At 37.8% G+C, this 72,089-nt stretch overlaps 2 protein-coding genes and 1 long non-coding RNA gene across 5 annotated transcripts in view; 1 reads left to right on the top strand and 2 right to left on the bottom strand.

Annotated features, from left to right (window-relative positions):
• Positions 1 to 6,546: 6,546 nt before the first annotated feature.
• Positions 6,547 to 13,104, bottom strand: LOC117301847. 3 transcript variants are annotated; one of them, XR_004520355.1, is made up of 4 exons: positions 12,198 to 13,104; positions 9,576 to 9,620; positions 8,123 to 9,117; positions 6,547 to 6,914 (listed from the first exon to the last, which is right to left on the bottom strand). It is a non-coding gene; the product is annotated as an uncharacterized LOC117301847 (long non-coding RNA). The 3 variants fall into 3 exon arrangements; XR_004520356.1 differs by lacking the exon at positions 12,198 to 13,104 and having other exon boundaries at positions 8,123 to 8,234; positions 9,039 to 9,117; positions 9,576 to 10,596; XR_004520354.1 differs by lacking the exon at positions 12,198 to 13,104 and having other exon boundaries at positions 9,576 to 10,602.
• A 6,702-nt stretch (positions 13,105 to 19,806) lies between these two features.
• On the bottom strand, positions 19,807 to 45,865 carry LOC117301727 (potassium voltage-gated channel unc-103-like). Its single transcript, XM_033785754.1, has 9 exons — positions 45,845 to 45,865; positions 43,593 to 44,054; positions 41,363 to 41,602; positions 33,897 to 34,047; positions 30,953 to 31,161; positions 26,738 to 26,990; positions 25,805 to 25,998; positions 24,748 to 25,039; positions 19,807 to 24,057 (listed from the first exon to the last, which is right to left on the bottom strand). The coding sequence occupies exons 1-9, from the start codon at positions 45,863 to 45,865 to the stop codon at positions 22,991 to 22,993; spliced, it is 2,889 nt and encodes a 962-aa protein (XP_033641645.1). The 3' UTR covers positions 19,807 to 22,990.
• A 26,077-nt stretch (positions 45,866 to 71,942) lies between these two features.
• Positions 71,943 to 72,089, top strand: part of LOC117301446 — a 3,030-nt gene continuing 2,883 nt past the window's right edge. The window contains exon 1 of the mRNA XM_033785438.1: positions 71,943 to 72,089. This exon is cut by the window's right edge and continues 393 nt beyond it. The gene's annotated coding sequence lies outside the window, so the exon portion shown is untranslated.

Here is a 72,089-nt window from a genome sequence, read left to right as displayed (position 1 = left end):
TCACAAGGCCTTGTGAACTTATCAAATTTGTCTTGAAAATGTTTACAAGGCCTTGTGAACTTTTCATATTTTTCCAGAGAATGTTCACAAGGCTTTGTGAATTTATCAAATTTGTCTTGAAAATGTACACAAGACCTGTGAACTTTTTTCTTGAAAATGTTTAACTTATGATATTTTCCAGAAAATGTACACAAGACTATAGCCTTGCGAACTTATTAAATTTTTCCAGAAAATGGTCAAAAGAAAATGTACACAAGACTATAGCCTTGTGAACTTATCATATTTTTACAGAAAATTATCACAAGGCTATAGCCTTGAGAACTTATTATATTTTTCCAGAAAATGGTCACAAGAAAATGTACACAAGACTATAGCCTTGTGAACTTATCATATTTTCTTGTGAACTTATCATATTTTCTTGTGAACTTATCAAATTTGTCTTAAAAATGTTCACAAGACTATAGCCTTGTGAACTTATCATATTTTTACAGAAAATGTACACAAGACTATAGCCTTGTGAACTTATCATATTTTTACAGAAAATGATCACAAGGCTATAGCCTTGAGAACTTATTATATTTTTCCAGAAAAAGGTCACAAGAAAATGTACACAAGACTATAGCCTTGTGAACTTATCATATTTTCTTGTGAACTTATCATATTTTCTTGTGAACTTATCAAATTTGTCTTGAAAATGTTCACAAGACTATAGCCTTGTGAACTTATCATATTTTTACAGAAAATGTACACAAGACTATAGCCTTGTGAACTTATGATATTTTTCCAGAAAATTGTCACAAGGCTATAGCCTTGAGAACTTATTATATTTTTCCAGAAAATGGTCACAAGAAAATGTACACAAGCTTATAGCCTTGTGAACTTATCATATTTTCTTGTGAACTTATTATATTTTCTTGTGAACTTATCATATTTTCTTGTGAACTTATCAAATTTGTCTTGAAAATGTTCACAAGACTATAGCCTTGTGAACTTTTGATATTTTTCCAGAAAATTGTCACAAGGCTATAGCCTTGCGAACTTATTAAATTTTACCAGAAAATGGTCACAAGAAAATGTACACAAGACTATAGCCTTGTGAACTTATCATATTTTTACAGAAAATGATCACAAGGCTATAGCCTTGAGAACTTATTATATTTTTCCAGAAAATGGTCACAAGAAAATGTACACAAGCTTATAGCCTTGTGAACTTATCATATTTTCTTGTGAACTTATCATATTTTCTTGTGAACTTATCATATTTTTACAGAAAATGTACACAAGACTATAGCCTTGTGAACTTATTATATTTTTCCAGAAAATTGTCACAAGGCGAACTTATTAAATTTTTCCAGAAAAAGGTCACAAGAAAATGTACACAAGACTATAGCCTTGTGAACTTATCATATTTTCTTGTGAACTTATCATATTTTCTTGTGAACTTATCAAATTTGTCTTGAAAATGTTCACAAGACTATAGCCTTGTGAACTTATCATATTTTTACAGAAAATGTACACAAGACTATAGCCTTGTGAACTTATGATATTTTTCCAGAAAATTGTCACAAGGCTATAGCCTTGAGAACTTATTATATTTTTCCAGAAAATGGTCACAAGAAAATGTACACAAGCTTATAGCCTTGTGAACTTATCATATTTTCTTGTGAACTTATCATATTTTCTTGTGAACTTATCATATTTTCTTGTGAACTTATCAAATTTGTCTTGAAAATGTTCACAAGACTATAGCCTTGTGAACTTTTGATATTTTTCCAGAAAATTGTCACAAGGCTATAGCCTTGCGAACTTATTAAATTTTACCAGAAAATGGTCACAAGAAAATGTACACAAGACTATAGCCTTGTGAACTTATCATATTTTTACAGAAAATGATCACAAGGCTATAGCCTTGAGAACTTATTATATTTTTCCAGAAAATGGTCACAAGAAAATGTACACAAGCTTATAGCCTTGTGAACTTATCATATTTTCTTGTGAACTTATCATATTTTCTTGTGAACTTATCATATTTTTACAGAAAATGTACACAAGACTATAGCCTTGTGAACTTATTATATTTTTCCAGAAAATTGTCACAAGGCGAACTTATTAAATTTTTCCAGAAAATGGTCACAAGAAAATGTACACAAGACTATAGCCTTGTGAACTTATCATATTTTTACAGAAAATGATCACAAGGCTATAAGCCTTGTGAACTTATCATATTTTTACAGAAAATGTACACAAGGCTTTAGCCTTTTCAACTTATTATATTTTTACAGAAAATGGTCACAAGGCTATAGCCTTGTCAACTTATCATATTTTTACAGAAAATAATCACATAGCCTTGTCAACTTATCATATTTTTACAGAAAATGATCACAAGGCTTGTGAACTTATCATATTTTCTTGTGAACTTATCAAATTTGTCTTGAAAATGTCCACAAGACTATAGCCTTGTGAACTTATCATATTTTCTTGTGAACTTATCTAATTTGTCTTGAAAATGTCCACAAGACTATAGCCTTGTGAACTTATCATATTTTCTTGTGAACTTATCAAATTTGTCTTGAAAATGTCCACAAGACTATAGCCTTGTGATCTTATCATATTAAAAAAATAATTGATAAGTGAACTTACCATATTTTTCCAGAAAATGTTCACAAGACCTTGTGAACTTGTCATATTTTTCCAGAAAATGTTCACATGCTTATAGCCTTGTGTACTTATCATATTTTTCTTGAAAATGTTCACAAGGCCTTGTGAACTTATCATATTTTTCCAGAAAATGTTCACAAGGCCTCGTGAACTTGTCATATTTTTCCAGAAAATGTTCACAAGGCTGTGTACTTATCATATTTTTCTTGAAAATGTTCACAAGGCTATTTTCAATTTTTTCCACAAAATATTACAAGGTGAACTTTTGATGTTTTCCATAGCCTTGTGAACTTATCATATTTTTCTTGAAAATTTTCACTTGTAAACTTGTGAAAATTTCATGAAAGTGTTAACAAGGCCTTGTGAACATTTTCTGTATATATGATAAGTTCACAAGCCTTGTGAACATTTTCTGTAAAAAAAATAGTAAGCCTAGCATTTTTATCACAATTAGGCTCAAATCAGAAACAATCACAAGGGGTAAGCCTTGCATTTTGTGTCTAAGATCGGCTGAAATCGGATAAAATCACAAGGGGTATAACCGTAAGGGGTATAACCGTAAGGGGTACGCCTTGCAGTTTTGTATAAATTTGGCTAAAATCAGATACAATCACAAGGGGTAAGCCTTGTATTCTAGTCAAAATTTTGCCCAAATCAGATAAAATCACAAGGGGTAATTAAAAATGCATGAGTATCCTATTTAATTATAGTTCCTAGTGACTGTTGTTGAAGATACATGTACATTATTGTAAATGTTAATGTTTAACATCAGTACTATAGTTTCTATGTTCTGAGCATCCCAGATAATTTTACATTTCCATTTAGGGAAGAATACACATCCCTTTCTCTCTCTCTCTCTCTAGTCGACTGAGGTCGGAATCAACTTACTAAATGAATTTTCTACAAAACACAGCAAATACTTTACGTAAATGTTGTTTACATTTCGACTAGTATCAAATAGTCATCCTCAGAATGACTAGTGATGACTTGTGACACTAGTCGAAACGTAAACAAAATTTACGTAAGTATTGGCTGTGTTTTGTAGAACTTCTTTCAAGAGGTCGGAATCATGTTGAGGCTAGCCCATCCTTGTCTATCTCTCATTAGGTTGGGAAGATCAGCTGGAAGCACCCCGATGTCCCTCGCAACTCGACTGTATAGCTGAGCTTATGTCTTCCCCTGTTTCTCCTTCCATGTTTTGGTGACCTGGGCGCAATTTCATAGAGCTTCTAAAGCACACAAGTGTGCTTAGCATGAAATTTCTTCCTTGATAAAAACAGGATTACCACCAAAATTTCCATTTGTTGCAATATAATTGCTTGATACTGGTATTCAGCTGTAAATTGCTTATCCTGAAAATCACGAGGAAATTCGGTTGGTTTTTATCCTGTTTTTATCAAGGAAGAAATTTCATGCTGAGCAAATTGTTGTGATTAGCAGCTCTATGAAAATTGGGTCCTGGTGATAAGCTGAGAGACGGGTTCTAATAAATGTTACAAGTGACAACTCATTCATCATGGAAAAAATACACATTTAATATTTCCTCTTACTAATATTTACTACATATCAATTATGTCTCTGTTGAAAAGGGGGTAAGGATAGCTTTAGTAATTACTCCAAAAATTGAAGACCATAAAAACTTAACGTGTAAATAGCATTTGACTGCTGATTGCAGGATGGGTGAAAACCACAAGAACTGAAACCCTCCTAAGGCAAAAAAACTTGGGGAAATTCCCACCCGGCTCTCAATCTTATGGCAACCAAGTATAACACCATAGATCAGCAGAAGTTTGACAGACTGTAATAGAACCACTTTGGGACCTATGGGTATTGTAAAAGAGTGAAAATTTCACTCTTGTCCGAGTGGTGTCAGTTTCACTCTTTTGAGAGTAAAAGTAAATCTGTGTCACCCTTTTTGAGTGAAATTGGAACGAACTTTACTCTAAACGAGTTGAAAGTACCCGTCTTTCACTCTGAAAAAAGTTGTCCGCCATATGGCTCTTTGTAAGAGTGCATAATGGCAGACAAAACAAGTTGTTTGTTTTGAAAACAAGTTGTTTGTTTTGAAAACAAGTTGTTTGTTTTGAAAACAAGTTGTTTGTTTTGAAAACAAGTTTTTTGTTTTGAAAACAAGTTTTTTGTTTAGTGTTTTTTTTTTTTAACATTAAGAGAGTACCACATGCATTGCTTTATAACACATGAAGAAAACAAATTTGTGCACTTTTGGTCCCAATGTTAAAGTCAGCGCGAGACATACAACGTCTATTTACAGAAATGCATAATATCAAACAAGTATAGTTATAAGGTATAAGTCTTGGTGCAAGACGTTTTTGTTAGCGACTCACAATGCATACACATCGCAACAATTTCACTATTTCACTCTCTTGATGTAAAAGAATGAAAACCACTCGTTTTGTCTGCCATATCACTCTTGCAAAGAGCAATTATTGCGGACAACTCTTCCATGAGTGAAAAACAGGTACTTTCAACTCGATTTCGAGTGAAGTTTGTTCCAATTTCACTCAGAAAGAGTGATACAGAGTGACTGTCACTCTCAAAAGATGGAAAATGCCACCACTCGGACAAGAGAGTGAAATTTTCACTCTGTTACGTTAAGAGAAGCCCCGAACCAGCCTCTTGCACCAAGACTACTCGGATATTACAGACAAAAGTACTTAGCACTATAATAATAGCATCTTCCCCACCCCTCCACCCGAGTAGTTTCTTAAAGGCAGGGAGCACTATTGGTACTTACTCAAAATGATTATTCGCATGAAACCTTATTTGGTAACGAGTAATGGCGCTGTTGATAGTATAAAACATTGTGAAAAACAGCTCCCTCTGAAGTAACATAGTTTTCGAGAAAGAAGTTATTTTCCACGAATTTGATTTCGAGACCTCAGATTTAGATTTTGAGGTCCCGAAATCAAGCATCTGAAAGCACACAACTTCGTGTGACAAGGGTGTTTTTTCTTCACTTGTTATCTTGCAACTATGACGACCAATTGAGTTCAAATTTTCACAGGTTTGTTTGTTTATGCATATGTTGAGATACACCAAGTGAGAAGACTGGTCTTTGACAATGACCAAAAGTGTCCAGTGTCTTTAAATAATTATTAAATAACTACAAACTACATTTGAATAAACTAATAGACTTTATCTAGATTTGACCATCTACTTCCTTGTAATCACAATGTTATTATCAATGGTCCAATTTTCATTACGTATTGTCGTGAGGGGCCATCCTACTCTCTTCATGTTAAAGAGTGAAAGTTTCACGTACTCTCTTGTCCGAGTGGTGTCAGTTTCACTTTTTTGAGAGTGGAAGTCAATCTTTTTCATGCTTTTTGAGTGAAATTCGAACGATGTTCACTTTTACTCGAGTTGAAATATACTCGTCTTTCACTCTAAAAAATAGTTGCCTGCCGTCTGGCTCTTTGCAAGAGTGGTATGGCGGACAAAACAAGTGTTTTTTCACTCTTTGACATGAGAGAGAGAGTAACCTCGGAATGGCAAGCTATATGAATTGATCAGGGTAACAAGATGGTCACAACTTGATAAAGGTCTATGGGTCTACAAGGCTGTGTCGGAATTGGCGGCTACAGCTACGGCTGCGGCTAGATTTCAGTACTATCATGCTTTGAAGTATAGGACTCAAGGCCCGGTCACACAGGCCCCCGATAACGAGAACGAGAACGATAAAAATAAAAATGCACGCCCTCGATTGATTGAATGAGCGTGGGCGTATTCTGCGTGGAGAAATTCAACCAATCGCGAGCGTGCATTTGTATCGTTCTCGTTTTCGTTCTCGTTATCGGGGCCTGTGTGACCGGGCCTTCACAGCCAAAATCGTTGGTCGCCAATTCGGATACAGCCCAAGGTTCAGGCCCAATTTCATAAAGCTGTTAGCAGAAAATACTACTTGGCGACAAATTTCTATGCTTAGCAAAAATTGAGAGGGGCACCAGCCACAGTAAATGCAAGTTATTGGCTGGTAACCTGTTTCTGCCGAGTAATACATTCTGTGCTTAGCAACTTTTTCTGCTCACTGGTTTTATAAAATTGGGCCCTGGTTGCCATTTCCGGATAAAGAGCGCCCTCATGATCCAGATGATGGTTGATCGACATCTTGATTAGACTTGCTCCAGTCAGTCTTCAGCTCTTGTCCCCTTGATCCTCAGTCCAGCCGGAGTCTTCTTCCCTGCCTCTCTGTTGCCGTCTCAGGCTGATGTCATCTTCCAAGACTCTCGTCCAATCTGCAGATGGAAACAATCATGGAACTGTTTATTGTTTGATCACTTTCACTGAGTAGGATTTGAAACTTTGCTTGGTTTGAGCATGGAGGTAGAATTAGAAGGAGTTTGAACAAAGCAGTGACCAAACGTTCAATGTCAAAACAGATCGTAATTCTATCTCCATGAGTGAGGTTTGTGGTAGCATCATGTGTAAAAGTCTCGGGAAAAGAACCGGTGGTTGTCAACCACCGATTCTTTTTAGAACCAACACCACTTTCACTGAACGGTTTTCAACAAGGTCAGCTCCAACAAAAATCTGAAGAAAAAAAAAAAAGAAAAAAAAAAAATACCATCTCCATCCCACACTAATTTTTATTCTCAGCAAGTTTGTGTATTTGGAAGCTATACGTATGTGACCAGTTTGGCAAACAGGATACTGTTTTAGTATACAAAAAAAGAGTCTTGAATTCTATGACTCTTGATCCTTTTTGTTTAATAAGTTTCATTCAAGTAATTTATCAAGTTAAGTCTGGACTAAACTTAGTGTATCTCAACATATGCATAAAATAACAAACCTATGAAAATATGTACTCAATTGGTTGTCGAAGTTGCGAGAATGGCATAGAAAAACACCCTTGTCACACGAATTTGTGTGCTTTCAGATGCTTGATTTCGGGACCTCAGAATCTAATTCTGAGGTCTCCAAACCAAATTCAAATATTTCACTGGAAAATTACTACTTTCTCGAAAAGTATGTTACTTTAGAGGGAGCAGTTTCTCACAATGTTTTATACTATCAACAGCTCCCTGCTCGTTATCAAGTAAGTTTTTATGCTAACAGCAATTTTGAGTAATTACCAAGAGTGTCCAGTGCCTTTAAAGGCAATGGACACTATTGGTAATTGTCTATAGCCTACACAGTTGGTGTATCTCAACGTATATGCACAAAATAACAATCCTGTGAAAATTCGAGCTCAATCGGTCATCAAAGTTGCGAGATAATAATGAAAGAAGAAAACACCTTGTCACACAAAGTTGTGTGCGTTTAGATGGTTGATTTCGAGACATCAAGTTCTAAACCCGAGGTCTCAAAATCAAATTCGTGGAAAATTACTACTTTCTCGAAAAGTATGTTACTTTAGAGGGAGCAGTTTCTCACAATGTTTTATACTATCAACCTGCTCGTTACCAAGTAAGTTTTTATGCTAACAATTATTTTGAGTAATTACCAATAGTGTCCAGTGCCTATAAGGCTCCTTCCCTGTAGGTGTTTGTCAAGACCACGAACATCAATGTAATTCACCGTCAGGTTCACTTAGATCACCATCATGCACCAGAAAACTGCAGGGCAAAGAAACAAGGTAAAAATGGTTTAACAATTTTTGCAGAATAATTTTTTTTCTTCAGGTTTTGAGAAGCGTTTCAGAACTAATTAAATTCCCTACAAACTTTTCTAGCAAGCATCTCAAATGGAGTGAAATTAGCTTAATTAGTTGCCCCAGTGAAGAATTTCAGTCCAATAACAAGATTTCCCTTTTTGAATATTTCTTTTTCAATGATGATTACCTCCAATCGTTTGTACCAATAAAACATCATTGGGCTGACCGAAAGTTCAGGAAACTGTTTTGGTTCATTTTCCTCTCAAACTCTCAAAGACACTGGACATTATTGTTAATTGTCAAAGACCAGTCTTCTCACTTGGTGTATCTCAACATAATCATAATAAACAAACCTGTGAAAATTTAAACTCAATTGGTGGTTGAAGTTATCTGTGTGGGAGATTTATATGTTAAAATGACTGGCGCCTCCCCATTATGAGTACCAATAATACATCCAGGCAGCTTGGGGCGAGAGATTTGTGAAAAATTGTAAAAACTCTCTTTTGGTAGTTTAATTCCAGTCAAACTTTATCTTGAGAAAATAGAATTAGCTGTTACAAACAACTTACCAACCAAAGGGATCGATGGTAATGCAAACACAAATAGTTAATGGCCCGACTTATCAATCCGAGTCTTTCTCGAAGGCTAAACATTTCTTTCAGGCGAAAGACTTTAGCTTTTGAGAAAGACTCTGCTAGGATTGAAACGTCAGGCCATTGACTATTTTTTGCAAAACTTTACCTTGTAACATAAATTGATACATTACCCCAATTCTCGCCATGCATGATGTTCAAACTGCAGGACTGCATCAATAAATAAAGAGTAGCTCATCACCTCTGGTATCTCTGCAAGTAAAGAAGTTCTGAAGACAAGTAAAAATAAAGTTGAACTCAGATCTACTGTAAAGATTTTCAGGCAGTACCTTTGAGAGTAATAGTTTGGACTATTGTTTCCAATGGGAGACTTCGGAACGCTAGGTGGCAGCAGACTTACAAGGTAATTTTTGTTGTCATTGTTTGTTCTGAGCATGCGCACATTACCGGAAACTATGGATTTTACTTGGTAAGTCTGCTGCTACCAGCGTCCCGAATGTCCCCCATTGTTTGTATCATTAAAAATCTAACAACTTGTCATAAATAGAGAGAGGGAGAGAGCTGGTAAAATAATTGTAATACTTTTTGAAAGCCATCAAAATTTGTCTAGTCACAAACACCTGTTGTATGACTTTCAATTGTTTTGGTAGGTCAAAGCGGCTTGGAGTAGGGATAGTGTGTAAATTTGCTTTTTTACATTGATACATTACCAACATTCATGCCAGGTGTAAAGTTCAAATTTCCATCTGTGCGATCTGCAAGAAAACAAACAATTTATGGTGTTATAAAGGAAATTTATGGTGATTAGTTGGAAGAAAAATTTGGTTATGGCTGTGAAGGGAAACTTTGGTTATTGACTGTGAAGGGAAACTTTGGTTATTGACTGTAAAGGGAAACTTTGGTTATTGACTGTAAAGGGAAACTTTGGTTATTGCATGGCTGTGAAGGGAAACTTTGGTTATTGGCTGTGAAGGGAAACTTTGGTTATTGACTGTGAAGGGAAACTTTGGTTTTTGGTTGGGAAGGGAAACTTTGGTTACTGCTGTGAAGAGAAACTTTGGTTATTGGTTGCGAAGGGAAACGTTGGTTATTGGTTGCGGAGGGAAACTTTGGTTATTGGCTGTGAAGAGAAACTTTGGTTATTGGCTGCGAAGGGAAACTTTGGTTATTGGCTGTGAAGGGAAACTTTGGTTATTGGCTGTGAAGGGAAACGTTGGTTATTGGTTGCGAAGGGAAACGTTGGTTATTGGTTGCGAAGGGAAACGTTGGTTATATTATGTTAAGTTCTAGGCCTATTTATGTTCTAGTATACTTTTTTTTAATGTCTTCTTCAACGCTTTGCCTGCCTTCTATACAAACATTTGTTTTGGAAACTTGTTTTGGGGGTGTAGGCTAGCTGTGTCGACTGATAATTGTTATCACAATCAATCAATAAAATTTATTCGTCAGAAATAGTAAACGATTAATTTAACATATCTAAATTAATCATTTAGATATTCCTAACTGAAATAAATCATTGATTGATTAGTGCTCATTGCAAAATGTTCCATGTTGACATGGTCCAATACTAATTACTATTAAGAGGCAATTTAAGGGGAGAATATTTTTTTTGTTTTTACCAAGTTCATCTTGAAAAGGTGTTAAGTCAGTTTGTGAATCGTGCACAATTATAACAGACTGATTTTTTATTTTCAAGGTTTTTTAGCCTTTCTGGGCCAATTTTGATTACTTTTGGGAGTTTTGTTAATTTTTTTGGTTATTTTTTATTTACGTTTTACTTTTAACAATGTCTAATGATACTAAGAGGTTTAACTTAATGAAAAGACAAAAGGGTCTTTAAGTGTTTATGCTAAATATTATTAAGTTAATCATGCCAATGTAAAATGACAACATGGTCATCAGTTTCTTCCAAACCATGGAAAAGTTCCAAGAGAAAAATAAGCATCACTCTGGCCACGACCAAAATGCCCTGACATCAAGAAACTCTCTCAGAAAGAAACCCGGATGGCATCCCATTGACAATATTAGTAGACAACATCATCAAGTACCGAGGCGAATTATAACAGAACCCTGCTCTTTATTGAGATCTGGGGTTAAACTTTTGCTTACAAGTTCTAGGCCTATTCATTTCCTATTCTATTCTAACCGACTTACCATAAATACATACCAAAATCACCTTTTACTTCGGGGGTGTCTTCTTTACTCCTCATGTTCCTCTTGCTCCTTTGTTTTTTGTTGTTTTGCTCATTGCATGCCTACTGTTGAATAAAACCCTAAAAACTGAGTTCGGGACGATTGTGTTGTGTCATGATGCGCACTAATAGTTGATGCAATTTACTCATCAGAAATATTAACGATTAATTTAGCTCATCTAAATTAAACACTTTAATATTCCTTACTGAATTTTATCTCATCAACTAAGAAGTTCCTGTTGCATAATTTCAATCTTATTTTGTTTTACACTGATTAGAGGTCGAAAGGGGAGATGAATATTTTTTGCAGAGTAGAATTGGATTCTCTCCCCCCCCCCACACACAATTTTAATTATCTACATACACAAAAAGATGATAAAAGTATTCATCAGAAATATTAAATGTTAAATAAAATTTAACCATTTTAATATTGCCAACTGAACAAATTTCCATCTTGAAGGGAAAAAAAAACAGATAATTATTTTCAATTACACAAACCTAAAATTATATGATTCACTGCTAACGCAGGCCTTAGCTATGTATTTACTTTTTTGTTTAAGAAATAACAAATTCACAAACTTACTCAGGTTTTTCATGCTCTTTATTGGGCTTGGTTTGATAGGGTTTGGGATTTTTACTTTGAAAACAGAAAACACTTATCAGTTAACATTAATATTGTCACAATTAAGTCTTTCTAGAAGGAAAAACTGAGATGTTTGTACTTGAATACAAGTTTGTTTTTTCTAGTGAAACCCTTGAATGATTTTCTTTTTGTCCCTAATTTTATATAAAGAACTAAAGTGATTTATTTTTATTTTATTTTGTTTTAGTGCAAAAGGGTCTCTATCTGTAAAAATATTCTGACCAACTAATTAATTAATTTTGACAAAGTGTAGCTTTAAAATGACAACAACAGATGCTCATCAGCTTCTTCCAAACTGGGAAATCTTCCAAGAGAAATCATTTTACTTCAATGCATCACTCTGGCCACGACCAAAATGCCCTGACAACCAAGAAAATCCTCTCAGAGAAAAATAGTGGACGACATCACCAATGACCAAATTTGTAGACAACATCAACAAGTACGAGAAAAGTTACCTGCTACTTATTGGGGAAGAACGGGGTTAGATTTTCGCTTACCACTTAACGTCATCTTAATGATCTTGTCTTACCACTTGGTCGACTTGCTTGTAGCCACACCCATATCACACAATCCACAGATAAAAGTTTGAGAGTTCTGACAACAGTCAGCAAAAATGTATTCGGTTTTGAAACACAAAACCAAAAGTCTCTTTTAAAGTTATTGTCTTGTTACTTGGTCGACTTGTAGCCACACCCATACCACACAATCCACAGATAAAAGTTGTTTAAGTTCTGACAACAGTCAGCAACAAAACTTAAGTTTTGAAACACAAAACCAAAAGTCACTATAAAAGTTCTTGTCTTGTCACTTGGACGACTTGTAGCCACGCCCATAACACAATCCACAGATAAAAGTTTCAGAGTTCTGACAACAGTCAGCAAAAATGTGTTCAGTTTTGAAACACAAAACCAAAAGTCTCTTTTAAAGTTCTTGTCTTTTCACTTGGACGACTTGTAGCCACACCCATACCCCACAATCCACAGATAAAAGTTTCAGAGTTCTGACAACAGTCAGCAAAAATGTGTTCAGTTTTGAAACACAAAACCAAAAGTCTCTTTTAAAGTTCTTGTCTTGTCACTTGGACGACTTGTAGCTACACCCATACCACACAATCCACAGATAAAAGTTGTTTAAGTTCTGACAACAGTCAGCAACAAAACTTAAGAAAACCAAAGGTCACTTTTAAAGTTCTTGTCTTTTCACTTGGACGACTTGTAGCCACACCCATACCACACAATCCACAGATAAAAGTTGTTTAAGTTCTGACAACAGTCAGCAACAAAACTTAAGAAAACCAAAGGTCACTTTTAAAGTTCTTGTCTTGTTACTTGGTCGACTTGAAGCCACACCCATACCGCACAATCCACAGATAAAAGTTGTTTAAGTTCTGACAACAGTCAGCAACAAAACTTAAGAAGACCAAAGGTCACTTTTAAAGTTCTTGTCTTTTCACTTGGACGACTTGTAGCCACACCCATACCACACAATCCACAGATAAAAGTTTCAGAGTTCTGACAACAGTCAGCAAAAATGTATTCGGTTTTCAAACAAAAAACCAAAAGTCTCTTTTAAAGTTCTTGTCTTGTTACTTGGTCGACTTGTAGCCACACCCATACCACACAATCCACAGATAAAAGTTTTAAAGTTCTGACAACAGCCAGCAAAAATAAGTGTCAACAATAAACAGTTCTCAAATTCAATACATCAAGTCCTCTTTTCAATGTAATTCAGTTCCAATAGAGCTTCTCTCACCAACCTTGACGGAGCTCGCAAGCAAAAAGCGAAAGTTCAACAGGAGAATGGGTCGATTTAAATGTTCAATTCCTCTTACAGTTCTGGTTGTTTTCAGAAGATTGTTCAAACTCCTGGACCTCTCCAGCTCTACTCGCAAGCTCAACATCAAAGTTGGTCCATGCCACCAGCGTTTTGGTTGTCAGTACGCCGGCGACAATGTTCTGTCCAACTTGGAGGAATTCTCTGCCCAGCGAAAACTCCGAGGGAAAAACTCCGAGGGAGTTCTCAAGCCGGGCTGTAAACTCGACTACAAAATTAGACCACTGTGAGATGTGCTCATAAAAAAAGGCTTGGGTGAAATACTTGACCAAAAGTCCTCATGTCAAAAGTCACTCTCTTCTTTGCAAATTTAAGTATTTTTTTTACCTACAGAATGTCGTAGTGTAGTTCTCAGTATTACAATTGACTGATACATTTTGTTTCACATTATAAAGAGTGAAATTTGTATGATAAAGTTCAACCGAAACGCGAGGTCCAAAATACAGCCAAGTGAAGAGCATCCATGTTGTCTGCCGCCGCCCCGCATGTGTAGAACTAAAACCATGCGGTCTTGCTGCGTCCTTTTCTGTGCTAAAAGCGCAAAGACGATAATTCTGCATATCAATGCCGATTTGGCAGGCATTATACTGAATAGGCTTGGTAACAATTTGTCCAATAACATTGTGCGGATCTGGGCCGATAACAATGTATGGAATTTCTTGAATGGGAAGAAATCTCAACCCGAATGAATAATGGACCCGCCCTGGGGCAGCCGTTTATAAATCACTGAATACAATTTGTAAATACTGCTCTAAAATGAGGGAGGTTCGATTCTCATCCACGGGGGCCTTGAAGAAAATCACAAGGGGTAAAGCCTTGCTTTTTTGCCCAAAATCGGCTGAAATGGAAGACATTTGCAAGGGGTATGCCTTGCAATTTTTTCAAAATTCACAAGGGTAAGCCTCGCATTTCTGTATAAAATCGGCTTAAATCTAATAAAATCACATGGGGTACCCCTGGCATTTTTGCCCAAATTCGACAAAAAATGAAGAAAATCGCAAGGGGTAAACCTTACATTTTTGTCCAAATTCGGCTAAAAATAATGTTAGAAAATCACAAGGGGTATGCCTTGCAATTTTTTCCAAATTCGGCTAAAATTGAAGAAAAATAGAAGGGTGTAAGCCTTGCATATTTGTCCATAATCGGCTAAACTTCAAGAAAATCACAAGGGGTAAGTAAGCCTTCGTTTTTGTAAAAATAAAATGCTAAAATCGAAGAAAATCACAAGGGGTTAGCCTTGCACTTTTGTCCAAATTCGGCTAAAATTGACGAAAATCACAAGGGGAAACCTTGCATTTTTGCCAAAAATCGGCTAAAACTGAAAAAAAAATTACAAGGGTGTAAGCCTTGCATTTCTGTCCAAATTAGGCTAAAATTGAAGCAAAAAATCCCAAGGGGTAAGCCTTGCATGTTTGTCAAAAGATTTGCTAAAATCGAAGAAAATCACACGGGGTAAGCCTTGCATTTTTTTCATGTTTTTGTTTGCTCAATTTGAAGAAAATCACAAGGGGTAAGCCTTGCATTTTTGTCAAAATTCGCCTTAAATCAGATAAAATCACATTGCATTTTTGTCAAAATTCGGATAAAATTGAAGAAAATAATGTCATTATAAAATCTGCAAGAGTAAGCCTTCCGTTTTTGTGGACAGTTGATTCAAATCAGATTGGTTAGCCTTGCGTTATTTTGTTAATTTTGCTGTGATAAAATCACAAGGGGGTAAACCTTACAATACAGTGTATTTATAAATAAGTCCTAAAACATAATTATTGGGAAATAAATTAAACGTTAGTCACAACTTTTTCTTTTCTCAGTTTATTGTTTTCTAACAGCAAACGTTTCCCACAGCCTCTCTAAAAAATCGAGAAGTCTTTCACGCTAAAAGTTTCTCAACCTTTGTATATTTATATAATTAAAACAACATCTCAGTGTATCAAAGATGGGCAAGGAAAAAGCCCACTCCTTTTTTTTATTGAGAATTATATCCTTAATTCAGCAAAAATGTTATGCAGCGTTTCTTGGGAACAATATTTATTGTTTTGTGACATGCAAAATATCTCTAAAGCTACTCGTTAAAGGTAGGTCTGTAGAAAACAAAAAGCACAAGACCGTAGGTCTGTGTAGAAAAACTAAACACAATGGGAGACTTTAAGACGCTAGGGGGCAGCAGACATACCAGGTAACTTTCCAGTTGGTGCGTTCGTTTACCTTCCCTGTGTCGACCCCGGTCTGCCCCGGTACGTTCGAATAGCTTTGACGGAGCTCACCCGGGTCAGCCCCCAGTGCCCTGCTCGTGGAATGGGTCACTTGGGGGTGACCTGAGGTGCATGCCGTCACTACGAGAGGGTGAGTGTGATCGTTCGATTAGCTCTTGTCAGGGGCTCACCTGAGTGAGCAACGCGGGGTCGACCCAGGGAAGCTAATCGAACGCACCCATTGTTTACGTAGTTCTGAGCATGCGCTTTACCGAGAACAATGGATTTTACCCGTTAAGTCTGCTGCCACCAAGCGTCCTAAAAGTTCCATTTTACACTTACTCTTAAAGCTTCAACGTGGGTGTAAATAATAACGCGTGTCTTTGGCACTGACAGTTCTCTGATTTGAGTATCACTCTTTGAATGAGACATAATACTTTGTTATTAAACCCTAATACAGTTCAGTCAAATTAACTAATTCTAAGCTTGTATTAAAGGCAGTGGACACTATTGGTAATTGTCAAAGACCAGTCTTCTCACTTCGTGTGTCTCAACATATGCATCAAATAACAATACTGTGAAAATTTGAGCTCAATTGGTCTTTGAAGTTGTGAGATAATAATGAAAGAAAAAACGCCCTTGTCACACGAAGTTGTGTGCTTTCAGATGCTTGATTTCGAGACCTAAAATTCTAAACTTGAGGTCTCAAAATCAAATTCGTGGGAAATTACTTCTTTCTCGAAAACTACGTCACTTCAGAGGGAGCCGTTTCTCACAATTTTTGATAATATCAACCTCTCCCCATTACTCGTTACCAAGTAAGCTTTTATGCTAATAATTATTTTGAGTAATTACCAATAGTGTCCACTGCCTTTAAAGAGTTCGAGTACTTTTTTTTAGGACACAAACACGATGTCCACATATTGACATTAAACGGTTTAAAGATTATGACGGTAGAAAGTATTATACTTGCTTCGGTGCTGTAATTTTTGAGAAATGATTAAAACAATAATGACTGTAATTTTCGTCTCAGGAGACGAACATTATTTAAATATGTGCACTGTATTTACCAGTATGGGTTTTAAAAATCGTGTGAATTTAATGTCATTCTATGTTTTGTGTTTCAACAAAAAGTAGCCAATCCCTTTAAGTATTGGTTACTCGGCTGTTTACCAAAATCTGTCTCTACACTAACAGGGATATAAAAAGAACGGCATTATGATACTCAATGTATTACTAGGACACTTGGTGCATTTAATTATTTTTGGAATGCCCTTTTTTTAAGCCTGAAGAATGCACGAGAAGCGTTTAACAGTTAAGCTTTTTATTTCTAAAGTACATAAGTTTTGCAGTTTGACTGACTTTTGCAAAATTTGGGTGATGTGGAATCTCAGTTAAACACGTTGTTCGGAGTAAACTGCTTTAGACAATGCTCACCAAAATATTGTTTCTACGCAACATATGCATAGCATCACACCTATGTCTAAGTGTTTTTGTCCAAACACCCAGTCTTTCGACATCCCTACAAAATTGTTCGTCAGCCCTATAAAACCAACATCCTAAGACTAGATCGTGAGTGGTAATCTGAACGGAAGGTTGCCGGAACGTAGAGCAATCACCCCTACACCGTGAAAACAAAATGTCAGTGTCCCCACAAAATCCACAAATTATTTATAAAACAGTAGGTACTTCAGTAGAAAGAGGTTACAAATAATTAGTGCTAAACTAGGCCTGTAGTGCTAATTAGTTCTCTTGTTTGATTATGTACAGCCCAGGGCCCAAATTCATAGCGCTGCTTAAGCCCAAACAATGGCTAAGCACAACATAATAATGCTTACCAGAATATGATTACCAGCTAAACTACCATGTCATTTATACAATATGTGACTGGTATCCTGCTTGTTTATGCTTAGCAAAACACTGCAGCTTACAACAGCTCTATGAAGTTGGGCCCAGGATGATGGCGACGCCATTTTGGTTCTCAAACTATACACACACATACAATACTATTGGGAAGACAAGTACATAACAACAATTGCATAGGAACAGGCTTTATTTGCCATAAGTGTGGTCTTTCATTGCTAAATACCAAAGCCACCACCACTAACAGTTAACCCCCCCACCCCAAAATCCCAAACTCTGAAATCTACACGTACAAAACCTCATTGCAGATAAAAAGTGCGTATTAAACAAGCAGTCAATAAACTCTACAGATTAATAGTCCGTTACTGAATTTGCGGCTACAGCTATACGGCTACGACTGTTGCTGAGGCTGTTGCTAGGGACGTTCTATACATTAACACATGATGACGCGGACATCTAGCCAGGGCCGTAGCTGTAGCTGTCTATTCGGACACGGCCTTGGCAGGGTTTTTATCAAATTTGCAAGCTTTGCTGCCATCTTGGAAATGTTGTACACAAAGGCTATGTGCGTGAAAGTGAGGCTAGGAGGCAGTGAGGGGCAAGTTAAACATGTGGAAAAAAGTGGGTAGTGCTTAAGTGTGTTGAACATCTAAACACTGTTTATAGAGTGTAGATTCGACCGGGGTAGATTGTCAATCTCAAACAGACAGGAGCGTTTTAAAGGGTCTATGTACTTTTTGTATGACCCCAAAAAACACAATGTCCACAGATTTACACTAAACTTACACAGCTTGAAGATAATCATAGTAGAAAGCTTCCCTGAAAATATAACTTGCTGAGGTGCTGTAGTTTTTTGAGAAATGAGCAAAACAATGTCATGAAAATAATTTTCGTCTCAGTGATCATGAGACGAAAATTGTTTTTTTCATGACATTGTTTTACTCATTTATCCAAAACTACAGCACCTCAGCAACTAATAATTTAAGGTACACTTTCTACTATCATTATCTTCAAAGGTTTAATGTAAATATGTGGACATTGTGTGTTGTGTTACAAAAAGTACCCAAATCCTTTAAGGTAAAATCTTAAAATCTTCTTAATCCTGGAGAAGGCTCGCTAATCGCAATTTAAAAACAAAACAAAACAAAATTCTGCTCAATCGGCGTAACTTTTGACAAACAACACTAAGTCCACTTTTGGCACCATATTATATAGTCACCCTAACTAGGAGTTTATCAAAGCAACCTGCATCTCAAAAGGAGCTCATGAAGAAATAAACAAATTGTTGATGTGGAATGTTTGGTTTAGGCAACACTTTATACACAGCATCACTTGCTTCATCAAACTTATAATGAACACTATAGTAACCTTGTCACATTTGGCAAAGTTTCAGCTTCAATTTTCCTGATACCCTCTTTGAAACAAGATAATGTACAGCATCAATAACATTGAATAGGCTCAAGCCCTTTGCAAGAGGAATTGCCGAAATCAATACGTGTTTCAAAAATCAGTTTGTGAATGTTAACACAAAATAATGTTATAACCGTTATTTTCTGAAAATAAATACTCAATGCGTTTTCCTATCTTTAAATTCCTCACAAGCCCCCTTGGTAAATTCTGAGTTAGACAAAATACTGAATCTATAAAGAAAACAATTGTAAAAAATAACCCTGTTTATCCATTCTTATATTACGCCAAAAACAGTTCTAGTTGAACAAAGCTGTATACCTTTAATAATCCCTGGAACCTAATGAACTGTCTCAGTTTTCACAGCAACACAAATAAACTAAATTAAGAAAAACACTTGAACTCTTTATATACATCCTTAGAGTACAATAATGAGAGTTAATTTCTTTCATTAAAAAATGATTGATTGTTCACTTGAAGTCATACTCTCTGATAATCTTTTTCTAGGGCCAGGATAATAAGTCTGTTTTTTAAAGGAACACGTTGCCTTGGATCGGACGAGTTGGTGTACAAAAAGAGTTTGTAACCGTTTGTTATAAAATGCATATGATTGGAAAGATGTTTTAAAAGTAGAATACAATGATCCACACAAATTTGCCTCGAAATATTGCGTGGTTTTCCTTTTACTTTGCGAACTAACATGGTCGGCCATTTATAAATGGCCGACCGTGCTTGTCGACGAGGTAAAAGGAAAACCGTGCACTTTCGAGGCATGTTTGTGTGGATCATTGTATTCTACTTTTACAACATCTTTCTAACCATATGCATTATATAACAAACGGTTACAAACGCTTTTTATAAAAGGCAACGTGTTCCTTTAAATTCAACTGACACTTCAATCCATTTCTAGTTGTTAATGCTGGAGGCTCTCTAAAACAAAATCAAATTTCAAAACGATAACGAAACGTTTTCTGTACAACAATTTATGATACATTTTCGTTGGTAATCTACCCAAATGCTGGAAATAACTTCTAATGTGTAGGCCTACTATTAAAAAAGGGGAACAAATTAAACAACAATTTTAACAGCAGAATAAGCTAAGAAAAGTTGACAGTACAAAAAATAGTATTATAAATAGTGGAAATGATTTCTCGTTTGTATCCGAACAACTGTTTCCAAACGTTCTTAAAACCTTCCTTTCAAACCCAGTTTTAGGTTTGTATGCCCGTTTGTACTACTGGCAACAACTTCGCAATCCCCTTTTTAAGGCTTATAAAAGTATATAATTATTTACAGGGGTTTACAATTAACTGCTTGATAATTCCCCCTGTTGCCCCTTGCAGACGTAGAACTTTTTTACAAATCTTATGGGTGATGTCAACTTACACAACCCGGAAACCTTTACGTGTACAAGTATTTTGTTTCAAATTGTAAGACGATTTAGAACTATTTATCTGTTGGACTAAAAGGATGCAGCAGCAGTTAGCTTTCTGAAATTAATTATATACATGCCTTGCAAGAGAATAAGATCGGAACCGAAAGCTCCAACTTTGAGGGGAAAGTTGTGTATGAATGAAAGGAAGACATTCTCAACGAACCATTAGTTGTTATCAAGTATACCCTAAAACGTTACATTTTAAAACGTTACACTTTAAAGCGAAACGTTATTTTAGTGGATTCGAATCCCTCTACTTTCAGGACATAGAATGCACTAAATACCAAACACCAGTTTAAGGTTTCAACGAAATGGTTATTATTTATCCTGATGCAAATAAGGACTGTCCAGTCCTCTACTTTTTGAGGAACTAACACATAACTTGTTTGTTAGATGTATACTATGTACATGTGAATGCAGACAACCATCCTAACTATGTATAATTCGGTCACCAAGTTGTCTTTTAACCTGCAACAAACTTTCCTATGCATTGCTTCTTCTTGTTCCAAATTGTCATCATAAAAAAACAATCCAACCATACCAGAAAGTGATTTCTGATAGCCGGCAATTGTTTAAATTTTATTTTGCAGTAATGGTCAGCATTTGCAAAGATTAGAGCAATTGTATCTAAAACAAACTTGTTCTAAGGTTAGATGTTTCGTATACAAAATTATTCTCAATACTGCAGGGAAATTAAGAACTGATTGAAAATTAATGATGTAAATTTTTCAATGAAATTATCCTTCGTTTGATCGTTTCGTAAACAATTCTTTCAAACAGAAAAAAAAATTATGCTTTCTTAAATTCCAATATTCAAAGGAAAACATCCAGAGTTGTGTCTGTATTTGGTTTTGGAAAAAGTATAAATTTGTTTACTGTCTTGTTATCAGAGGTAAAAATAAACCTCTGATCAATTTACATTTACGAGAAAAGAAGGGTTGAACATTGACAATGTCCAATTATGTTTCTTTGTTTCAGCCTCCTACGTACAACTTAAATTGTTTTCCGATTTGTGTTCATTTGCACACACACTTCCACACATATGTATAAAAAAAGCTGTCACTTTATAAAAAAGTCTAAATATTATTGTTTTGCTTTCAAGTTTTAAACTTTGCCACCATGTGTGACAATGCTTGGTTTCAAATATATACAAATATTACATTGGTGTACCTCTTACAAAAAAAATCCTACATTATCGCATCAATGTTAAAATACAAAAGCAGTTTATAAATCCACTACTTTTTGTGTGTGCTGTATTTAAAGCTCATTGCTGCTTGTGAATAAATGAATACATTATTACAAACTAAAATGACTGGTGATACTCTAAATGTCTTCCTTGTATTATTCCGTTAACAGATTTTGCTACACCACTTTGGAAGAGAATCATTGCTGTAAAAGTCCAAAAAAAAAAAAAAAACGAATAATAATACATATATTTATCAAGTAGTAAGCCGCAAGGGAAACTGACTGGGTAAAGTTTGAATGATTTTGGGTTGAGCAAACAACTAACTAAATCTTACTACATCAAACCTTTACCAATCGGTATCAGCCATTTTCAAAAACTTAGTTAAACAAAAATTAAGTAGGTCATAATAATTGTCATGTTTTATTGTCAGTCAGTAGAGCCAAACAGTCGGCATGTTAAGAGAAGGTCCTTGGTTGGTTCGGTAGTCCAGTCAGTAAAACAAATCAGTTGTAAGATTGTTCTGTCGTCTATATTTTGTGAATCTCTCCTTTCCACCTGTCATGATGTCGACGTCGTTGTTTCGTGTCCTGAATGTCCGTTATTGTCAATGTCCTTTGTCACTCTCTCTACCTGTTTGAAAGAGGTAGCACAAACCGAAAACCCTGTCCAGTTAGTCAATTGTCGTCGGTCGTTGATGAGAGATTGGTCTCCGTCAATTGTCTATCAAAAAAAAAAAAAAAAAAAAAAAAAAAAACTGTTGATTATACGTTGAACAATCAACTTGATACAAAACTTTACTCAGTTTGTTTAGGCGTTTGTCTCTATAGTGAGCCTTGAACAGATGTTCAACTTTTCAGTCCTTTAAAAGCAAACTGCTTTGAAAGTAAGAAATGTGGTAACCGTTAGATTGTCTGCAGAGCCATCAATGTCACCAAACTCATCCACTGAATGACGTGCCCTCTTCATCTCAAATTCGTTGAATTTATTATTTGATTATTGTCCAAGAAATAGTCTGTCACTCAGTCAACTGATGCCATTCACCAGAAATCCAGTTCATATTTTCTGTAACGAACAGGTGGAAGTAAAAAAAAATATAAAAAAATAACAATAATTCATTGTTGAATCAAATAAATCAGATGAAACAAAAAACATTGTGCATTTTGTTTTGTAGAACTATGGAAAATCAAAACACACATACAACTGTGCGTGACATAATATGAATGTGTAAATCAGTATGCAAATGTGGTACAGTATGGTAGATCAAACCAACCATTCGTATAATTGCAAGATTGTGTGAAAACAATACATCATTGTGCAAACCTATGCTAATTATGCAAATATTCAAATGAATATTCATCAGCTGATTCCAAAACCTTAACACGATGACGTCGAGGACACCCTGGTGCCACCTGTTTCTTCCCCGCGCCTCTCCAGCCAAATAACCTCACCGCTCTCATCGGGTCCTTTTACAGGCGGAAATGAAAGGACAGGCGCTCTCGTATTGGGCGATCGGTTGCCCATGGACACTCGTCCTGGCATGGCAAAGGGTCTCCCGTTCCCGCGAGATCTCCCCGGTCCACGCTGGTAGAACTTATCCCTCCCTACTTTCTTAGACCGGAGATGGGGCAGTTTCTCTGTAGACCCCTCTTGCTGCTTGGGATCCTGGGGAGGATGCGATGAGGAAGTGACGACTACATTCTTGGATTGCTCAGTTCTGGAATCCTCTTCCGGAGAGGCACCACTTAAAGAGTTCGCCATCGGTTCGTTGATAACGTCCAACTCTATCAGAGGATGGTCCGTGTGGTTCGTCGGTTTACCCGCTTGCATTTTATCCCTCTTTTGCTCTTTCCCGGTTAGACTAATAGTAGGATCACTGCTTGTGCCCACACCGGCTGGAGCTAGTACAACATCTATGTGTCTGCCCCCTCCTGGGCGAGAAGCCATATTCAACACAGGGTTGGAAGCAGATTGCATGCCACGTCTGGTCTCTCGATCCCCACTGATAGGTGGGTGAGCCTTCCCTAGGAGACACTCAATGATAGCTGCTTTCTGCTCGTCGAATTTCCTCTCGATCTCCCCGAGCTGCTTATACAACCCGTCAATCCGAAAGTGGATGGCATTGTTGTCGACGAAACACCCTAAGTTATTGTTGTCAAGGTCAATGGAAGAAGCCTTGGCGTTCAGCCGATTCAACGAGGAAGTAACAGCGCCCTCTGGGGCCTCCCGGTTGCCGAGTTCTGACGATGGGGGCGTGGCCTCATCGTTTCTTGTGTCTCTGAGGGGGCATGAGCGATGTAGGTTTCTTTGGTCTGTTGATGTCTTGCCGGTAGTGCGTAATGGTTCGGTGTAATGTCGGTATTTTCTTCGCATGAGAGGAACATTTTGATCATCTCCGTCTTCATCGTCATCCTGCTCGTTTGTTTCCACGGAAACCAATGTATCTAAACATGAGAAATAAGGACACCATTTTTAAAAGTCTTAACGACACTGCAGCCAATTTCACGAAACGCTAGGATCAATCCTATCTCGAGTTAGGACCAGTAACCCATCCTAACAAAGGATGAGTTAAATGCGTCCTACGATTCGGATACGGAACTGAACCCGTCCTAAGTCATAAGATTGATCCTAAGTTAGGAAGAGTTTGGTGAAATTGACATTTTTTTGTTAGCATAAAACTTACTTGGCTACAAGCAACGGTTAGCTGTTGAGAATATAAAACGTTGTGAGAAACGGATTCCTCTGAATATAGTTTTTGAGAAAGGTAATGTTCTCACCCACCTAATGAAATACTTTAGGCTAGAAGTCTTTTGTTAGTTTTTTTTCTTGCAACTTCGATAACAAATGGTTAGAAATTTTTAGAGCTATGAAAAAAACAACCGTAAATGCCTTGATGACCAGGGCAAAATTTCAAAAAGTCTGTGAGCATAAAAACTTGCTAAGAACAAAACAAAATCATGCTTATCATAAACTGGTTATCCAGCCACATTTCAATGAAGTAAACATTGTTCACAACTGATGCCCGCACTCATACAATGCTTGGTAAAGGAATTTGCTGATCACTAAATTTCTGCTTACCAACTTTATAAAATCGGGCCTTGTGTCAACTGAACGTGTCACTAAGAATGGCTTACCAAATTTGCCGGGTTTCTTTTTCCATTTGCCACTCTGGAATGAGAAGAGCGAATCTCTGATCTTGCTGCCATCCGACCCCCGTTTACTGCTCTCAGACCCCGTCTTGGATGCCACAGTCTCTGTGCTCGGACACGGTGTCAGCGTGACCCTACTCCTCTGCTCGGACTTCATCTTGCGGGCCGCTTGAGCTGCGGCGACTACGGCCGAGAAGCGCCGGTTGAGGACGGTCTTGGCCCCCGGCCAGTGGTTGACCTTTGGAGCTATGTCTGGAATTATTTTATCCAACTCGGTCTACACAAAGAAGAAGAGTTTGATATAATGGTTTGCAATAATGACATTTTGTTTAAGAACACGTTTAATTTTGTGAAAACAGTGTGAAACCCTTCAAGTTCTATAATGTTTTTTTTCATTGGCTCTAGCCACACACACCATGTCTTCTGGTCATATATTTTTGTTTTGCAATAACAAACCTTTTGTTTAAGCAAGTCAATGATTCCATAATAGAGACCCTATTTTAGTGAAACTGGGTCAAATTTCATATACAAGCACAACAAGAAGCACTATGCATAACCAACTTGCGCTTACCAAAATAAGGTTAAACGCCACAATACCATGTCACAAGTAACATGCTTTGAGCAGAAATTTTGCATTATAAAACGCACTTTATGCTTGTCATTGCACAGATAATGCTTACATACATATTATGAGCTAATGCAATTGGAACCTGGGACCCATTTCATAAAGCCTGTAAGCACACAAATTGTCTTAACATGAACTTTCTTCCTTGATAAAAAAACAAGATTGCCAACCAAATATTAATTTGTTGCATATTGCTTGTTACTGGCATTCAGCTGTTGTTTTCTTATCCTGAAAATCACGTGAAAAGTTGGTTGGAAATCCCGTTTTTTTTTATTAGGGAAGACATTTCATGCTAACAAATGTGTGTGCTTAGAGGCTTTATGAAATTGGGCCCAGATCTAAAAAGAAGAACCCTGCAGTCAACTGAGAGTCTTCTGCTCTTTCTCTCTGCTCTTTTTCCCCACATATTTTACTCACATCTCTCATGTCTATTGTAACTTCAACCTTCTCTGCAAAGTGCTGTCGAAAATCTGGATACATTGTGATGACATCCATAAGGTCTTCTCGATACAGGGTCAATAGGTCACAGTAGGTCAATGCCCTGACTGTACCCTTCGACCTTCCAACCAGAGGTCGCTGGCAGAAGTTCTCTCCAACAACATCTCCCTTGCCTTTTTCGGAAGGAAACAAGCATTATAATGTTAGGAAACCTTTTCATATGAAACGGAAAGAGCTGAGATAAAGCAGATTACAATTATTTATAGGAAAAAAGTTAAAATAAACGTTTGGAGATGACTCTTGAAATGTGAAATGGTGATGACTTGTTTGATGTGTATAATATAGGCAGATTGCTCCATAAAAAAAGAGCAACAAGTTATGTTTGAATCTATGCAAGGTGTGAAGGGTACGAATGAACTATAATATTAGTATAAGATTGCGGGTACAACCCTGTAAAATTGTTTTTGTTGTTGTTGAGGGGTTAAGTGATGCCTCTGAAAATATCTGGCTAATTAGCTTCAGTGGAGAATAAGTACAAGGCTGTACCCGCAAGCTTACTACTATTTATAGTTCATCTTAGGGCAGCAATTATTGAAAACTACGTTCACCATTATTTTTGTGAGGGATTACTACAGATTACAAGGGAGTCTTTGTTAGCAGAACTAAGCTTTCTAGTCTACTAGAAGTGTATGGAGTGAGTATAGATCTTTTAGGTAAGTTGGTTCACTTCAAAGACTGCATTAAAATGCTTTTAGGCAATTTCTTTGAAGGTACCCTTCATTCTAGTATTAAACTCATTATGCACTTTTCATGAAAGAGGACATTTTGTGAGAACACTTCAATTTTTTACATGAAATTTGTCATTATTGATTTTGTCTTCTATTCTGCCAGTGGGCCAAATTATTTTCTCACCCAATATTGCTAAGACGTCGTTCCCACGCAAAATCTCGAGTGACCCCCTAGATATGAAGTACATTTGATTCAGACTGTCCCCTCTGTGCAGTAGAATGTCCCCTGGGGCCGTGTGGGTGTTCTGGAACTTGACCGACAGCGCCCTCAAGCATCCGTGATTGACGCCTTTGAAGGCTGGCGACCCGTTGAGTAGGTTACGGTTGAGATGAAGCGAGATATCCGCTTGGAGGAAGTCCGGAAAGTCCTTCATGACCTTAAAAAAAAAAAAAAAAACACTTGAATATGAACTAAAGGGGAGGTACACGTTTGGTAATTACCCAAAACAAAATAATATCAACTTAAAAACTTACTTAATAACGAGCGTTGTAGAGCTGTTGATAGTATAAAACATTGTGAGAAACGACTACCTCTGAAGTATCGTAGTTTTTGAGAGAGAAGTAATTTCTCACTAGAGTAATAAAAACACTTCTAAGACTTTTATTTCTATCTGAGAGCACACAAATTCGTACAACAACATGGTATTTTTTCTTTCATAGTTTTCTCGCAACTTCGATGGCCAATTGAGTGAAATTTTGTATAGGCTTGTTATTTTATGCTTATGATGGGATACACCAAGTGAGAACACTGGTTTTTGACAATAACCAAACGTGTACAGTGCCTTTAACTCGAAGTGATAGTGTATAGAAACTAAACAAAATGGACTCACGTTCCGACTGCAATTTACGCTTAGGGTCGAAACGTGTTATTGTCCGTAAGACACAGTGCATTGTTGTGGTAAAAAGTTTGCAACAGGAAGTTTTTGCATTTTCCTCAAAAATATCAGACTATGCGAATTGCAATGTTAGCTTTTTCATACCATTTTTACACACGAGCTTTTGAACAGTTTGGTTTTAATTATTCAACAACATTGCGAACGAGGGCTATTGAATGACATGTTTTGTCAGTTTCTGTGCAACTTATAAGTGCTGTTTATTATCGTTCTTAATAATAAATACAGTTTGGTTTTATTAATGAACGTTCGCAGCCTTAGTAACAGTATCACAAATCAGTAAACGCCACGGAATTCACACAGCCGGTTCAACAACTAAGAAAACATATTTGTTTAGGCTGCGCATCACTATAAGTGTTAAAGATCTAAGTGTTAAATCCCGATGAGGGACACTTAATTATTTTATTTTTTCAAACTTTGGAGTTAGACAAGATGACTTTTGTTTGGATTTGAGATTTCCAATTAGAGTCCTGAGCGATATGGCAGAGACTCATTGCTTTTTATTTCACCCTACGGGACGTATATGATATCCACACCTGAAACAAAATATCTCTACGTCTCTAAAAATTAATTAATTTTTACATCTTGTTTTCCCTTTTGTACTTTGCGTGTAACTTCTTAGAAAGAAGTGCCTGTTTTTTTTTTCTCGTGTTCTTTTACTTTGCGTGCAAATGTTTGATTTTTTTTCTCGCCCATTTTGATTCGTGACTTCTTGAATTAAACGGATGAACACAGCATTAGTGTGAGAGAGATTACCATTGCATAATGTGGTTTTAAAGGCTAATTCATAAATACCTCAGAAAGTTTCGCTATTCCTATTTGTGGAGAGCACGTCACGTGGATGTGTATAAACCTTTGTTTATGACCAGTAAAAATTGATAAAACATGGGCGTGACACGCGAGTTTGCACCTGGGCTTATAAGACAGTTTCTTCATTCCTATTGGTCGAGAGCAACGGCCGAGACAGTTGCGCCACATCACGCGATACGCGCGACGCGCACAGCACTCCCTTATAATGAGTTGTTTACCCGAGGGCTTTGACTGGGCCTTACCATTTCATAGCTGGAGGGGTGTAGTGTTGAAAGAAATCATTGAAAAATTAAAATGTTTGCATTTATTTTACTTTTTGACCATAAGTGTTGATGTTTTTTGGCCGAAAAGGTATTTATGAATGGGAATCAAAGTGTGTTGAATCGGTTTTCAACTAGTGGTTAAAACCCGCCGAGGCCTGGTTCTTTATAATTTACCTCGACTTCGTCTCGGTAAAATTATCAAGAACCAGGCGTCATTGGGATTAAACCACTAGTTGAAAACCTCTTCACCACACATTGATTCCATTATTATATGCCTTTGGTTTTTGGAACCTCTCGATTGTTGCAATCTTTTATAAATAATGTAGTTGATACACAATAACAAAACTAACATAACCGTTATTTTCATAACATCACTACTTTTTTTGTTATTACCCAAAGCTTCTAAGATCCACCACGCAAGAAGAACAATCCTCAGATTCAAATTTTGGGCAACACAACGGTTATATTATTTTTACATTACCACATTACTTTAAAGTAAAATGTTTCGCAAAAATGCTTTATGAGCTTCTACCCAAAATGTTGTTATTGCCACTCTTTTAAGAGTGATTTCCAAACGTATACCATCACTTTAACGTGCGTATGACTTCCTTAAATGTGTGGACAGTAAGTTTCGAAACTTGTTTCAAGGCGTCAAAGCATGATCATTCGATCGGAGGAACTAATATCCACACTTTCTCAAACAGAATTAAAGCACAGAAACTAACTCCACACACACGCAGACAGTCAGTTTTCATAAGTATCACATAACAGAATGGCTAAACCCTCTGACATTTTTAAATTCATATCATGTGCTCCACGGTGCCCGAAGTGTTGGCTTAACATTTGGAAGATATACACCAAGCCACCGAGCCTGCATCGATTCCCGCGAACCCACGCTAGGGTGGTTAACCGGACATCACCCGCCAAAATAACACAGCCATGGCGAGATCCAAGGTGTCTTGGCTAAATGGTGATTCAGGGGTGTTAGTTCCATTTGGACAAATTAAAGGGGTGTTAATGGGCCTGGGTTGGGTGCTGAATTCGGCGCTTTATTTCTAACATCCTAATGGTACGAAGCCTAGATTTGTCACGGACTTTGGCATAATGAAAATACAAACTGCACCTCAGCAGTTAAAAACATTGGACACCTTTGGTAATTGTCAAAGACCAGTCTTCTCACTCGGTGTATCGCAACATATGCATAAAATAACAAACCTGTGACAATTTGAACTCAATTGGTCATCGAAGTTGCGAGATAATAATGAAAGAAAAAACACCCTCGTCGCATAGGTTGTGTGCTTTCAGATTCTTAATTTTGAGACGAGGTATCGAATTAAATTCAAATATTTTAGTGACAAATTTGTTTCTTAATAAGCTACGTCACTTCAGAGGGAGCCGTTTCTCACAACGTTTTATACTATCAACAGCTAGCCATTGCTTGTTACAAAATACGTTTTTATGCTATCAATTATTTTGAGTAATCCATAGTGTCCAGTGCCTTTAAGCGCGTCATCACTTTACGGTATTATCAGGCTTTTGCAAAACACAACGGTGTGGAATCCAGTGTGGCAGGAGAAAGTCCCCCCATCGGCGAACTGCACAAACTACTTCTGATAGCGCCCTCTTTTGAATCATCCTCCTTCAGCCCAAGTTAATTTCCCATGTGGGGGACAGAACATCCGAGGGACGTAGTCCCTGGGACAAGTCCGGCTCAAGTTCGCTGCCGCGTTTTTATAAAAACAAAAATGGCGTCAATATCATAGCCTTAGTTTGCTTGACAGATCGTGTTTTCGAAAGTGTCCGTATGGGATATCACTGCGAATGTGTCTCGGACGCTTTGGGTGTCGGCATACACTATCAGCAATGATATGATATAAAATTAACATTACTGTTTTGAAAAAAACAAAACGTAGCAAATTGCCTGCAATTCGACCCTAGCAGAGTCTTTCTCGAAGGCTAAATAAAAACAAGAGTCTTTATAATACAAAATACACATTAAATTTAAATTAAATATACACGAATCTGTAAACAAAAAAACTGTGAATCTACTTGCCGGGTAGAGTTTGTTCTTAGAGAACTGTCTTTCTTTATTCTACTACCGCGGAGTAGATTTATTGGATTATTGGGGAGACTTGCAGTTCTGAAAAGGACTGTCCTGCGTTTTAACTACTACCCGGGCGGAAGGTATAGACAATTGGCTTGGACTACTACTTTAGCTTATAGGATCGTTATTAACTGCACTACCGCGGAGTCAGTTCTTAAATTGGTCCCAACGTTTCGATTAGCTTCCCCTAGTCATCGTCAGGAGACTATTTACAAATCACTCATCATGTTCGTTTATGATAAAGGTCAGGACTCGAGACATAATCTCACCTCATCCACCTCCTGTAGATCGTTCCCATTTGAATAAACCCAGGCATGTTTGAAATACTCCTGTAAGCGTCGTCTTAGAGGATGCGGCACGTTATGAAACTTGACGAATTCCTTAACTAGTGTTAGCTGCTGGTGATACCTAGCCATACCTTCGTATAGACGCTCAATGATGGCCGTCATGTTACCGAAGATACAGGCGAACATGAGAGCTGTAGGTAAAAAGAAAGACGGACAAAATATAATAAGTAACTTTTTTCAAAATGGTTACCAACTTAAAATAATGTTATAGTAGCTTGACATGTTGACCTTAGCAGAGTCGTAATATCGAAGGCTAAATAACATGAGAACTTAATAGATACCAATAATAAAATAAGACCTTAATACACCAATGTGTGTTAGTATACAAATATTGACTGCTTCGAGTGCTATGGTTAAAACTATGACTCCCGAGGTGATCCCCGGAGCGTTCTATTTTAGAAAATAGAACGCTACGGGGATCATCGAGGGAGTCATATTTGTTAACCATTGCACGAGTAAAAGCAGTCAATATTTGTTTTATAACACCCCAAACATTTCTAAATACTGTACTATTATTATTAAGTTACAGACCTGAATGCTACAATCCACGGACACTTTTACTGTGCTGCATGTGTGTAGTGTCGTGCAATCCGAAATGGTTACAGACTATTACTTTATTATCCTCGTTCACGCCACAGACGTCTGGGTACTGCACGCCGTGCGCTAGTCTTCGGACTAGCGCATGGCAAACCGACGCACTATCACACGGCCGTCGTCTAGCAAAACTAAGACATGTCATGTGACGCGCTCTAAACCAATGAGCAGGCAGAAAACTTGCAAGGGGTGTTATAACACTGTATGCTCAGTACTTTCCCGAGATCTGTGAAGAACAAATCGTAGCCTTACTAGGGTGGGATTCGAACCCACGACCCTTGCAATCTATATCAGTGTCTTACCAACTAGACCACCGAGCTTGCCCGGTAGCAAGAAGCAGTTTGAATCCTGTGTTTAGATAGGAGCGGGTACTGCAACGGTTGAACAAAATGAAGGAGACAAAATATAATTAGCTGTTCTAAAATGCCAACCAAACAAGAGGACCTACGCTACAAATACAATAGCTTTTTAATGGCCTGACGTTTCGACCCTTGCAGAGTCTTTAAACCGAAGGCTATATAGTCCCAATGACCACTTAAACCTTAAGACAAAGACCCTGCTAATGTTAAGACGTCAGGCCTTAATGTTTTATTTTTTATTTTTATTTTATGAAATGAAGACAAAATTCCGGATAACGTTGCAGGATCTTCCAACCAAGGATCAATTCGTTTACTAAGGATCACCTAAATTGTCATTATTTTGAGCTAGTATTTGTGTCATATAGTGATGTTTGCTACTATTTAACGTAGTGTTCTGTATTAGTTTATCATCTCTAATTTTTGTATTATCGATTTTAGTTCCTCTGAATCCACGTATATACATAAATACATGTATGCCATTTGTTGGCGGGGTCTTGGAGGGCACAACGCTATGGTTTTTTGTTTATGTTTTTTTTTTTTTTTTTACTTTTGCCTTACCGAAAATGGGGGAAAAACAGTTTGTACTGCAAATGGACTGGAGCACTGATATTATAACGGGGTAATACCAATTTAATAAAAAATAACATAAAGTGAGGTCTTGATTACAAAGGCAAATGCTGCAAAGCAATATACACTTAACTCTAAATAACCAAAGAAACTCGCCAAAAACAAGTCAATAAACAAATATTTGACATCATCTGCATTAACTAAACATGGACATAAAACTAATCACTGCAAAACATTTATAAGCAATACTCGCGAGTGCCATCTCTAAATGTGGAATTACCACATTCAGTATAACAATCGACCAAAAGGATACTGACAACCATTTCGCCCATGGATTCAATTAGAGTAAAAACTAACAAAGATCATTGAATTAATATTGACTACACAATATCTTTATAACAAAAATCATTGTGTCCAACAGTACAACGCACTACAACGCCCCCCCCCCCGAAGCTAATTACTTCAGCGAAGGCATTAAACGTTAAATTTTATTGTACTTTCGCATGAATACGACATGACAAGATACAACGAGCAATTTGAGGAACATGTTGAGGGAAAACATACTTAGAATGCTTTTACTAATAGAGAAACTTGATTAACAGTCAATCGTAAACAGTGCCTATTTTTTAAATGCTTTGCTTTTTAAACACAGTGAAAACTGCTGGTAATTGTCAAACACTAGTCTTCACAGTTAGTGTATCTCAGCATATGCATACAATAGCAAACCTGTGAAAACTTGAGCTCAATCGGTCGTCGAAGTTACGAGATATTAATTAAAGAAAAAAAAAAACACTATTGTCGCACCATGGTCACACGAAGTTGTGTGCTTTCAGATGCTTGATTTCGAGATCTAAAATTCTAAATCTGAGGTCTCGAAATCAAACTCGTGGAAAATTACTTCTTTCTCAAATACTACGTTACTTCAAAGGGAGATGTTTCTCACAATAATTTATACTTTCAACCTCTCCCCATTACTTGTAATCATTATGACAATAATTATTTCGAGTAACTACCAATCGTGTCCACTTACGATGGCCCAAAGTGTGTGACTCGCCAATTTCATAAAGCTGTTGCAGATAAGGCTTCAAACCTTCTTTTGCCCAACACAAATTTAGTTGGGCACCAGTCACAACATGGTAGAATGTAATTTTAGCTTGTTTTCTTGTTTCTGTTGAGCAATTCTTGTATGTGCTCTATGAAATTGTACCCTGAGCTGTAGAACGAAACAATCACTGCATACCCCGAAATACAATCAGCGTTTTCATAATATGCAGATCAATATGCAAATCAGAAACTTTCAGCCAATCACCACTGTACATCAAAATCATGAGTTATGCAAAACTTACATCCAGCCAGCATCATGCATATAGCGAATAGCTTCTCTGCGTCTGTATTCGGCGCCACGTTACCGAAGCCCACTGTGGTTAAGATGGTCAGGGTGAAGTATAGTGACGTCACGTATTTAGATTGAGGGGAGGGGCCTCCTGTATCGTCTCCCTGCATCGTCACAGAAAACAAAATATCAATAAGATTAAGTTAAGGTGGTGTCCTTGGAAGCAGTTGGGATTGGTTGTGTTTTGTTTATGCGAGGTCTACAATCACAGCAAACAGTCCATTATTTGGCAAATACTCTTGTATGAATATAGGGTAAGAAAGCCAATCCGCACCTACCCCACCTCACCCACTATAACCCAACTCAACTCAACTCAACTTTAACCCCACTCAACCCCGATTTCATAGAGCTGCTTTAGAACTAAAAGATAGCAAATGCACATTTGCAACATTTGCCGTACCAGAACATCCCAGTACAATGTCAAATGAACAATTTTGACTGGTGTCCTGCTCATTTCTACTAAGCAGAAATTTGCTAAGCAATATATTCTGCTTATGTATCAGCAGCTCTATGGAATCGGGGACAGGACTTCGAAGTTTTGCCAAACACATTTTCACAAGTAATTAAACGGTGCAGTACTCAGTGACTCATGGGAGAAATGTTTATAATTTCTTTGCAACCGACGACGCTTGGCTAATTAAATTATCACGGCACTGTTTTGATATGCACTTAATAACAGTCACGGGCAATGTACGTTCCTTCCAATCATTTCATGTTTTTAATTCAAATATGCAATATTAAATTTTACGGAATGGTGAACGAGTGGAAATATAGCGTGCAAAAGCTTCGCTGGGCAATATTGCTCGCAGTATCAATATATGAAATATTGATAACTTGATTCGTGAGACCTTGGGATTAACGTAAATATAGAACATAACAAGTAGCACTTCAAGGCACTGGACACTCAGGGTAATTACTCAAAATAATTGTTAGCATAAAACCTTTAATACTTGGTAACGAGCAATGAAGAGCTGTTGATAGTATACAACATTGTGATAAACGACTCCCTCTGAAGTAACGTAGTTTTCGAGAAAGAATTAATTTTTCACTAAAGCGAGACCTCAGAGTTAGATGTTGAGGTCCCGAAATCAAGCATCTGAAAGCACAAAACTTTGTGTGACAAGGGTGTTTTTCTTCCATTATTATCTCTCAACTTCGATAACCAATTGACAGGTTTGTTATTTTGTGCATTTGTTGAGATACACCAAGAGAGAAGACTGGTCTTTGACAATTACCAAGGTGTAAGGGAGTGTAAGAGAAACACAATTGTTTAGTTTACTTGTTCATGTTCAGTAAACAAAACGAAACATAACATACATTAGTCGTGTGACGATGGAAGAACGAGCAAGGCGCTACCTTCCCCCATCAGACACCCACAGTACATTTTATTGAAAGCGTGCTTGTTTTTGATTTTCTTTAAAGGGGATCGTTGTCTTAATTAACTTTGGAACGTTCAGACTATTTATATAATAAAAACATTCTTAAACAAAACCAGACATATTTATTTCATTTTCAAAACGTGACCTTCGAATTACTTATCACATCACTGATTTGATGATTGAACAATATGTAATTTTTCTTAGTTTTTTTGTAGAGGCCTTTTCTGAATCTAACGGCTCTACTTTTATATGCGATAAACAAGTACAATCTGTAACAAACACAGATGAATAAAGCCATCTAAAATTAAAAACGTGCGTGCACAAGATTTCATAATTATTTCAAAATCCAAGGCTTCGTCAGGAACACAACAGAAATCGCATGAACAGCGGCTTCAAAGTAATTTTTTTGATTAAATTTTGATTAATATTTTCTTGATCCCATTCTACACGAAGGGTCAAGGACTAGTCTTTCTTCAAGGCGATATTCTCATTAAATTGTGAAAGCATTCTTTTTCCATATTGACAGGCGAACAATGGATGTATACCCGATGAAAGCTTGAGCGATGCAAAGATTGAATGGAATTAAATAAATCAACGGATTTTAACCTTTTATAATGAAACCCTTTCATAGTGCGAAAACCGCGTAAGATTTTCTCAATTGATCCAGTCGGATTTGATTCCACATCTGGCTTTATTGAACAACTGACGTCATCATGTCACCCCCCCCCCCCTCTTAACAAAAGGGTTTAGTGTAAAGCCCCACAATCTCTTCACAGATTATGAATGAATAAAGATACGAGTTTCTGTATCCGTGGAGTTAAAGGGATTATATCAACGGTTATTGGGACAGTAATTTTGTCATAATCCTCAAGTTCTGAAGAACAAGACACTACTACAGAAAAGAACCAAACTGTGAAAAGTTGTAAGGAATTTCTATTAGTGTATCTTAATCCGATTGCTACAGCCAATAAAACAACAGAAACAATATTAAATGCTTTTTTTCTCGGTGATTTTTAACTTTATCTTCAGCAACCATTCAAGTTGAATTGATTCATGTACACATAATTTTCGTTGATAACCAATCCTTCAGAGGGCTGTTAAAGCTGTGGCGTATCGTCAGTGCCCATACGATTCCCCGCCAATTTCAAATTTGCTTACGGTATTAGAGTTTTCACGAGTTTTATTGGAAGGTTCTTAAAATGTCTTGCCCATTCGTCCGTGTGACTATGTATTTTTCTTTTAAGACTTACGCCAGAGTGTATTTATAACAAAATTAAAGAAGGTTAAAACGGGAACTTGGCCAGAAGAGTCACTCAGGAAAATAAGGTGTACCCCTTTGTGCGCCCCCATTGTACCCCCAATGTTGCTCTAGTTTTGGCGCTGCTTGCAATAGGTGAGATAGTTGATGTAAAACACGCCTGGTGTGAACTGCAAGATAAACGACTGTGTCAACTCGACCGGGCGTATACACTAGACGCGTCGTAATATAAACTTTGCACAACGGTCACGGCCTGTAACTTTACAGTGATTCCGTCTATAAATATTTCAGCAGTTGACACACAAAGGAGGGATGATCATGTGTTGTCGTTTCGTCCGCACGGGGGAAAGTAGGTAATTATTGAACACTTACAGTAAAAGCTCTGAATTCTATACCTTTCTTTTCATTAATTATGAGTATTTATTTATTAATTGGGAACTTGGATTAAAAGAAGGCAGAAGAATAGGCGAATCTAAAATTTAAAAACAGACATGAAGTTAGTCTTAGATAAACTCTTCAATTCACCTGCATTTCGACTCATGGTTTGAATCTTACCTATCTGTAACTCGTTTGAAGTTTTGTGTTTTCAGGTCCTTATATTGATTTTTCCAATGCGGTGTTTTCCCCCAACATCTAAAAGCATTACGTTGTGTCCAATGTACACTAATTGTGCTTTAAATTAAATAATATGAACTGAAATATAAATGATAAATGTATAACCTGCTGAAAGAGGAGTCGTTGCAATGGTTGCTCATATACCTCAAGGTTTTTATTTTGTGTATTTTTATAATTTTGTTATGGGTTGTCAACCACCCACCAGTTCTTTTCAGAAACAACACTTCTAAAATGACATGATAACATGGTGTTACCGCAAACCGCATATCACACCATGCATAGTTTCAAACCCTACATTTTTTTTCCCCAGCCACTCCTAATTGCTAACGCTAGGTGAACGTCCAAGCCCCAGCGATGCTCGATTACCACCGAACGGCACTTTTCCCAACACGCAAATAAACCTCTACAAAATACCCTTATAAAAATGTCATAACATTCACCCGGCTGAGCCCCTAATTGGTTTACGTGTAATCGTGTTATCTGCGCAGCGGCACACATTTAATTTGGCGAATTTAAATAGAACCCATCGGGTAGAAGGATCAGTCTGGTACCGGGGGTCGGATGAGTTGATACCGCATTGCTTTTATAACCAAATAAGAAATTCTGGTTCTTCGTATGACTGATTATGCTATTGAATTTATGTTAGTTACGGTATAATAATGTCTACGTTTTAAAGGTGTGGTATCACAAGAGTTCATGAAATAGTGCACCTAGATTTGTATGAGGCACAGTGTGTATCAATTTTGAGAGCCGGCAAAATGATGTTTCAGAAATAATTACAGAATATTTCCAGGGAGTTTTTGATCGATAGCAAAGGGAGCAAGAAGTGATTTCTGAGGGGGGGGGGGGGGGGGGTAGTGGTATCCGGGGAGACGGGAGGTTGGGGGTACTTTATCCCATACATTTTGAACCAGGGTGTCTTTTAAATCATCACTCTTCAAGATTTCTCGATGATAACAAAAGTGCAGCAAAATCTTGAGGGAAAAAAAAGCAGGCAGGAGATGAGATCGAAATAAACAGCACTGTCTTCAAACACTGTTGTGATGTTCAATTCTGAAGCCTCACTTATGTCATATGGTGGCCAGTTAAAGGCTGTGGACACTATTGGTAGTTGCTAAAAAATAATTATTAGCATAAAAGTTTACTTGGTATTTAGTAGTGGGGAGCTGTTGATAGTATAAACAGTGTGAGAAACGGTTCCCTCTGAAGTAACGTAGTTTTCGAGAACAAAACAAGTAATTTTCAACGAATTTGATTTCCAGACCTCAGAATTAGGTTTTGAGGTCTCGAAGTCAAGCATATGAAAGCACACAACTTCGTGTGACAAGGGTGTTTTTTTTTCTTTCATTATTATCTCGCAACTTCGACGACCACTAAATGAGCTCAAATTTTTCACCGGTTTGTTATTTTATGCATAATGTGTTGAGATACACCAAGTGAAAAGACTGGTCTTTGACAATTACCAATAGTGTCCAGTGTCTTTAATGATAAAAAATAAGTGCGGCAAGATTTTGAAGAATAACAAACACACCAGAAGGTGAGATCGAAATAAATAGTCGATGTCTTCAAACATTATTATCGTGCTCAATAAATTTCTGAAGCCTCACTAATATATTAGGGTGGACAGTTAAAGGAACACGTTGCCTTGGATCGGTCGAGTTGGTCTTTGAAAAGCGTCCTGTAACCGTTTGTTATAAAATCGATATGGTTAGAAAGATGTTGTAAAAGTAGAATACAATGATCTACACAAATATGCCTCGAAATTGCGTGGTTTTCGTTTTATCTCGTCGACAAACACGGTCGGCCATTTATGGAAGGCAAAACTTTGACTCCCATAAATGGCCGACCGTGTAAGTTCGCGACGTAAAATGAAAACCGTGCCATTCTGAGTGATACTTGTGTGGATCAGTATATTCTACTTTTAAAACATCTTTCTAACCAAATGAATTTCGTAACAAACGGTTTCAAACGCTTTGTATAGACCAACTCGTCCGATCCAAGGCAACGTGTTCCTTTAAAACTATACGAGTAAGTCGTTAAGTACTAACAAACCGATCTCACAATGGCAAGTTTGACATACCGTCCACAACATCCTTACTCGGGAACTATAGGTTCGCTCTATGGTTTCTTTCTCTCTGGACCCTGGTTCGAATCTTTTCATTGATCGGAGCCTTACGTATGGATTGGTTATATACTTTTGAGTTGGCGCTGGTGCATATATGAGCATTGCCGCATTTTGATGAGCATAGTACAAAAATAATAAAATCTGCGACACTATACATGGTTCTGTTTACGCCTCGTCTGTAATAAGCCGCACATTAAAACAGGTGTAGGTATACACAGCAATTGAGATAACATCAACCCCTTGTCTCAATACTAGAAACATGAACCCCCCTGTTTGTTAAAACAAGACCGACAAATTCAGGCTAGAATTCAGCTGCAGGATCGTGTTGCTCTATTCCTGCACATCTCCGAACGTGTCATAATAACTCGGGCATATCCCAACGTGGTTCGCACTGTTAAGTGTTGTTGTGTTTCAACACCTGAATGTGTCCAGAGTAAGACTATTCTTATCTTGAGTTAGGACGAGCTATACTCACTTAGGACTAGACTTAAGATGTTGATACCCCCTAGTTATAGTCCTAAGTTAAGGACTGGTCCTAAGTTTTTGTGAAATCAACCGCTGGCCTGAGCCAATTTTGCAAAAGTTTACGCAACTACGTGAACCCACTAACCCTTGTGCAAAATGTATTGCGTTAGTGGTGCACAGTTTACGCACTGTGAATGTTTTTGTTACTTCGGTAATAATAAAAAAAAAAAACATCTTCAATTTTTCTTTATAAATTGGGAGGCTTATCATTCTAACGTGCTGAATTAACTTTAAGATAAGTCTTACGCGTATTTTGACAAAACAGTGACACGTTTAGTTACGAGAGTTTGTTTCCTTTAAACGTACAACAATAAGGTGGTCCACAAAAAGCAATGTGCTAACTGCAGTGTAAACTTTTCTCCTTTTTAAAAAAATAAATTGCCAAAAACTGGTTGCCTGTGACAGTGACAAAACCGAAAGACCCAACCATTACCCAATTCAAACTACACAAGGAAATGTTTGTTCACGATGCCCTGTATAGTAAAGTACATAACCACTAATGACTGTCACATTGACTGTGTTCGTCCAACCTCCACCTCACCCCGCCCCCCGCCAGTTCTCCGCTCCAATAACGTCTCAAGACTGAGCAACGTGTCTCGCTCTTTACTTCCTATATATAGGAAGTGAATACACCTGTGCGTTTAAGTCTCTTGTGATCGTAGTTGTAGACTTTTTTTTAAATGTCAAATCGATTCTGATCGTCTTAAGTGGGAGGCACGCTGGGGGTAATGGATTATCCTCCTACAATAATTCTGCAAATCGCCTACAACACACACTGTGAACTCGTTGGAGTATCAGTCCTCCGGGGATGCCATATTAAAGACACTGGGCACTAATGGTAATTGTCAAAGACCAGTCTTCTCACTCGGTGTCTATATCAACATATGCATACAAACACAAACCTGTGAAAATTTGAGCTCAATTGGTGGTCTAAGCTGCGAGATAATAATGATAGAAAAAACACCCTTGTCAGACGAAGTTGTGTGCTTTCAGATGCTTGATTTCGAGACCTCAAATTATAAATCTGAGGTCTCGAAATCAAATTCGTGGAAAATTACTTCTTTCTCGAAAACTACGTTACTTCAGAGCGAGCCATTTCTCAAAATGTTTCATACTGTCAACCTCTCCCCATTACTCATTACCAATTATGCTATTGATACAGGTTTTATGCTATTGATACAGGGTTCGAGACAAGAAAACCCTTTGTTCGAGTGTGAGACTTTTGAGGACGCTAGGTGGCAGCAGACGTACCTGGTAAACCCATTGTTCTTTGCAATGTGATCATGCTAAACAAGATGTAAACCCTAGGGTGGATTTCACAAAGAGTTATTAGGACAAGTCTTTTCTCGGGTTAGAACGAGTTACTCGTCCTAATTTAGGACAAGCTTTTAAGTAAAAAAAAACAAAAAACAAAAACTGGACTAGTCCTAAGTTAGGAATATCTTTGTGAAGTCGACCTCTGGTAAGTCTGCTGCCACCTATCGTTCAAAAGTCTCCAAATAGTAACATAAACTCACCCTATATGTTTCATTAACGTCTCTAGATAATTGATTGAGCCATCCATACTCTTTAGACCTCTCTCTTTCCCCTATAGAGTACCAACAACACGCCATCCAATGAGCTACTAGAGTAAAGGCACACATCAAGAGACATATAACGGCCGGAGCGTACTGGGAATACTGGTCAAGGCGACGGGCTACGCGTAGAAGACGCAGCAGGCGGGCTGACTTGAGGAGGCCCATGGTCGTTGTGGTTTTCTGTTGAAAAAGAAGAGTGCAAACAATAGTTAACGGCCCGGGCCCAATTTCATAGCGCTGCTTAGCGGCCGGTTTTGTGCTTAATGTGCAATTTCTATTTCATAGCACTGCTAACCGTAAGCACACGAAAAGGCATGCTAACCTTCCGATGCTTACGGCACGAACTATATGTCACAAAGCAAATCCACGGTAAACACGCAATATGGCCGACAACTTTTTCTGCTAACCTGTGAAATACGCTAAGGCTTAAGCAGATTTTTCTGCTACAGTTAGCACGCAATAATTTGCTTACCGTTAAGCAGCGCTATGAAATTGGGCCTAAATGTTTAGACCCTGGCAGAGTCTTTCTCGAAGACTGGATGACAACACGTCAACCCAAAAAGGTATTGGAGAGCCCAAAATATCAGTTTAGTTTATCTCTTGAGATAATAAGATCACACTTATTGAAACGACCAGTTGAGAAAAACCCTGGGCCCAATTTCATAGAGCTGCTAAGCACAAAAACTTTCTTAGCATGATATGTCTCCCTTGATAAAAACAGGATTACCAACCAAATTTACTTTTGTTTTGCATATCCTGACAATCACGTGGAAATATGGTTGGCAATCCTTTTTTTATCAAGGAAGAAATTTCATGCTAAGCAAATTGTTGTGCTTAGCAGCTCTATGAAATAGGGCCCAGGTTCTTTTCACAGTTATAAACAAAACCGTCATTGTCTATGGCCAATGATATGTCGAGCTGTTATTGCCAGTGGCTATAATTTTATGGCCTGTGGTTATATGGCCAGTGTCGTCTAATATGACTATTGGTTATGACCATTGAATATTATGTTGAGTGTGTATGGCCAGTGATGGCTAGAATTTGTCATAATGGTTATATTGTCAAAATCGCTAAACTAATGTGCATTTTTGAACATTCTTCTTGATTTGGACAGTCTGAAGACATACACATTTCTTTTATGCCTAATAAAAACAATCACAAGTATTCTCAATTGGGATATACTTGTACACAGATTGGAACCTACTTCTCGAAATAAAGATACCATGCGTGCATTAGTTTCTGTTTTGGGATTCTCTGTTTACCTCGTCATATGCAACCACAAAGACGAATAGCGGCCAACATGCAAACTGTTAACCAGGAGCTGGTTACCTATTTAAACTTATAATCAGTAGCGTATAATCGTAACCACTTGTGCCAATCTTTTGCCAAAACTCTCCCTTCATCAGTCCTAAAGCGCCTCTTGCCACAGAGGTATGATAGTGGTTACCAACTTAGGAACTCCGGACTTCTGGGTCAGTTTAAATGCCGAACAGAGCGCTATAGAAAGAGCCCTCTCCCTCACCTCACACGCCTTTTTAACAACTGAATTGCAATAGAATGCAGCTTTTTATGCGCCCTTTGACTGTGCCAGCAATATTGTGCCAGCAATATTGTGCCAGCAATATCCAGGTTTTTTTTTCCTCGCAACTTTCAGAACAATTTATTTTATACATTGTAAATATTTGGCTCTCCTTAATCAATTATTTCTTAAATAATGTGAAATAGTGTGATTTTTTCTTATTTTTTAATCTCTGTATATTTTCCTGTAATTCGACCTCCGGTCGCCATGGGAATTTGTTTTTAAAATAATAAACCAATTATGAATGAATGAATGAATGAAAAGTGAACAGGGAACTGCATAACTATTTTTTTCTTTTTACCTCCTCATTTGCAACTACAAAGAGGCACAAACGTAAATTGTGAACGTACCAGGAGCTGTGTACATATTGAACCCCTGACGTACAGTGACATAGGAAATACATTTCATTGCTGTTTCTTTTGTATTTACCTCGTCATCTGCAACCACAAAGAGGATCAAGGTTAGAATCAAGTCGAATGGAATAGGGACCAAAACATAAACTGTGAACCAGGAGCAGCTGGTTACCTATTGGACCCTTAATTCAATGAAGCGGGGGTGAAAAGGGAACTGCTTATTTTTGTTTTTGTTTACCTCGTCATTTGCAACCACGAAGAGGATCAAGTCGAATGGAATAGCGGCCAATACGTCAATGACAAACCACCCCTTCAGGTAGTGCTTAGCGATCTTAGGCGGGTCGGACACCACCTCCCCTTTGACGTCATCAATGAAAGTGGTCCTAAAATTGATGAAGATGTCCACAATGAACATGACGTCTACAATCAGGTCCAGTACGACCAGGGGTTCCGAGTAGCTGGATTTGAGCCCCTCCCCCGCCCGTGTTTCGGCTTCCTTGTTGAGTTTCGCCCGTCGCTCGTCATCGTTGAGCAGGAAAGCAGCTGCGTACGGCGTGAAGATTGCCGTGTAGACCACTAGGAGCAGTACGAACCAATCCCAGACAGCTTTAAATGGGGAGTAATGGAGGATGGTGTAGTTGTGGAGTTTGCGAGTGCGGAGTTTCTTGTGGTTGATCTCGTCCGAGGTGAGTCGAATCACCTGAGAACACAGAAAAAAGGGAAAGAAAAGAAAATAAAGTTAGCTGCATGCTGAAAAACTGCTTACCAACTAAGGGTTATAACGTGTGACTAATCTACGCGGGAGATTTATTGACAAGAGAGGGCGCCATGTATGTGTGTACAAGATGCTTTGGCACAATATGCAGCCAATCAAACCAGGAACACCATGACTTACCCTTTGCTTTTCGATAAGTGCACTTTTACGTTCGTTACACAGCACACGTGACCAACAGCTTTACGTCCCATCCGAAGGACGAAGCATCTTGATAAAGTGTATTGCTAAGGACACAGGTGTCACGACTGGGACTTGAACCCCCACTCTGCTGATCAGAAACACCAGACCTCGAGTCCGGTGGTCTTATCCGCTCGGCCAAGACACGCTGAAACATCTCCTCAGATACGAACTTTTTTTTTAATTTTTTTTTTATGAGTAATGCATTGATCAATATAGCACCCGACAGCATGACAGTCTATTATTACATAATTATATGCATTTCATGCACATCTATATTTCTTTAATTTCGGCTTTACTGTTTACAAACAACAATGACAATATGTAGCCTAAACAGTAAAAAGAAAAGCAAATCATACTCGGAAACCCTTTTAGTTTGAAACACATTATATCCCAGTCCTATATAGCGCACGAATCTACCAAGACTTCCGGACCTTGGTTATTGCAGTGACGGATTATAAAACCCAATTTTGTAGCACCTTATAAGGGTTTAAAGGCGCTACGGCGCATTCAGCAGCCACAGCCGGGAACACCGGGGCGAAACCTTTCTTTTTTTCGATAAGTGCACTGGGTTATTTTACATGCGTTACACAACACATGGGACCAACGGCTTTACGTCCCATCCGAAGGACATTATCACAATGTATTATTTGTTTTAGTGTTTAGAATGTCTGGAATGATTAACAGAACAAGCAACATTTTCGATAAATTGGGTCACCATGTCACACATGAGTTACTTTGTATTTTGTGATTCATAGTTCTGCCTCTTTTTGTCAAAACTAGTAATAATAATCCTTGGCAAATTGAAAATCGGTCAGTACAGATTGGGGATTTACTCCCAGGCATGAAACACGTCATCATTGCATCCATCTTCCTCTGCAAGTTAAGTCGGTAAAGATTAACGAATGCAAAGATAGGTGAACATGAGAGGTGGACTTCAAATAAACCATTTTCACGAGACCTGCGGGTAATTCAGCTACAGGCGCCAATCCGCCAAATGATCCGAGCCTTCGCGTAGTCCCTCCAATTTAACCCTCGCGCCCGTGAGTATTAAAAGTAACAGAATCCAATCGGCTCAGGATTTGACGTAACTAAACCAAAACGGATCCCAGAGCTAACCAGCGATGGCGTGTGCAATCGAGTAATTCAAAACGCCTTGTAGCGACTTTTACTGCATGGCATATAAGCTCAGGCCTGGGATAATTTAACCTTCGAGCGCTGCAGTTTTTTTGTTTACCACCTTCATAGAATGAAAGTTTCAATGTTGTATACCTAAAGGGGATGGGTTTAGTGGGAGAGTAAATTAAATGAGCCGCGAGGTGGGACTGGGATTACGTTTCTACAATCATCCTACTGCATGGTAATTAGAGCATGTGCCTAAAAACCTATGAAGCACTTTAATAATTCATCGTGCACGGGAAAGCCGCCCACAAAATTCACGTTATAGGGTTCGAAAGGGTTGTGTTACCTTCTGTAGATCAGGCAATGTCACGAACCCTTACTCTCTGTAAATGATGACGTACGTAACAATAATTTACCCGTTGAAGTTTCAGCTTCATTAGTCGTCAAGTTGTTTTTTTTATGTGAAAATCACAGAGCATTGTTTCAGAAGTGTCGCATACATACGTTGTACATGCTAAAGTAAGATTCGTCTCGTGATACGAACATTATTTTCCTGACATTGTTTAACTCATTTCTCGAAAACGATAGAGCACCTCCGCAAGTAATATTTAAGGAGAGCTTTCTTATCGTCATTACCTTCAAACTGTGTAAGATTAATGTACCAAAATCCTCTAAAAATCATTTTCATAGAATGATGGAACATCGCTAATTAGTTTACCTTAAAATATGTTACATTTTGTTGTAAATACTGATGTGAAATAAAGAGTACCATTCCACATGTTTTTATTTTATTTTCTTATTTATGAAACGAAGTCCAACATCGAAACAGGTGGAGTATTTCCAGAAATAGGAAACAGGAAAGATGGAATAGAACATGATGGCAACATGAGTGTTCGTATAAAAGTCTGCAACCTTCGAATAAAAAAAAAACAACAGCAGAGAAACAGTTGCAAGATGTCCTCCAGGTGGGACGACATCCTGTAATATGATGAAGTCTTCCCCATTGTGTAGTCTGTCAGCCGCTAGATGAGTCGGGACATGTCATGTATTTTACAACCACCCCGACACGACAATTACAAGCTACGGGCTTAGCCCCTGTGATCACACGGGGACTTATAAGATGAACACTTAAACCCTTGAAGATGCCAATTCTTCCTGACGTCTTATTGTGTTTTCTTGGAGTGCGGTTGTGAATGGAAAAGAGTTGGAGGAAGAAGAAGACGAAGAAGAAACAAAAAGATGAAGTCTACCGTGTACCTCCCGGAGCAAATGAAGCAATTTTGATGGTTTCCGATTGAAGAGACGGCGCGGGTTTGAGAAGGGAAGATTGTAAAAATAAACAGCTTTTGTGTCTTCGGTCAGGATTTTGATGGAGAGAGATATATTGAGCGGAAACGCTTCTTACATCATGAAGGAGGAAGCCTCGAGAAGATAAGATAAAAAAGAAACAATGATGTGATCGGCTTGCAAGATGCTTTGCCGGAAAGATGAAAATGAATTCATCTTATTGAAATTAAGATTTGTATTCATGAAGGAGAAGAAAGGCACAATGTGTTATTACAAACGGGGAAACGTAAGGCAGTTATTGCCTACGGGTGGAGATACCAGTATTCGAGGTAGAGTTAAACAATTAAAGCAAGACGGATATGAGATGGCAAAGTCATCATGGGAGTGCATCAACACAAGATGAATAAGAAACTGAGAAACTGACAGGTCAGAGAAAGGTCAAAGAACGTAAAGGAAGAAATATTACCACCGGATCAGTTTAAAGGAACAGGTTGCCTTGGATCGGTCGAGTTGATCTATGAAAAGCGTTTCAGACCGTTTGTTATGAAATGCATATGGGTAGAAAGATGTTGTAAAGTAGAATACAATGGGAGACTTTCTGGGACGATAGAGGGCAGCAGACTTACCGGGTAAATCCATTGTTCTCAGAATTATGCGCATGCTCAGAACTACGTAAACAATGGAAATTTACCCGGTATGTCTGCTGCCACCTAGCGTTGGAAAGTCTCCTATTGTCCACACACATTTGGGAGTCAAATTTCATAAATGGCCGACCGTGTTAGTTCGCAAAGTAAAAGGAAAACCACGCGATTTCGAGGTAAATTTGTGCGGATCATTGTATTCTACGTTTAAAACATCTTTCAAATCGTATGCATTTCATAACAAACGGTTACAAACGCTTTTTATAGACCAACTCGACCGATCCAAGGCAACGTGTTCCTTTACAGAGTTTGAATACAAAACACGACTAAGACATAGGTTTTATGGCAGTGCTTTTCAAAACTGGAAAATCTAAATAATTATTTCATGAATAAACCCAATTTACATTTACAAGGTACAAATCACAAGGTAATACTGAACATGATAGACTGAGCTGGCTTGGAAAGGGAAACCAGGGAAACAAAATGGAGGCTGATTTTATAAGTCGAGGCTTGTAGTAATCACAATATGGAAGAAACGAAGACAGTACATACGATGGTCTGGAGCCACCCAGAATCGCGATGCATTATTCTCAAGTATATTATTTCATGTTCTGGTGGTATTTTCCTTAGATAGTACTTTCGTCCGTGCCGAGCTTCAAGTCCTCGGAAATATAAAATATCGACAGCACATTCAGGAAAATTGAATTGCTTAGACGCGTGTAAGGAAAAAAATATAGAAGAAAATCAATGGGTCACTCCGCAGTAATTCAATAAGGCCAAATGTCGTTACAGTGCGTTTCCGTCAGGGTAAAATTATGTGCAGACGATGGTATATCAATAATATGAGGAGCATATGGCCATACGGATATAATATTATGTTTCCCGTCACGTGAGTTATTGATAGTTATTAATGTTTAACAAGTTTGGATGTCAGAAAAACCCTCCACTCTGAAACTTAAAACCATGTGATTTAAGAAATACATATGGTTTTACAATTCGACGTTTCGATCAATAAGTTTACTCATCTCCAAGAAATACACAAAGTGGGAAGACTGGTCTTTGACAATTACCCAAGGTGTCCAGTGTCTTTAAACAAAGTTGGGATCGTCAAAAACGATTGTCCGTCGATTTCACAAAACTCTTCCTAACTTAAGACTAATCTTAAGACATAGGACGAGTCCCAATCCTGCACTGTAGCATGCAAACCTTAAGATTAATCCTAACTCGTCCTAACTCGAGATAAAACGAGTCCTAACTCTTTGTGAAATCGACGACATGTAGTTACAAAGTTGACGTTTCGATCGATAGGTTCTGCTCACAATCTTCAATAATTTTCAGAATGTCATAATCACATCAATATTTGAAACTCAGAATCCGGGTATTGATTGTTACAAGTGGCTGTACTTTGAATTGAATGACAATAAATAACAGTGGTGGCCAATTTTATTGCGCCATGTCTGTCTAAAATACACTCCTGGCGCAGGAGATATGGCGTAGCAAGTGCGTGCATGGGCCTATACAATGAAATACAACAATGATTTTCGAAGCACAAACAAAAAACAGTTTTCAAGTGAGTATATTGAGTAGTGACTTGTCGCTAATATCTTGTATCAGATACGGCATGTCGTTTTGTATGTTCCCAATAATTTACAAGTCAATAATTATTTATTGATACCGAAGTTGTTGAAGACAAAATAAGCAAACATAAATAAATTAATATATGAATAAGCTTTTTCTCAATCAAATGCAATAAACATCAGAGGCGTTAAAGTGTAAATCTTGCATATAATCGGCTAAAGAAAGACACCTTGATGCTTACAATCACGGCATAAAAAAAAACTTTCCAAGCAAACTAAGATATTAAAGAAATCCGCTAGATGCTGTAAGCCTGACGACGGGCTTGCACTGTTAGACAAAGATACTGGATAGGTAGGTCAGTCGTGCTTGTGTAACCTTCGCCTGACGCCAAATGCTATTACAACTTCACACTTAGTTATTCTATCTCTCCAAATACTGTGGTAGGAATATTAAGCCATACCGGCTTAAAGTAATTCTTACCATAACAAAAAATTGAAAAGAGCGTTGCTCTTACTGAGTTCACTGAGAATGCGTCCAACCGCGAGAAATCATTTTATTTTAATTTTTTTTAAGAGGAAGGGAGAATACCAATTTAAAATTGTGTGGTGAACTCGTGTTTTTCATAGATAGAGTTTCAGTGTGAGTGGGGCGGGGAGAAAATAACAAGTCTCTAACCTCCATTATTATTCTAATTGCATTCGATACCTTTCCAGTGCAAAATATGTCAATATTCAAAACATCCGGTGATAATTTCTAAGAAAAATAGGTCATACAAAATATATAATTGATGTTAAATTTGCATGGAGACAACTAATATAAAATCGGCCAGTTCTGCACGTGTGTACGTACCCAGTAAAACCCTGATCTCAAACCATCTCTTCTTTGATCTAATAACAATATTATTCAGAAGCCAAAAGTTACAAGATAGTCTAAGTACATAATTATTAGTTTGTTAATTAAATTAATTCAGGCTCGCAACTGTATTTTCATAGAGGTGAAGTTTCATCTCCCCACCCAGACTAAATAATATACTTTTTGAAAACTACAAATTGCATATATTGCTTTAGAAAACATATAAAAAAGAATCGATCCTCGCTTCAAGAAATCAACACTTCTTATAATAATGAAACGGGAAGTTTTCCGGATACCTACCGGTCCACCACTGGTGGCCGTACCGGGTAACTTGACACCGCCCGACCGCCCGATGCTCGTAGACCGACCCGCGCCAGAGCTCCGTCCTCGTACAACCGGAATCGTACACCGATCGGCGTCCAGGACTGTATTACACTAGCACGCCCCGGGTTAAATATTAGGGTCAAAAGCCTTGGAATTGTCGTTTACTTTATTTTCTTGTCGGTGTTTTTTTTTTTCCTGTCTTCTCTTTTACGGGGGTGAGCTGAATCAGTTATGACAGGCCGGAAGATATTGAGAAGTAATGTAGCGCGAGTCAAACTGGGTTTTACTGATGGTCGAGAGGGCTTCAAAATGTTATTTTCCGTCTTTTGTTCCATAGATTTGTCTAAGTCTCGTCAGTTCTTATACATGAGGGCTTGGAAATGCTATTTTTTTTGTATATTGTTCCACAAACTTGTTTAAGTCTCTCGCCGGCTCTTCCATGTTATGCTTATGTGATGGTACATCAGCTCGACTCAAACTGGGTTTTACTGATGGTCGAGAGGGCTTCAAAATTATATTTTCCGTCTTTTGTTCCATAGATTTGTGTAAAGTCTCGCCAGTCCTTATACACGATGGCTTCGAAATGTTACCTTCGTTTCTTATTCCATAGATTTGTCTACGTCTTGCCTGTTCTTACATTTAGGATTCAAAGTGTTAGTTTAATTGTGTCGTCTATTGTTCAATAGATTTGTACACTCTCACCAGTTCTTTCATGGGTTCTTCAACATGTTGTTTGTCGTCTGTTGTTACATAAATTTGCGTAAGTCTCGCTAGTTTATAGCTGTTATGTTTGTGTGTGATCTAACAAGCCTACGATCAAAGTGTATAGACTTATCGTTCCACAAAAGTATTAATGACTTATACTTATTTCATTGTTAATAACTAGTTGTTGATGTTGTATTTGCTTTCTAGTGAACAGGGGTTACACAAAACAGCCCCAAATACAGTTATCTTAAAGCCAGTGGACACTATTGGTAAATGTCGAAGACAGGTCTTTTCACTAGCTGTATCTCAACAAATGCTCGATTGATCGTCGGAGTTGCGAGATAACTATGAAAGAAAAAGCACCCTTGTCACACGCAGTTGTGTGCTTTCAGATGCTTGATTTCGAGACCTCAAATTCTAAACTTGAGGTTTCGAAATCAAATTTATAGAAAATTACTACTTTCTCGAAAAGTACTCCACTTCAGAGGGAGCCGTCTCTCACAATGTTTTAAACTACCAACCTCTCCCCATTACTCGTTACCAAGTAAGGTTTTATGCTAATAATTATTTTGAGTAGTTACCAATAGTGTCCACTGCCTTTAATACCTAAATAATTTGAAAAAAACCAATAACAACATTGCACATTATATACCATATTATGGTTGCAATAAATTTGTTCCTTGAAAGGGTTAAGCATTTAATTTCCAATACACCCACGTCACGATCATCCTGACAACAATTTAATCAATAATGCTGTAATATTATGTGAATATATTATTTCGTGACGAATTGTGTGGCAAGATTGCACGCGATAATTTGTACAAGCTGATTTTCACAAAAGCTATTCACGTTTACTGATAAGCTTTTCAGATTAAAAATTTGTGGGATATAAACACTACTTCGAAGTGAGTTACAGACAGTGGACACTATTGGTAATTGTCAAAGACCAGTCTTCTCACTTGGTGTATCTCAACATATGCATAAAATAACAAACCTGTGAAAATTTGAGCTCAATCTGAAATAATGAAATAAAATAACATCATTGTCACACAAAGTTGTGTGCTTTCTGATGCTTGATTTCGAGACCTCAAATTCTAAACTTGAGATCTCGAAATCAAATTCGTGGAAAATTACTTCTTTCTCGAAAACTTCGTCACTTCAGAGGGAGCTGTTTCTCGCAATGTTTTATACCATCAACCTCTCCCTATTACTCGTTAACAAGTAAGGTTTTATGATGATAATTATTTTGAGTAATTACCAATATTGACCACTGCCTTTAATGATTTCTACTATCGAAAGCTGTTGTAGGATTCCAAGAACAATTTTGCTTTGCCATTTATTTTAAGATCGATTACCAATTAATTACCAATTATATCATCCCTTTAAAAAACTTTCAATTACTGCAGTTGATACGTCAATAACATCGATGTATTTACACTATTGCCGAGGAATTAGTCACACACCATTCCAGACATCTACAGATCGCATAAGTCACACCAAAATATAATATCATCTTTTTAATAAACTTGCAACCACTAAAATTGATACAAAAGTACATCAATCACTTTCAATGTGTTTTACACTTTTGCAGAGACATATAGTGTACACATTTCAAGCCTATGTCACGCTAGGCAATTTTACAGGCAACCAGTTCTAGACAATCTCCAAGAAGAGAAGCAATTTGCACTTCAATGTTCACATTTATTCTGGGCATCATCATGAGACAGGGATTGAAAAATGACAAAATGTGATACCAAAGTGGTCCTGTAACACGCACTGTATCTGGTTGCCTCGTAAAGTTGCCTCGTGAAGTTGCCTCGTGTGACAACTAAAGACCCTGGACGCTATTGGTAATTGTCAAAGACCAGTCTTCTCATTTGGTGTATCTCAACATATGCATACAATAACAAACCTGTGGTAATTTGAGCTCAATTGGTCGTCGAAGTTGCGAGATAATGTTGACAGAAAAAACAAAACACCTTGTCACACGAAGTTGTGTGCTTTCAGATGCTTGATTTCGAGACCTCAAGTTCTAAATCTGAGGTCTCGATATCAAACTCGCGGAAAATAACTTCTTTGTCGAAAACTACGTCACTTCAGAGGGAGCCGTTTCTCACAGTGTTTCATACTATCAACCTCTCCCCATTACTCGTTACCAAGTAAGGTTTTATGCTAATAATTATTTTGAGTAATTGCCAATAGTGTCCACTGCCTTTCAGGCCCTAAAGATCACATAGGTCGCACCATAATGTAATTTCTTTTCACTAACGTGCATCCACTGGGGTTGGTGCATCAATCACATGCATTTACACGGTTGGTGAGCCAATGGTGAGGCATTATTGAGGCATCAGCGCTCTCGTGTTCGGTACCTGCTGGAGACCAATGACGAACAAAAAAAGGGAAAATAAAATGACTCCATATGGGAATTCTAAAGGACCGGGGAGCTCCACAAGGAATTTTTAAGTCTATGGGAAAATCTTAAAGTACAGGGAAAATGGAAAGCACAAAGTATGTCTTCAATGGGTTGCGAAAAAAAAAAAAATATATGAATGGGTTTACAACGATATCATTCATGACATCTAAAGATCGCATAAAAGTCACACCATTATTATGTCGTCCCTTTAATAACTAGCAACCACTGGGGTATAGACACATCAATTATTTACACTTTTGATGATGCATCAGTGTATACATTGCCATCATTCCTGACATCTGCAGATCACACTATAATAATGTATCGTCGACAGTAGGTTTGCACTTAGCGCAATCCATCATAGTATTTACCAACTTAAGATGGCTTAGTCACTTATCCATAATACTGACATACATCACTGTCATACAAACAATATGAGCGAGTAATTAACACGAATGTTTCGACTGTTGATTTTGTGTTAAATGCTAGTGTCTTTGTGGAAATGAAACCATAGGAGCCCTTAGAAAGTGCCTTGAACTGTCAACCCGCGTATCACCGTGCCTAGAGATACATGCGAATAGATGATGGGGGAATAAATCGCAGTCTTGGGAGACTTTCTTAACTGAGTATCCTAGCAAAATCTGGTAAGGGACTCAAACCTAATTCACATGTGAAATTTCATCCAGTGTTGGGATTCGAACCGGTCAGCCGAAAACACTATGGAATTTACATTAGTGGCCGATTATCTGCTAATTTTGATTTTCCCACTTTTGTTTAAGATAGCCGCCTAAAAAGAGGCCAAAGGGGCACTTAAGCAACAAACATGTTGTGCTAAATAGTTTGTTGACATCAACAACACATAAAAGGCAATGCACACTAATAGTAATTACCCAAAACAATTATAAGCATTAAACCGTACTTGGCATCGAGTAATGGGGAAGTGTTGATATTAAAACACATTGTGAGAAACGGCTCCCTCTGAAGTAACGTAGTTTTCGAGAAAGAAGTTATTTTCCCTGAGTTTGATTTCGAGACCTCAGAATTAGATTATGAGGTCTCGAAATCAAACAGGTTTGTTAATTTGTGCATATTATGTTGAGATACACCAAGCAAAAAGACTGGTCTTTGACAATAATAGTGTCCAGTGTACTTAAGACTAGATCATCATTAACTACCTGGATTGTGGTGGCAGATTTTATAAACGAATACAATTTGATACCAATGATTTAATGCCATTGAATCTACAGTGTTGGACCCATAGGGTACAGACAGCTTTTATACCCAAACAACATAATCCTTATGGCTGGAATGACTATCATCCTCAACTGGTTGGATTTTGGTGGCAGATATTTTACATAGGAAATCTGACCCTAATGATTTAGTCACTATAGTGCAATTGGATCAACAGTCTTGATACCATCGGGTACAGGCAGTGTATGACCTAGATCATATACGTGCTGGGGAGTGGATACAATAAATCACACTAGATTGAGTTAATTATTCAGCGACTTTGCGGATTGTTTTAAAAGATTCATCTTTAAAGCCATGCGTGAAGCAATTACATGTATGTTGGTCAACACCTTGCATTATTATGTCATCCTTTTAAGTTGATGTGGAAATAATGTTGTACTATCTGAAATATGTTTCTGAGATGATGGACTTTTTTAAGAACAATACATCGCATATTTTGCCAACACGTTACATTATTATGCTATACTTTAAATTAAAGTTGATACAACAACTTTTTTTTAATAAAATATGTTGAGATATTTGTTTATGCTTTTGATTACTTCCTCGTCTTTGTTGTGCGTTTTGATTTTGTACAGCGCCTCGGTCCGGTTATAGATGTAAGTAGCTTTATAAGCACTTTAATTTGTTTTATTATTATTACACAACACATTTAGGCCTAACATGTAAGCATAAGTACATGTATGGATGTGCATGTCCTTTCTCGGCATCTATTTACAATTTCGTCCCAGTTTGTTTGTATGGCAAGCATCTCATAATGCTTGTTTTTCTAAAAAATATATATTTTTGTTTCGAGTTATGTTTTTTATGCCACATGGAAATGCCGTGCGGAGGACGGGTGTGTGTGAACATTTACTTCAGTATAGGGCTACAAGAAATAATTTTAGAACAAAGATGATCATATTTGATTATAGATATACAAAATGTTAACAACGAATCTGCCATAGTGTACCATCCACTTTCGGCGTTATAACATCATCAGTGTAATTGACCGCATCGATACAACTTAAAACTGACGAGTCAGTTGGTTTCTCCGGAATTCCCAAAACAGATATTTACAAATCAGCTAAAGTATTAACTTAATTGCCTGACGTTTATGTATTTATACCGTAAAGTCTTTTTGGTTGCTAAAGAATGCTAAATCTATTTTCCCCCAAGACTTAAGTTTTCTACCTTCTGTGAAAGTAGACATGAAAGAGCCCATTGGTAATTTGATTTGCTCAAAATGAATTCCGAGTGGTTATGATGAAAGAAATACCGATAGCATTTTGTATGAGGAGTTCATTCACTCGAATCAATATCATAAAATAACGGATGTTAACTTGTCAAAAAAAAAGTACTTGCGATTAATTCATGCAGTTATTGCAAAGAAAATTTAATTATTCGACACGTTGATATTTTGTATGGGGCGGCACATATCATGTGCCGCCCCCTGCATTTCAGTTAGACTAACATCAGGGTCACTGCAACTCTGCTCATACTCTTTAGTTAAATCAACGTTGTCCATACATATACCCGATATCATATCATTGAAGTCTTATATAGCGATCGTATCTACCTAACAAGGTATTCAAGGCGCTACGTATATTATATTAAACAAACTTTCAGAAAGATATGTCATTGAAAGTGATGAATTCTGAGACCAAATTATGTAGCACATTATAAGGGTTCAGAAGGTGCTGCGGCGCATACAGCAGCCACAGCCAGGAACACCGGGGCGAACCCCTTCTCTTTTCGATTGGATGCTGACTTCATCACCAAAATATATCCATGTGTCACCTTCCTTTACCCGGAGTATTGCGGGTCTTGGGTCTTCTTTCTGTAAAAGTGAAGAGCTCTTTACTTTTTTGGAAGCGCCATTGATCAGTGGTTATGTTATCCTTTGTTAGAATATGTGGCACAACATTGTCATTTACCACCTTTAAGAAATGCTTCTTTGCAATGCCACTGATTGCCTTTGCCTCAGTAAACACATCACTTGTATCGAGAGCTTCATTTCTCTTTGAAATGTCAGTTGCCTTGTGAACGCTTCTTGAGGAGCATGTGGCGTGGCAAGTCCATTACCTTGTACAACATATTCAGCTACCTCCCCAAACTCTTGAGAACAATCAAATCTTCTTCTTCTTCATTTCTGCTTCATTGAACTGGGTTATTTTACATGTGTTACCCAACACATGGGACCAACGGCTTTACGTCCCATCCGAAGGACGAACCAACGGTTAAGTGCTTTACCTAAGGACACGAGTGTCACGGCTGGGGACGTCATAGTTTACCATGTGTTCAATTACTATCAAATTGTCACAAGACAAACGCACAGTCGAAATTTCTACAGACACGACCCAACTTTACACTCTCAAACATTTGCAAACAAAAATATCAAAGGTACACATACTCTAATTCGGCTAATAACAGGTTTACTTTAAAAACAACTTAAACCTAATTGTTTTCGTCAACACAAAAACAACCCAGTAAGTGCATCAAACATTGTCAATATTGTCCTTTAAACTTTATATCACCCCCCTACTACTTAACCGGATCAAGCACATCAATTCCGGACTAACAAACCCTATTGGATTAGACCAGCGTCTCTCGCTCAAAATCCCAAACCGTTATTATTTACAATCTTCTCGCCATCATTACAAAGACACCAGACCGCTAAACCACTTAAGAAAATCTTTTCCCTTCATACTTGGACTGTGTTTTCCCACACACCATTACACACATTAAGCGCAGCATACCGCGGCAATCCATGTCAGAGTTCGTCTTATTTGCAGTGGCATCCGTAGATGGGGTTTAATGTACTTCAACTATATTTTTGGCGGGAGGATTTTTTTTTTATCCTTTTGCGAGCGGGAGCCGTTGGCGCCAAAACAGTTTTGTAACATCCTACGAAGCATATGTTTCTGTAGCTTAATCCGGGGGTTATTAGATTCACACGGGTAGCGGCTTTGCCTATATAAAATTCTGATATAACTATTGTTAATATTCCGGTGACCTGCCTAGGTTATAGGATTCAAACTTCTATCGAGGACATGTCGGTAGCTTTCATCTTGTGACTCGGCGCAAATATCCTAACGGGTCGGTTTGTACAATTTCTTAATTCAAAAATATGCTTTTGAAATTGTAATGTTTATGCCAGGAGCAAAGTAAGTTTTTTTTATATTGGCTGGACGCAGTTTTCTGATCTTCTCCGTTAGTCATGTGACATTGACGTCATTTCCGTGTTCCGAGGGGTTGTTTCGGTGTGTGACGTTTAGAAACGTATTAAGTATCATGTCGGTGGGGACGAGTAGCCTTTGCTCTGGTGCTTACAGCGATTTCATTTCCGTGTAATCAACCTTAAAGGGTGAATATAAGTCAACTCGTCTCTAGACATGTATTAAGTATCATATCAGTTGGGACGAGTTCCTTCATTTAGTGCTAACATTGATATTTGCGTGTTACCAATATTAAAGGATGAATATCAGTCAACTCGTCCACAGATGTATTATTGATTGTGTAGTGTGTAATTGGGTTATATTTTTTTATATCTTTTTGTATAACGTCGTGTGCCTCGATGACAAACGTAATTCAAAGTTACAGGAAAAAAGGGCGTGAGCAATAATGTGAAAATGGTGTTTTAAGGAAATTGAGCGTAAACGTCTGGGAACCAGACTTTCAAAATGGCACAACCAAAAGTTACAAACGTACAATAGTATGGTTGCTGTGACGTCATGAGAATAATGTCAATATTAATTAACCCCCACAAAATGGTTAAGTCAAAAATTAGTCTTTGCAATCAAATGGAATCAAGACTCCCAAACATGGCGCCTTGGTTACGATAAGTGGGTCAATTTATGGTACTTAACCACCGCATTATGTGGTGACGTCAGAATAAAAAAATGAGGGTTGTTACGTCATCAGAATTGGGTCAACATATATTGTAATTAACCACCACAATAAGTGGTGACGTCAGATTTTGTTTGCTGCGTGTTCACACTGAGCTTTAATGGAAGCGAGTCGCTGGCACTTTGGTGGTAACTCTGATAAACATTTTCCCCTTGAGTCTCCGTCTTGGCATATACAGGTCTCCTTCACACGGTATACCCAACGGGTTCGCTGGGGTTTACTTAGTGGATGTCATGAGTTCCCACCAACCGTCTAAACAAACCCATGTTTTCCATCACCACACAACGCGTCCGTCTCCACCTCTATTAAATGCGCTTGGTATTTTCCTAGTCGTCCCCGTGGAGGCCTCGGTACATAAACCGAGATTCCACTCTTCACTTGTAGCGTTTTTTTTTTCTCATGTAATACTTTTCCTCTTTTCTAGTTTAGTTCTCTTCTTTTTCGTTTTCTACTTGGAACGCAACATCAATCACAAGGAGCGGGTTCCAGCGTTGTATTTGAGGAGACACGTCTTAATTCAAATACAAGAAAGAAGGAAAACACACGACTGATTAAAGGGCAAGACACAATTGATGATGATGTCCGAAATGGTCGCCATTTGAGTAACACGCACACACACACAAATGTTGCACTTATTACAAAGAACTCTATTTGAAAATGCAGAAAGTATCACTTATGCTTAACACAAGAGAACTGCTCTGCAGAAAGTACGAGGACAGATTTGTTGAAAACGTTAACTACACAACACAGAAAGTAAACGGACACCAGGTCTTCAAGAAATTATCAAGGCATTTCGCACGATTCGATTTAACTGATTGAAGTACAAGTATGTGATTTGTCATCAGATGGACGATGACTAAAGCAAGCAAGTCGAAACCATCAAACTAATATTTGCCCACTCTGCAGGACGCTCCGATCCACTATACGAAAGTGGAGTAATTAAGTGAGGTTTGTGATGGATTGACCTATCTCTTCACCACACAGCTCCGAAATAAGCTGCGCAGGACATGTATTTTCAGGGCTAAGAAGCCCCCCTCAAACCCTCCTACCACAAACACACCCAAGTGTGTAAACGCCTCCAACCTTGAACCGTTGTCCCTCGTTTGTTTTTTTTGACAATAGCTCCCTTTGGTTTTATACACGTTTTTCCACCGTGGACCTTTCGTGAACTGAGGTCATCCGTCGGTTTGAATGTTAATACCGAGTACTCACCCCGTCCCAACCCTCGAATTCTGAAATGTTCCCTGCTGTAGTAGTCTATGCAAGACAAGGTCTAAAGAAGAACATGTGGTCAAAGTTGTGGTCAAAGTTTAGGGTCTTACGGGAGCCAGTCATACATGTCATCCAATCCTCCTTGTTTCTTTCTTGTTTCTTACTTGGTTCTTCCATGTTTTTGTCCTCATTCGTCCTTGTTTCTGATGTTTTCTTATATAATTTTTACTTTTTTATTTCTTATTTCTTCAATGTTTCTTCCTTGCTTCTTTCTTAAAATTGTACACGGCCTTCCATTCCACGGCCGGGGCACTAAACTGACAAGTTGCGAGTGCTGGTAATTGTGATTGAGTGATAATGTGGAGATGAGTTGTTATTGATCATAATCAATATATATACTACCCTCTATCAAAGCTAGAATCCACTCCACTTAAAAACCCACAAACAACTAGAGAAACGACGACAGATAGGCCTATTTGATTGATTTAGTTTAATGCCCCTCATACTTTTGGTAGCACATTCTTTATACATCCCCATAGAGCTGAGATGATTTAAAGGATGAAATAACTAGCTAAGTGAAACGGGCGTAATGATGTTCGGCGCGCACGGATCATTAATTCTCTTCCTAGACACTTCACTACACTAGTGGTTATTATTAACAACTCTCGAGACATGTACTGATCTGCAGCAAGGGAATTTGAAATTATTGTGGGTGACCAAGACAGCTTGACTTGAATTCCCAGTTTATCCAATTAACATGTTGAAATATAAACACCGTTTAGTTGTTTGTTTATATGAAGGCATATTTATTTGACTGTCTGGAGTCTTTATGTCGATTGCTGTGTGAGAGCATTGAGGTGGAAACCGCTGCATGGGAGCTGGATTTTGGGAGCTGCCGTCGATTTCACAAAACTCTTCCTAACTTAAGACTAATCTAAGAACTTATGACGAGTGCCAACCCTACACTGTAGCATGCAGACCTCAAGATTAATCCTAAGTTAGGACAGTTAGGACGAGTTACTCGTCCTAACTCGAGATAAGACGAGTCCTTATACTACTCTATGTGAAATCGACCCCTGGCGGACTTTGCTGACGTATAGCCTGCTCCACGAGTTAAAGGCACTGGACACCAGTATTCTCACTTGGTGTATCCCAACAAATGCATACAATATCAAATCTGTGAAAATTTTGACTCAATTTCGAGACGCCTAAAATAAGGGCTTCAAGCCTGGTCTTTTATAAGATTCATAATATTTATTATTTGAGTGAGCAGTTACCTCGTTCCCAAAAGCTGAGCTATACTTCAGAGGGAGCCGTTCGTCACACACTTTTTTACTATGTTAATTGTATGCTAATAACTATTTTGAGTTATTACCATTAGGGTCGAGTGCCTTTAAGTGTAATTTATTCAGGACTCGGAAGAGCATAACAAACAAAACCCAACATTGCAAGCTTAAAACAAATCAAATCTTCTGAAGACAAGCAGCGTTTATCGAAACGTCGAGACCACACCAGTTCTTCTCACAACCAACACCTCTCCCAATTTCAAAAGACCTCCCTTTGTTTTGACCTCTCGGGCGAGGGCGCCCTTCCCAAATGATATCAATACAAGGTCATAAAATGGACTCTAGGAAATTCTATGCAACAACCAGCTGCACTAATGAACTGCTTTTTACTGTCCCTTTTTTACCCGCAAATTGTGCCCTGTAACCGAACCGCATCTCGCGGTTGAATGTACGTGATTTCGCCACTGTGGTTCAAGTTATACAGAAGCAACGTGCCCGATTATATCACTCCAGTCTTTTACCCTCCCCGCTTGTCAGGGCCGCTCCTCCCCGCAGCTGGCCATCGATCGACGAGAAAATTTGCCGGGAAACTCTCCTTTTAAAAATGAACTCATCTCAAGTAACTTGTCTTTTGTCCTCTTTATACGGCGGTTGGGATGGGGGAGTAATTTCTAACATTATTGGGGAGAGCGCACGTTGTAGGCGAAGACTTCTATTGTTACAAATTTATGAGTTAGACCCCATGGTCAAGCTTTATGTTGCAACATTCTCGCTGACTATTATTCATTTTATTGCTTTTTAGAACCATTTGAATGGCATTATATAGTTACACATGTTAATAACTGTTTCTGCCAGCGCAATATCGAGGGTTTACGCTGGCACACACGGACCCAGTGAGCCTGACCAAATTGGGTCAAAACTAACACAAATTAGTTTTGTTTTGCATAATTTTGGGACGCACAAAGTATGGATACTAGTCTTTGACATTATCAAAGGTATCCAGCGCCTTCAACATGACCCGTCTGCCCTCCTGTATTATTCGCTCTGTTTGTAATAGTATTGGATCCGGATTATTATTCAGCGCACCCTCCACATACATATCTCAAATAATGTTCAAATTCTGTGTTTTCCAACATCCATCGTCTTTTAGTAATGCCCCGATGAAAATTCTACTATCCCCCGAGTCCGCTTAAATCTTCCAGATGGCAAAATGTCAAAGAAATAATTTTCAAATCTCTAACATTGCTCGACATTATTAAACTGCTAATCATATCAGTTTTGGGCGCAGTGCAGACTGCGGGCAGTTCGCCTAACTGTCATAATTATGATTGACAAAACCATATGAGTTTGTCATGTTTCAGGTCTCAACTGTAGGTTATTTGCATTCAGACTGTCACTGAGCCAGGGCATTCAACCTACTTTGAAACGTCCTTGACTGGTATTAACCGGTTTGAACTGGGCCCAATTTCATAGAGCTGCTAAGCACTATAATTTGCTTATAGCATGAAATTTCTTCCTTGATAAAAACAGGCTTACCAAACAAATTTCCATTTGTTTCATATTGCTTTTTACTGGTATTTCAGCTTTTGTTTGCTTATTCTGAAAACCACATGGAAATTTGGTTGGAAAACCTGTTTTTATGAAGGCAAAACATTCATGCTTAGCAAGTGTTTGTGCTTAGCAGCTCTATGAAATTGGGCCCTGGTTTGAACGGGTTCGTACCGGTTGTTTTGGGGTTGTTAGAGGATAGAGGACTGCGCTTTCAATTTCAAATAACAGAATCAGTTCCTCTCTTACAGAAACGAAACCGTTGAAGAAGAATAATATTCATTGCTGCTTCATCTGTGGCCTTGTATTGTAAGTTCATGGAACCCCATTATACTCACTAGGAGTATGGTAAGCAAAGCCATGAGATTAAGGCATTCAAACCTCAAGCACGTGGCTTTTTTTTTTTTTTTTTTTTTTTTTTCAAAAGTAAAATAACGGTTATCGTTGCAACGGTTATGTGCAATGAGCCAGCATAAACAGAGCCGCGTTTTGTGTGTGTGTGTGTATCTGTTGGAGGATTGGACCATGGAGTTAAAGGAACACGTTGCCTTGTGGATCGGACGAGTTGGTCAATAAAAAGCGTTTGTAACCGTTTGTTGTGAAATGCACATGGTTGGAAAGGTGTTTTGAAAGTAGAATACAATGATCCACACAAATATGCCTTGAAATTGCGTGGTTTTTCTTTTGCTTTACGAACTAACACGGTCGGCAATTTATGGGAGTCAAAATTTTGACTCCCATAAATGGCCGACCGTGTTAGTCGACGAGGTAAAAGGAAATCCACGCAATTTCGAGGCATGTTTGTGTGGATCATTGTATTATACTTTTACAACATCTTTCCAATCATATGCATTTTATAACAAACGGTTACTAGACGCTTTTCAAATACCAACTCGACCGTCCAAGGCAACGTGTTCCTTTAAAGGCATCGCACTCTTTAGGTAATTCCTTAAAATGTTCGAATAATACTTTACTTTGTACGACGATGGAGAGCAGCAGTTGGTAGTGTAAAACATTGTGAGAAATGGCTCCCTCTGAAGTAACTTACAGAGGATAATTCTCACTCAATATCAGGCCTGGAGGCTATTTGAGGCATTTAAAAACAAACACATGTGTGTAAGAATTTTTTTTCTGTCACTATTCGCTTGCGTCTCCGACGTCAAAGAGTGTAAAAGCTGTCAAATATTTGTTGGTTTATGCTGATGTCAGAATACACCCAAGTGGGAACACGGGTTTTTGACAATTACCAAAGGTGTCCAGTGCCTTTAAACTAAATAATGAGCAAACGCGAATTGCGCAGGCTGTCGGCACGTTTCCCCTCGCGCATCAGTGGAGAGTTTTGCTCAGTCCATTACCGAACGCGTTGAAGCAGATTACGCACGAAGATGGAGGAATGAGAAGTTCGTTACAAGGGGAAGGTTTTTGGAGTGGGGAGGGGAGGAGAGCAAAGTGTCATCTCTTGAAATCGACGTACACTAAAAGGCTCAAGAGGAAGGACTGTGAACTGCAAGGCTGTATCTCCCTGAATGATATGTACACATTTCTACAATTGTGAATCATATTTTGAGTACACTGACGTGCTTAAGGTTTAAAACGTATGGCTGTACTTTTTGTGAATACATTTTATGTTGAAGTATTGCAAGTAGTATGCGCCACTTCCTGCTTTGTCACTACGAAATATACATGTACAGAAAATAATACACATTTAGAAGGGTTCAAAGTTGCACTCTCGAAAGCCGCTGACTCGTTAGGAGTTATTACAAACTTAAGATTACTCTTTAGTCCCAACTTGAGATGAGACTAGTCGTTACTTTTTGTGAAATCCATCCCTGGCGTCAGGAATGATCGCAATGCTGGGTCTCAATGAGTCTCACCTGACTCAGCTCTGAGTCAATCTGACCCCAAAATAGGTAAAACAAAACTCAACTGTAAACGTTTTAGCTTTAATATTTGTTGTCCATTTGTTTGTATAAAAAAGGTTAACATCACTAAGCAATGGCTTCCGTTGTACATGCTTAATAATGAAACTAACATTATTTTCAGGATATTGGTTTACGATTTTCACAAAAACTACAGCACTACAGCAAGTATACTTTAGGGGAACCTTTCTATTATCACTATCTTAGAGTTACATTTAAGTATGTATATACGTTTGTGATTTGTGTCGTACACAAAAAACCACGAACCCTTAACAAGTTCAGATTTTGATTATTTAATTTAGCTTAATCTTCTACTCGAGTTGCAAGAACAGCTGTCTAAGCGTCTGCAACTAGTCCTGTATATATTGCGGCAAAATGGGCAGTGAGAAGTGGAGCGCGATATATTCATTCTATATTGCGCCTTGAATTAAAGGCTAGTTATAGCAAATATTGCGTTCGGTTGACTTGGCTACCGCAAGGCCAAACCGACTTGATCTAGAGTCTATATATGGAACCGCCAGAAACCCGGGGAATTATCAACAAACAATTATAGGCCATTGGGAAGGGTGATGATCAAAAATGGTGATTTCGAAACACAAAAGGAGCTGCCCACCCACGCACACCGTGCAAACTACAATTTAATATTCTGGGCTCGCGATAACAATGGCATGCTGTGCCGAGCCATCGAGTAATTATGCCTCAGTTTGCCTCCTAACTCGATTTTCCAGTTCAGTTTCTTAGCATAATTGTCAAGGAGAATGAGGGTCGTGCTGCTGATCGGAGAAAGTTCCACGCAGTTCTCGATAAAACAACACTATCTTCTGCGAGTTTATGAAAAGATACAAAATCAAACTGAGCAAAATATCATCCATAACAAAGGGAATAGAGATACAAATACCAATAGAAAATATCTATCAAATTTGGGGATGAACCACGATAAAAGGTTCAAACGGGTTATACCTGCAAAATATGGACGCAATCTTCTGATAGAGATGTGTTGATGAAAACTAAAACCAAATAAGCAATAATATACACTGTTACAATAATTCTCACAAAGGATACAAATACCAATTGAAACTTGGGGTGAGCGAAGAAAATACTAGAACAGATTGAACCTGCGACAACTGGGTTTAACTGAGCTATCAGTTTCCCTTGAGGCTTATCACGTGATAACATAGACAACAATACTGACTTTATTTATGAATTTAATTATGCCCACTGTGAAAAAAAAAAAAATAATAATAATAATAATAACAATAATAATGACCCTAAAACATAAAATATATGCATGTGGTTGTACACATTCTATAAGTATTGCTGTTTTCTCTTGTATAATTAGCAACAATTCTCAAGATCGAATTCAGAAAAAAATATGTGTTTTCTCATGAGTAGAAATTTACCATCTTTAAAGGCAGTGGACACTATTGGTAATTAGTCAAAAAAAATATCATCAAAAAACCTTTCTTGATTACGAGTAAAAGGGAGAGGTTGATGGTATAAAACATTGTGAAAAACAGCTCCATCTGAAGTGACGTAGTTTTCGTGAAAGAAGCAATTTTCCACGAATTTGTTTTCGAGACCTCAAATTCTAAACTTGAGGTCTCGAAATCAAGCATCAGAAAGCACACAACTTCGTATGACAAGGGTGTTTTTTCTTTCATTATTATCTCGCATTTTCGACGACCGAATGAGCTCAAATTTTCACAGGTTTGTTATGTTATGCTTATCTTGAGACACACCAACTGTGAAGACTAGCCATTGACAATTACCAGTAGTGTACACTGCCTTTAAACAGTATAATCTTATTAAAAGTACATTAACATCTGAAAGACAGCCACCCAGATCATATGCGTATGTTATTTACGGCTGTATGACCATACGGCATTCTTCTTAAAATCGTGGACGCGCATCTCACAGACCTAATTGACATTTTAACAAAAGCGCTTTTGAAGACAACAGACACATACACGGTGACAATCTTACGAACTGACGTCGGCTCCTTCCATCTAATATATCTACATAAACAAAAGTGTTTTTTTCTCTCATCCATCTTATAATAATTGTTCGCATCTTTTCATCGCCTTTTTTTTTGCTGAAAAAGATTATTTTCTCCTGAAGACGAGCAGAGTATACTGTTCGAAACGTCGAGACCAAACCGTTTTTTTTCAGAGCCACCACTTCTCCGAAAGAGATATTTTACTCATGTTTGTACCCGCAAGTTTACTATTCATATTTACATTTATAAATACTCTTATTATTTTTTAGATCTGATGACAAAACCAGATAATCTTTGTAATTTTTTTTTTATTCTAGTATTGGTTTGAGAAGAAATGTGACATTGGATTTTTTGCACTTGATGTTGGTTGAATCGCTACCGGAAAGATGTTTTATAATCCTTCAAAACTAAATATTATTGGTAATTGAATCTTGGTGAAAAAAATATTTAGCTCGAATACCGAGCGATAATGAGCAAGGCAGTCGATGTTGGTGTTTGTATTATTGTTTGTGTGGTGCTGTTGTTAATAAATTTGTATAGGGGATAGTTATTAATAATTATTTATTTATTTAAAGATCTTTATACAGGATACAAAAATCAGCACAAGAGCTGTACTACATGTCCTGTGTTAGAAGGGAAAAAAAGGAAAAATGAAAAGAAAAAAAAGGAAAAAAATACAAACAGTCAAGATAAAGAATATTTTGCTTTTGGTTTTACCCCAACACCGATCTGTGTTACCACTGTATACTCTACAGGCTAAATACACTGGTATAGGGGGAAACCCAAATCAATACCGTTATTGTTGCAGTGAAAACAATAACAACAACATTATTATTGTTGTCATGTAGGCCCTATGCCATCGAGAAAAAGAAAAGAAAAAACAACACCTTAGCAAGTAATATTGTAAGAGAAGCTTTACGTCGGATAATGTGTATAAGCACACATGATTTTGACAAATTTATGCCATCCTTATCTAGCCATCATTTATGGTATTACATGTTTAAACGTTATTGACAGTTTTACCCAAACTATAAATCGTATTTCCAGACTCAACCCGGTACTATTTGGCAACTAATGCTACACTCGCCATAACCTTGACGCCTTATGACCGAACATTTGCATAATTGCATTTTTTTCTAACCAACTACATCTCGCCAGACAGTTTTTGAAAATTTTAGTAAAACTGTAAATCTCATTTCCAGACTCAACCCGGCACTACCTTTTTACAACCAATAGTTGACACTGCATAACCTTTAACCACATTGCCTGTTGAGCCACAATTTGCATAATTTCATTTTCTTACCCAGTTACATCTCGCAGAGAAAACAACACAGTAAAAAAAAATAAAAATATATTCTCGTTGGATGGTTTTACTTCATCAAGACTCTGCTCATCCAGCTGATGAAATCATGAAAGGCGGTTGCAATAACACACGGGCGGTGTTCACCGGAACGTAATTACATTACATTTACTTTGTAATTCCATAACCATACAGCCATCTTGTTATTGTTGCATCAGTGCGAGAGCGAAATCCGCGTACGACACCTCCGAGTTAACCCGCGACCTGGGAGCACACAGATTTTCGCGCCAAAAAGCTTGTCAAAACATAGCCTCCAAATCCGCCAGGGAAAGTCACGTGATATTTCGTAATAACAGACGAACGCGTACCCTTTAAAGGCACTGAGCATGTTTGGGTAATTGTCAAAAACCAGTATTCCCACCTGACCCTTCCCAACATAAGGATAACATATCAAACCTATTAACAATTTGGGCTCAAACAATTAATGGTCATCGAAACTGCAAGATAATAATAATATTAAAAAATGTACCCCTTGTTGCACAACTTTGTGTGCTCTCAGCATAATAAAATGCTTCAGCTGAGGTCTTTTATAATTTGACTTGAGTGAGAAATCACCCCTTACTCCGTAAAGAATACGTTACTTCAGAGGGAGCCGTTTCTCACAATGTTTTCAACAGCTGTCTGTTGCGCTTTAACAAGTACGTTTTATGTTAATACAGTGACAGTAATACTTTAAGTAATTACTTACTATAGTGTCTAGTCTCTTTAATACTCAACAAGAGAACCCCCCCCCCCCCTTCCCACCCACCCAAACAAATCAAGAGCGGTTTTCACCGAGTGTGATATTTGATATGGCATTACGCATTGCACACACTCCCTGGTAAATATTCCCGTAAGGTAACCGGACACATTATTTATTTTCGCGCCATTTTGGGGGCAGGTATTGATGACAATAGTTCTCAGATATAGCGACCTTTTTCGTTTGCACTTTGTTGGTCATACACCGTTTGTTTATATCAATCTCTGACTTTTGTTTAGGAACATTTAAACACATGGTAGGCATAAATAGAATCGTCGAAAATCCGTGGGAGAAACATTTCTGTCAAGTGTTTAAGGCACTGAACATCTTTGGTAATTGTCAATGATCAGTATTGTCACTTCGTGCATCTCAACATAAATGCACGACATAACAAACCTGTGGAAATTTGAACTCAATTGGTCGTCGAAGTATAGCGAGAGTAAGGGAAGAAAAAAACACCATTATCGCACAAGTTGTGTGCTTACAGATGCTTGAATTCGAGACCACAGCTTAAGGTCTCAAATTTACTTCAAATATTTTAGTGAGAAAGTTGTGCTTAAATTGAATTAAGACACCAGTCACGAAAGATACATCAACTTATCTAGCCTTTGAATACTGACTGATATGCAGCTTAAAGTAAGCTTGGCTTAATGAACCACCTTGTAGTCCGATCATAAGGAAATTCAGGGAGAAAGCTCGCAGTGTTGTATTACATCTACACACACTACAATAAACCCTCATTACGGTGTAGTATCCTGCGCCCACACGCCCAGAAGTACCCGATTATTAAACATCACTGATTAAAAAAAAAACGACTACTCCTTAGTCTCCCCACAAGCCGTTTCCACGCATAAAAAGTGCCCGACAGTCTCAGAGTATATACATTCATGAAGCATTATCAAGATGTGAAATGAATCGTTGACTAGACTACCTGGAGGTATAGCAGTGCACTTAGCGTATGGTCTGCTGAACCTTCTTGCGTCTTAGATGTAGCCAAAGTGCCCGTTGGTGTGTGAGCGGCATTTCACCATCAATGAAGCTGGATATTATGTTGCTAACAATCTGCAGTACGGTTTTGATGCATTGCATACATTTTTTAAAGTGATGATGTTGTCTTACAGGGAGGACATGTTTGTGGTCATTACTAAAACAAAAAAAAGTGATGTAGTTTTTAGAGAAGGAGTTTTTTATTTTATTTTTTAATAATCTTTAAAGGAACACGTTGCCTTGGATCGGTCGAGTTGGTCTTTGTATAAAATGAATATGGGTAGAAAGATGATGTAAAAGTATAATACAATGATCCACACAGACATGCCTCGAAATTGCACGGTTTTCCTTAAACCTTGTCGACTAAAACGGTCGGCCATTTATGGGAGTCAAATGTTTGACTCCCATAAATGGCCGACCATGTTAGTTCGCAAAGTAAAAGGAAAACCACGCAATTTAAGGCAAACTTGTGTGGACCAGTGTAATATACTTTTAAAACATCTTTCCAACCATTATGCATTTTATAAAAAACGGTTAGAAATGCTTTTCAAAGACCAACTCGTCCGATCCAAGGCAACGTGTTCCTTTAAATATGATGTCTTCTAAAATCACACAATTCTATGCAACAATTATTTCTTTTGTTCTGGCTTTCATTATTTTTCGATGCCCAATTGGACCAAAAGTGAGTTTTGCATGTAGCGAGAATCGTTTTTGTCTTCGTTTTTTCGTTTTTCTGGGGGGGGGGGGGCAACGATTTCCATTGGTTTACAAAATGAATGTTAAAATGAAATAGTTAACTTCGCTTTTGACAAAAGAGCGATAATGCAATTTAGGTAAGAGACAAAATCGTGTTCACAGTTTACTAAATTCATGTATACTTTGTAATAGTCATTGTGCAAATTGGGTTTTAACAAATGTTACCAATACACGCGCCGGGAAATATGTTGCACTTCAAATTATTTATTAGTATCACAATTATACTACGGATTGACCTTTTCATTAGTTTGAATTGTACTGATGAAACCGAAGAAACATTTCAGCTATTTTTAATGGATCTTTTGCACACACAAAAAAAAAACGAAGAAACTGAAAAAAAAAAGATTTAATTTCTTCTACTTCCCCAAGAGGGTACCGATTCTGTTACGTGCAACCTCGAGTGCAAAGTATGTGTACACCGTCGTATAATGCACCACCCCTGGGAGCCAGTTCAACCTCCTCCCCCGGGAAAACCAATCACCTCGCTCTGATGCATGAAACTGTCTTGCGCATGTTGACATAAATACTAACGAAGGTAATATTTTAAAGGTACGTATACACTGATTTTTTGAAAGAACAGTTTATTCTAACTTTGTGTATCCCAACATATATGGATTAAATAACAAATCTGGGAACATTTGAATTCAATTGGTCATCAAAGTTGCGAGAGAATAATGGAAGAAAAAACTACCCTTGTTGCACCTCGCATATGTGTAAGTGTGCTTTCAGATGCCAACAAAGGCTCAGTCTGAAGTATATGCTATCTGAAGTATGTTAATAATACAGCATTACTTCAGAGGAAGCCGTTTCTCACAATGTTTGTATATTTTCAACAGCTGTTCATTGCTATAGTTACCAAGCAAGTGTTTTTATGCTAACAATTCTTTTCAGTAACTACCAAAAGTGCCCAGTGTCTTTTAATTACACCCTCTTTTTGCCCCCCAAAAAAATCTCCGTACGCGCACCAGAACAACGGCTGAAAACAAACAAGCCGCTTCGTCCATTGTTTTTGTTCAATACTTTGTAGTCTCCATTCTAGGATAACTCGTCATCTTAAGTCATTTGTTCCGTTCTCTGTTAGAGTTCGTAATGAATTAATTTTATTTTTTTTATTCATTATCTTGCTGGTGTGAGAGCTGGAGGCTAGCCAGTGCGAGTCCGTTGCTAGTTACTGATCTACACTGTAAAAACGCTGGGTAAAAATAATTGGGTAAAAAATTTTTTACCAACGTTTGGTGAATATTGATCACTTTGTTGGTACAATTTGAAAATATTTAACCAACTCATATGCGTTGAGTTGGTCAACGCTTAAACTACCATTAGTTGGGTAACTGTATCTATTTATTGGGTAACTAGTTTAAGCCCAACTGAGATGGTTGATGCCACCCTAGATGTTGGGACTTTGGGGAAAATTGACACCATCTCTTGGTGAAAATATTTTGCCGTTATTTATTGACCAACAGATGGTCTACTGTTCTCCATCCTATTGGGTGAAATGCCTATAGGTTTAAATTACCCAACCGAGATGGTTGATGCCACCCTACTTGTTGGGACTGTGGAACAAATCTATACCATCTCTTGGTGAAAATAATTGGCCGTTATTTATTGACCAACGGATGATCTGTTGTTCTCCATCCTATTGGGTGAACTGTAGACTTAGGCCTACCCAACAACCGAGATGGTTAATGCATCCTTACTTGTTTGGGAGTGTGGAACAAACTTACACCATCTGTTGGTGAAAATGGCCGTTATTTATTGACCAACGGATCTCTATTCTATTGGGTGAACTGTCTGTTGGTTCATATAACCCAACCGAAATGGCCTCCCAAGTTGTTGGGATAGACTTACAACATTATTATGTGAGACTAAAATCTATAAGTAATATAATAATAATCAAAGCACTTATTATTAGCGTTCTTATG

The sequence above is a fragment of the Asterias rubens genome, chromosome 17 (assembly GCF_902459465.1).
Source record: "Asterias rubens chromosome 17, eAstRub1.3, whole genome shotgun sequence".
Lineage (NCBI taxonomy): Eukaryota > Metazoa > Echinodermata > Asteroidea > Forcipulatida > Asteriidae > Asterias > Asterias rubens.
This window is presented reverse-complemented; position numbering and strand designations above follow the sequence as displayed.

Excerpts from the sequence above, each read along its gene's own strand:
- LOC117301727 (XM_033785754.1), bottom strand. The coding sequence starts at position 45,865 with ATGAAGCTGAAACTTCAACGG. Across the intron at positions 44,055-45,844 it reads TGAAGCTGAAACTTCAACGG|GTGATTCGACTCACCTCGGA; the intron begins GTAAATTATTGT and ends CTGTGTTCTCAG. Across the intron at positions 25,040-25,804 it reads TTACAATAGACATGAGAGAT|ACCGAGTTGGATAAAATAAT; the intron begins GTGAGTAAAATA and ends TTCTTTGTGTAG.